The 72,089-nt window shown below is 37.9% G+C and overlaps 1 protein-coding gene across 2 annotated transcripts; it reads right to left on the bottom strand.

The window, feature by feature from the left end:
- Window positions 1–8,844: 8,844 nt before the first annotated feature.
- On the bottom strand, window positions 8,845–33,750 carry RFC3 (replication factor C subunit 3). 2 transcript variants are annotated; one of them, XM_019447791.2, is made up of 10 exons: window positions 33,561–33,750; window positions 30,631–30,768; window positions 27,438–27,505; window positions 25,359–25,456; window positions 21,945–22,126; window positions 20,789–20,925; window positions 20,605–20,703; window positions 10,678–10,747; window positions 10,573–10,588; window positions 9,000–9,146 (listed from the first exon to the last, which is right to left on the bottom strand). In XM_019447791.2, the coding sequence occupies exons 1-10, from the start codon at window positions 33,645–33,647 to the stop codon at window positions 9,121–9,123; spliced, it is 921 nt and encodes a 306-aa protein (XP_019303336.1). In that variant the 5' UTR covers window positions 33,648–33,750; the 3' UTR covers window positions 9,000–9,120. The 2 variants fall into 2 exon arrangements, with proteins under 2 accessions (XP_019303334.1, XP_019303336.1); XM_019447789.2 differs by lacking the exon at window positions 10,573–10,588 and having other exon boundaries at window positions 8,845–9,146.
- Window positions 33,751–72,089: the final 38,339 nt, after the last annotated feature.

Consider the following 72,089-nt stretch of genomic DNA (forward strand, 5'->3'; position numbering starts at 1 on the left):
AAGTTAGAAGCATTGTGCTCCCTGGTATCAAATTATATTACAAAGTTATAGTAAATAAAACAATATGGTATTGGCATAAAAAGACATAGAGATCAATGGAAAATAGAGAGCCCAGAAATAAACCCATGCATATATGATCAAATAATTTATGACAGAGGAGCCAATACTACAATAGAGAAAAGACAGTCTCTTCAACTAATGGTGGTGGGAAAATTGGACAGCCACATGAAAAAAAAGAATGAAACTCAACCACTATCTTATACCACACACAAAAATTAACTCAACATGGATTAAAGACTTGAAGACCAGAAACCATAAAATTCCTAGAATAAAATATACGTGGTAAGCTCCTTGACACAGATCGAGTGTGACACCAGAAGCAAAAGTAACAAAGCAAAACTAGTTAATTTGAATTAAATCAAACTAAAAAGCTTCGGGGCACCTGAATGGCTCAGTCAGTTAAATGTCCAACTTCGGCTCAGGTCATGATCTCACCGTTCCTGGGTTTGAGCCCTGCATTGGGCTCTATGCTAACAGCTCAGAGCCTGGAGAATTCTTCCCATTCTGTGTCGCCCTCTCTCACTGCCCCTCCCCTGCTTGCACTCACGCTCTCTCTCTCAAAAATAAATAAACTTAAAAAAAAAACTAAAAAGCTTCTACACAGCCATGGAAATCATCAATAAAATGAAAAGGCAACCTACTGAATGGGAGGAAATTATTTCTGGAACATGTCTGATAATATCCAATATCCAAAATATGTATCCAAATACGTACAGAACTCATACAATTCAATAGCAAAAAAGGAAACGATCCAATTAAAAAATAAGCAGATCTGAATAGGCATTTTTCTAAAGACATACAGATGGCTAACAGGTACATGATCCATGATTCAGCAATCCCACTTATGTATACCTCTAAAGTAAAGGAAAATGGAAAATCTAAGGGATATATGCACTCCCATGTTCATTGTAGCATTATTCACAATAGCCAAGGATAAGAAAACCACCTAAATGTCCCTCAACAGATGAATGGTTAAAGATGTGATGTGTGTGTGCATATATACATATGTACATACACATGTGTACACACACACACACACACGATGGAATTATTCAGCCATGGGAAAGAGGAAACACTGCCATTTATGACAATATGGATGGACCTTGAGAGCATTATGCTAGTGAAAAAGACAAAGGCATATAATGTATGACATCATGTATGTGGAATTTTAAAAAGCCCAACCTCACAAAAACAGATAGTAAAATTATGGTTATCAGGAACTGAGAAGTGGGAAAATGAGAAGATACTGGTCAAAGAATATAAACTTCAAGTTTTAAGAGGAGTAAGTTCTGGGGCTCTAAGGTACAGCATGGTGATTATAATTAATAACACTGTATTATATACTTGAAGGTTACTGAAATCTAACGGTCTCACCATAAAAATGAAATAGTAATTATTTGATGTGATATGATGATAGAGGTGTTAGCTAAAACTATGAAGATAATCATTTGGCAATTATGTATATCATATCAACACACTGTATAACATAAACTTACAGAATGTTAGATGTCAATTATACCTCAATACCACTGGGAAAAAATACATTAAATCATAGAGTTTTACAGAAATTAGGGCTTTCAGTTAAAATCTTTAAGACTTTCACTACCAATTATGTAAGAGTAACTGATACTGGACTTGCTTTCCCACTGGAAACAACTAGAAAACTAGACAAAATACATAAAGCAACTCTGTAATAGATGTTGAACAGAGAGAATGCAAGACTGTAAGGCATAAGAGAAAAAAAACAATGAGGTAAACTAAAGTCACCTGATTTTTGCCTAGAGGCACTTTCCTGCAGGATAAGAAGGGCAAATCCAGGCAGACAACAGTGATAACAATGAGCTGGAGAAAAGAGAATTCAGAAGCTAAGGTGGTTGAATATGCCCAGCAGAGATCTGGAAAAGGAGCGAAACAGAAAAGGCGTACAAAAATCTGCATAAGGGTTTCTTTTCTTGCATTTTTGGATGATTACTAAGCTACATATGCATTGAGTGTGACTCCACAAAGCCAGACCCAAAAAAAAAAAAAAAACAAAAACTGGGAAAAGATATGTTGAAGAATTACCAGAGCTCACACAGGGCTGGAAGACATTTGATTTCTGGTGATCCAAGACACAGACACCTTAGTGATCTCCAGGGTATTGAGTAGAACACCAGAAAAGTAATGTCTCAGTTGTCAAGCTTAACTACTCTAAAAAAGGTGAAAAACAAGCAAGAAAAGGGATCAAGTAGTTAATCAAATAACTGCCCGCTAAAACAAAGTTCGAAACTGTTTAAAGACAACAGAATTCAGACATTCAAAAATGTAACATTACCATGTAATATTCAAAATAGCCAGCATCCGGGGCGCCTGGGTGGCGCAGTCGGTTAAGCGTCCGACTTCAGCCAGGTCACGATCTCGCGGTCCGTGAGTTCGAGCCCCGCATCAGGCTCTGGGCTGATGGCTCAGAGCCTGGAGCCTGTTTCTGATTCTGTGTCTCCCTCTCTCTCTGCCCCTCCCCAGTTCATGCTCTGTCTCTCTCTGTCCCAAAAATAAAATAAAACAAAACAAAACAAAAAAAAAAAACAAAATAGCCAGCATCCAATAAAAATTAATGCACATACAGAACCGCAGGATATATGACCCACAACCAGGAAAAATACCAGTCAACAGAAACAGATCTAGAAATGACAGATGGAATTAATCAAAGACTTCAAAAGGGCTATTATTTTTTTTTTTTAATTTTTTTTTTCAACGTTTATTTATTTTTGAGACAGAGAGAGACAGAGCATGAACAGGGGAGGGGCAGAGAGAGAGGGAGACACAGAATCTGAAACAGGCTGCAGGCTCTGAGCGGTCAGCACAGAGCCCGACACGGGGCTCGAACTCACGGGCCGTGAGATCATGACCTGAGCCGAAGTCCCGAAGTCGGATGCTTAACCGACCAAGCCACCCAGGCACCCCAAAAGGGCTATTATTAATATAAGAATTTTTTAAAAAATCATGAACAGAATAAGAAATGTAAAATACAAAAAAAGAATCAAATGAAACTTAACTTCCAGAGTGGAGGAACTCAGTATTTAAAATGACAATTTCACTGCATGGTCTTAAAAGCAGATTAGACTGTGCATAAGATTAGTGAACTTGAAGGTAACAGAACCTATTCAAACTGAAGGACAGTGAGAAAAGGCCTAGAAGAAAAAGAGAGACTCTACATGACACTATCAGGAAGTCAGAAATATAAAACTAGAGTCTCAGTGGACAGGGCAGAAAAATATTTCAAGAAAACAGCCAAATTTTTCCAAGTCTAATAAAGTATATAAACCCACAAATCCAAGAATCCCAATAAATACAAAGCAATATAAACAGGAAACTACAAAGAAAAATAGTGTCAAGACACATCTTAATCAAACTCCAGGAAACTAATTATAAAGAGAAGTTGTAAATCTCACAAGTAGCCGTAGTAAGTAAAATAAAAGAAACAAAAACACATAGGGAGAAAAATTAGGATATAAATCTCTCTTCAGAAAAAATGTAAACCAAAAGACAAAAAATATTTTTCAAGAAAAAAAAAAAGAAAAAAACCCCATCAAAGTACAATTCTATATCCATTAAAAATGCTTTCCAAAGAACACTGCATACTAAAGACATTTTAGGCCCCACCAAAACCAAAACCAAAACCAAACCAAACCAAACCAAACCAAAACAAAACAAAAAACAACCCTGAGAGAATTCACCAGATCTGCCCTGCAAGAAAAGCTTAAAAAAAAAAGGTTTTCAGACTAAAGGAAAATGATATCAGATTGAAATTTAGATCTACAAAAAGCAATGAAAAAATGAATCAGTGAAGGGCTACTTATACTAAGTGAAACAGGAGGAAATTGGGTGATCTCCCTCTACAGAGAAGTATTAAAAATGAGTGGATAAAACTGTCAAAAACAACCAATCGGGATACTTAAAACTGATCCAAATTAGGCAAATTAAACAATGTTTATTGCTAAGAAACTAGCTTTACATAAAAACGGCAGCAACTCTATGGCCATCTCCACCTGGTGTTAGAACACACCTGTCACTTGGTCAGTAAAAATTGTAGCTTTGTAAGTTCAAGGCTGATTGCAGCCAGAGTAGTGGACTCAATTCAGGATGTAGACATATGAAAACCTATGGCTTTGCTGGATAAAAGTGGCAGATGTGGTTCAAAAAGGATGGGGAAAATCTATAGCTTTGCTAGCCCAAGGTTACAATTCTAGTTCATGACCACTGAGAGACCAGTCAGTTATTGAACTGAGAGATCCTGGAAATAAAAGAGCCATAGAGGGACTAAGATACAATCTTGACTGACACATAACCAAATGAATGCTAAACTGGGGAAGTGAAAACCAAAGGATACTGAGAACTGGTTGCAATCTTGGAATGTGTTCCTCAGCCCACCTATAGCTCAGCTGACTTCAAGCCTCATTTAAGATGTTGAGCTCAAACTGCTCAAATGATTATCTGGTCACGAAACTATGCAGACAGAAAGATGAAGCCAGGCTTAAAAATAATAATAATAATAATAATAATAATAATAATAATAATAATAATAACTGAGCAGAAACATCAGAGACTGCACAGTGAAAGGAAGATAAATTACACAGTTTAAGTCTACGTAAGCTATGAAACAAAGAAAAAAATCAGAAAAAAAAAACACATAAAGATGGCTAAAATGTATTATCTAAAATTAAGTTTTCAGCCACAAATTACCAGACATGGGGTTATGGGAAGGAAAGAAATATACTGATACTGAGTAGAACCAGATGTTGAATTTAGCAAAGACTTCAAAGCAATTATAAATATATTCAAAGAATTAAAGGAAAAAGATAACAATGAGACAATAGGGAATTGCAATAGAAAAACTGAACCTACATAAAAGAGCAAAATGGAAACTCTAGAGTTAACATGCACAAACATTAAAATGAAAAATTAAATATCAGATTGCACAAACATTAAAACAAAAAATAAATTAGCTATCAACTATGAAATAGCATAAGAAGGAATCAATGAACTTCAAGATCAATGAAATTATCCAGTCCAAAGAACATAAAGGAAAAAGACTAAAGGGGCGCCTGGGTTGCTCAGTCAGTTGAGCGTCCGACTTCAGCTCAATCATGGTCTCACGGTCTATGAGTTCAAGCCCTGCATCAGGCTCTGTGCTGACAGCTCAGAGTCTGGAGCTTGCTTCGGATTCTGTCTCCCTCTCTTTCTGCCCCTCCCCTGCTCATGCTCTGTCTCTCTGTCAAAAATAAATAAACATTAAAAAAAAAAAGACTAAAAAAATGAACAAAGCATCAGCATGGGGGGGGGGGTGGACATCAAGCATTCCAGCATATAAATAATGGGACTCTCAAAGAAGACGAAAAAAAGGATCACAGAAAAGATATGAATAAATAATGGTTAGAAATTTCCCAAACCAGGGGCACCTGGGTGCCTCAGTTTGTTGAGTTGGCTCAAGTCATGATCTCATGGTTCGTGAGTTTGAGCCCTGCATCAGGCTCTGTGCTGATAGCTCAGAGCCTGGAGCCTGCTTCAAATGCTGTGTCTCCCTCTCTCTCTACCTCTTCCCCACTTGTGCTCTGTCTCTCTCTCAAAAATAAACGTTAAAAAAAAAAATCCCCAAACTGATACTACAATACTACTACTCATAACAATCTAATCCAAGAAACTAAATAAAACCCAAGATAAACACAAAGAGAATTAAAACTAGACACGTCTTGGTCACACTGCTAAAAAGCCAAAGAAAAAATGAAAATATTGAAAACATCAAGAAGAAATAACAGAAGGTAGTAGAATGAAATATTTAAAATGCTGGGGGGGAAAAAAGTAAAATCAACCAAGAATTCTATAGATGAAGACAAAACAGATACATTCCAGATAAAACTGAGAATTCATTGCTAGCAGAACAAGAAATATGCCTACCATGCAAACTCTCATCAAAAGAAAGATAGAGAAGCTATCTTAATATTAAAGTAGATTCAGAGCAAGAAATATTATCTGAAACAAATATTATCTGAAGTAATGACAAAGGTGTCAAATCACTAGCAAGACATAATAATCCTAAATATGTTTGCACCTAATAATGAGATTCAAAATGCATGAAGTAAAACTCAAAAGAGTTGAATGTGATAAATCCATAATTATGGCTGGAGATTTCAATATTCCTTTCAGTAAGTGAAAGAAAATTAACAATAAAGAAGACTTAAAAATATATCTGGAAAATCTTAAGTATTTGGAAATTAACACATTTCCAAGTAATAATTCAAAGAAAAAATCATAAGAAAAACGAAAAAATAGTTTGAACTAACGGAAGTGAAAACACACGATATCAAAGTCTGTAGAGGAAGCTAGATCAGTATGCAGGGTGAAATTTGTAATTTTAAATGATTATTAGAAAAAAAACAGTCTAAAATCAATGATCTAAATTTTCATGCTTAGACTCTGGAAAAATAAGAGCCAACTAAGTCAAAAGTAGAAGAATGGGATTAATAAAGATAAAAAGGTAATCAATAAAATATGAAACAGACAACAATACAGAAAATCAATGCAACCAACCAATTTTATAGGAACAACTAGAACTCTCTTTTTGTTGACAGGAATGCAAAATGGTACAACCTCGTTGGGAAGCTTGTTTGGCAACTTCTTAAAAGTTAAACTTACACCTATCTTACGTCCAGTCATTGTATTCCTATAAATTTACTCAAGAGAAATGCAAACAGTATGTCCACAAAAAGACTTATACAGAAATATTCAGAGCAAGTTAATTTATACTAACCAAAACCTGGACACCCAAAGGTCCATCAAGAATAGGCTTAAAACATACACAAACATACTGATCAATAAAAATTGAAATTAGTGAAACATACGTGTTTCAACAACATAAAGGAATCTCAATTATAATTGAGACAATGAAGCCTGAGAAAAAGACCATACAGTATTCGACTTTAAATTCTTGAACAGGCAAAACTAATCTATAACTACAGCAAGCAGATCGGTGGTCACTTGGGCCAGGGTAGGGGTAGAGTGACAGCAAAGGGATGTGGAAGAAACTGAAGTTGATAAAATCTGTATCCTGATTGGGATGGTGCTACTCTGAATACATTTGTCAAAAATCAAATACAGACAAAGTGGGTTTTAGTATAAATTACACCTCATTCCTCTAAACTTCAGCCTCTTTATTTTTATAGAAGATAATACCTCTCTCCTAGAGATGTAAGGGTCTAATAATACATAGAAAGTCCCTAGTGCAACGTCTAGCATATGTAAGCATTGCATTCTCCGACAATTTTCTAAACATTTCCTGTTTATAAGGAACTCTCAAGCTTGCCATACAATTACAAGACAGCTGCTGTTAGAAAGTTCTTCTTCACTTGCAACTAAAATGTCTCCCTTTAATCTATGCACACTGATCCTAAGTACACATTCTCTAGAGCAGTGGTTCTCAAACTTAAGGGTACACCAGAATTCCCTGAATAGCTGATCCGATTCCCATAGTTGCTGATTCAGTAGATGTGGAATCAAAGTTGAGAGTCTATGTTTCTCAGTTCCCAGGTGATGCTGGTGCTGGTCCAGAGATTCTACTTTGAGAAGCACTGCTCCAGAGGAATAAAAATTATAAGACCACTCAGACTTCCTAAACATCAGAAGACAGTCACAATATTTTCACTTTTTGTTTTTCAAATTAAAAGTCCTAACTCTGCCAAACCTCACTTTCCCAGTTCTTTAGTTATAGTCAATATCCTTCCTAGCATGTAAGTGCCCCAAGGACTGGGACTGCTAACTGGGGCCTAACTAGTACCCCCAAAACAAACAAACACAAAAAGGTCATCTTTCCTGACCTTAACAGTTTCCCATAAGCCTAAAACTGCTACGCATTTTTGTATGTGTGTAGCTGTGTCCATCAATTAAATACTTCCTGACTGATCACTAACTACTACAAGAAGTCTCCCTATTATCCTCACAGAGGTAATTTAACTTATTGGAACTTAAAATCTTTTATTTCACCCTTGTTGGTTTAGCTTTTGAGTCATGCTTCTGTTGCCCCAAATTAAAGAAACTATTCAGGGCCTGTCCTACAAATCTGTCAAGCAAATTCTTTGTTCCATGAACCAAATATCTAATGAAAAAATGTTCCAAAGGATAGGATCAATGACAGAAAAATACACTTGTTCAAAGAGTAATTTCTATACTAATATACCTTCGCTGTGAAACACATGATGCATGTTCTTCAACAATCTCAAGTATTCAATGAAAACATTCTTATTTCTTAGTAGCCCACCTAATATGTGAATTACTGAAATAAAATTGGATTTCTATAGTCTCAACAGGAATGGTACCAACAATGTTCTTCACACTCAGGCTATTTTATTTCAAAATTAATCCTTATATTTCCTGAAAAAAAAAAACAAAAAACCACAATTCTTGACTGAGAGAAAATATGATTAAAGGTAATGACTTGCCAAGCAGAGTTATGTGCCTGTGGCCAAAAATGGTCATTTAGAGGATAGAAAACAACCTCTGCTTTTGTATGCAGTAAATTTCCTCCAACAGATGAGAGAAAGGATGGAAAATGGGAAGACCAACACCGCATAGTTGAATAGCAAATTTTGAAAGTATATTAAACTCTAAAATCATGTTTCTGGACTCTGAAGTTTCTAAGTTGTGTCCTTTCAATAACTTCAACAGTATAAAAGAGCAATTATTTAAGTATAATAATTAATAGTTCACAGAAAAATTACTACCAAAAAAAACCACAAAACACCACAAATAAGGCATGGTTAAGTGAAGTTAGTTTATTTTACCTGCAGCTCTTCCAATATAAAATGGATGTAAATGATGATACTGAGATATATTAGGAAGAATTAAGGATAGCTGTCAAGATGTCAAAACATCATGCCTTCCAATCCATCCTCCATGAACTTCTTATAAAGCGCCATAAATTTGGCTACAAATGCTTCCAAGTGATAAATGGCTTTGCTACCCAGCTGTAGACGATGTTCATAGTAAGCTGCCATCTGGGCCACTTCCCCTTTCAGCTGTCCATCACAATTATGTAAAAGTTCTGAGAGAAGGCCCTGAAAAAAAGATAACCAGTAATTTAAAAAGTAATCATTAAAAAAATAATAAGCTGAACAAGTTTTATTTCTCATTCAAAAAAGAAGCAAAACCTCAGTATGTTCTTTTTACTTGTGAAATCTCTTTTGTATGTTCTTTTATATGGTAGTTTTCATCCAAAAACAAAAAAACCGCATACCTTTTCCATAATGTAAAATGTGGTAGCTATCAATCATATTCCAAATGCCAAATACTTAATGTATGAGGGTGCAAAGAGAGAAGTAAAAAGATGCTCACTGCAATGTTACTAGTTAAATAACGTGTAGCCAACCTAAAGTTCCACCAACAGCATCATATTCAAAAAACTATGATATAGTCCCATAATGAAATTCCATTCATCCACTAGAAAGGATAAAATAAATCCATACTGTCATGAAATATCATCCATGCTACATTATTTAAAAAAAAAACAAACAAACCACAGTGCAGAACATTGTGAAGCTTTGTGAAACTATACACACACAGCCATACATATGGGCATATTTCTACGTGACTAGAATACAGGTCTGTTGGAAGTGCTCACCCTTGTAGAAATGGATGGGTAGCACTCTCTTTTATATTTGGCATAATTAGAATTTTTTGTGAGTGTTGCCATATAACTTTAATAAATACAAACAAAACCCCCTGCATTCCCTAACATCTAAATCAGTCAACACACATGGCTTAGACCTACCAGACCAAACCTAAAGCTGTGCCTTACAAAGTCTAGACTCTGCCTACTTCTTTAATGTCATTCCCTATGTGCACTAAACCTCACTGTCTGAAATACAGCTGACCCTTAAACAACGTGGGGTTGAACTGTGAGGGTCCACTTGTAAACACATTTTTTTCAGTAAGTCCAGTAGCATAAATGTATTTTCCTTATGATTTTAATAAGTTTTTTCTCTAGCTTACTTTATTGTAAGAATACAGTATATAACACATCTACATAATGTGTTAATCCAGTGTGTTATCAGTAAGGCCTCTGGACAGCAGTGGACTATTAGTAGTCAACTTTTGGGATAGTTAAAAGTAATACACAGATTTTCAACTATGCAGGAGGTCAGGGTCTTAACTACCACATCGTTCAAAGCTTCAAGGTTTAAAGGTTAACAGTACTTGTTCCCCAACTATTTACACGCTGCCTCTCTTTTAATCTTCCAAGTCTCAGTTTAAACACGCCTTCCTCACAGAAGCCACTGCTGACCTTCCACAGCCCACCTTCCATTATTACCATTTCACCTTCTTACTTCCTTTGTAGCACTTATAACATTCTGAAATCCTTTTGCTTCTTGTTTCCCATTTCACCCCACTAAAATGTATATTTTCTGAAGGCAGGGCCTCCCAGGTCTTCCTCAACACTCCCCTAATGGTATCTGGCACACACAGGAAAGGTTCAATAAATACCTGTTGAATTAATGAGCTGGAGAGAAAGAAATGACAATGTGTCTCAGTACTGCAAAAGTCCAAATTTCATGGTTATAAATGGTTCAGGAACTGAAATCAGATTACCTTCATTATAATTTCAGGAGGAATACAATGAGTTAGAAGCTCATAAAGTCTTCCACGGACTTCAAGAAGCCTATATAAAACAAGATAATTAATACTTTGTAATGAAAATAAGACACAATTTTTTCAAGAACATACTGTGCTGTTTTAGTTTATGAATTAATTCCCATACATTTTGTTAAATGGCTTATCATACTTAAGATACACATTTAAGCTTTTCCTAATTTCAGTTCATGCTTCTAAAAGAAAATGTTCAGAACTCATTTAAAGTCAGACATTTATATTCAGTTATTAATTACATCAAAATACCATGAAAGTGCCAGATAAAAATTAAGACTTCAGGAAGAGTGAGGGTTGACATTATTCACACTGCATTTCAACCTACTTTCATGACATATCAAGTGACAATGTTTATTTTTCCTCCAGATAGATACCTCGGACATCTAGAAAATGGTCATGAAAAGATAAGACAATCACTAGTTAATTATACAAGTAAGAAAAGAGCATACAAGCATGATTCTATGTATCATTACATACTACCTCAACTGCAAGGTAAAAAAGCAGTATGGCAAGGAAACAAAGCGGTCCTGTCACAGAAAGGCAGTACAATAGGTCATAGGCAAGCACAGAATCAGATTGTCTAAGTGAATATGAATACTCCAACCTCTGAGCTCTTAATTTTCGGCCCTTTTCATAATAGTTCCAGGAAAGAAAGAATACATATGGCATTTTAAAATGGCAAGACGAAAATGACAAGTAAAATTGTAAGTACACACAAAACAACTATCTTTCTCCGTATATATACTTAGTACCCTAAAGGGAAAACATGTTTTAAAGCTTTTAGTAAAATAGTAGTAAGATTTAGGAAGATATTAGTAAATATCACAGATGTTCCATATTTAGATCAGAGAAGTGACTCATCAAAGATTTATTTTCTTTTGCAATACTAGAACACTTCCATTCAAAGCAAGTTTTCATCTTTTTTTTTTTTAATTTACAACCAAGTTAGTTACCATACAGTGTAATAATGATTTCAGGAATAGAATTTAGTGATTCATCACTTACATATAACATCAAGTGCTCATCCCAAAAAGTGTCTTCCTTAATGCCTCTTGCCCATTTAGCCCATCCCCCCCACCCAATACCCCAACAACTTTGTTCTCTGTATATGAGTCTCTGATGGTTTGTCTCCCTTGCTCTTTTTGTTATTTTTGCCTCCTTTCTGTTATGTTTACCTGTTTTGCATCTTCCACATGAGTGAAGTCATATATTAAGCTTAGCATAATACAAATGGCAAGATGTCATTCTTTTTGATCCCAAGTAATATTACATTATAGATATATACCACACTTCTTTATCCATTCATCAGTCAATAGATATATGGGCTTTTTCCATACTTTGGCTATTACCACCAGCACTGCTATAAACTTACCACCAGCACAGCACCCCTGTATCCTTCGAGACAGCGCTCCTGTGTCCTTTGGACAAAGACCTAGTAGTACAATTGCTGGGTCATAGGGTAGTTCTATTTTTAATTTTTTGTGGAACCTCCATACTGTTCCTTCAGAGTAACTGCACCAGTTTGCATCCCACCAGCAGAGCAAAAGGATTCCTCTTTCTCCGCATCTTTGACAACTTCTGTTGTTGCCTGAGTTGTTAATTTTAGACATTCTAACAGGTATGAGGTGGTATCTCATTGTGTGGTTTTGATTTGTATTTCCCTGATGATGAGTGAGGTTGTGCATTTTTTCATGTTATGGGTCTGTTAGCCATCTGGATGTCTTCTGTGAAAAAGTGTCTATTCATGTCTTTTGCTCATTTCTTCACTGGATTATTTGTTTGGTGGGTGTTGATTTCGAGAAGTTCTTTACAGATTTTGGATACTAACCCTTTGTCTGATATATCATTTGAAATATCTTCTCCCATTCCGTCAGTTGTCTTTTAGTTTTGCTAATTGTTTCCTTCACTGTGCAGAAGCTTTTTATCTTAATGAGGTCCCAATAGTTCATTTTTGCTTTTGCTTCCCTTGCCTCCAGAGACATGTCAAGTAAGAAGTTGCTGCAGCCGAGGTCAAAGAGGTTGTTGCCAGCTTTTTCCCCTAGGATTTTGAGGGCTTCCCGTCTTATGTTTAGGTATTTAATCCATTTTGAGTTTATTTTTGCGTATGGTGTAAGAAAGAGGTCCAGGTTCATTCTTCTGCATGTTGCTGTCCAGTTTTCCCAACACCATTTGCTGAAGAGATGGTTTTTTTTTTTTCCACTGGATGTTCTTTCCTGCTTTGTCAAAGACCAGTTGGCCATACGTTTGTGTGTCCATTTCTGGGTTCTCTATTCTGTTCCATTGATCTATGTGTCTGTTTTGTGCCAGTACCATACTGTCTTGATGATTACAGCTCTGTAATACAGCTTAAAGTCCAAAATTGTGATGCCTCCAGCTTTGGCTTTCTTTTTCAGAATTGCTTTCACTATTTGGGGTCTTTTCCGGATCCATACAAATTTTACAATTGTTTGTTCTAGCTCCGTGAAGAATGCTGGTGTTATTCTGATAGGGATGCATTGAATATGTAGACTGCTTTGGGTAGTGTCGACATTTTAACAATATTTGCTCTTCTGATCCATGAGCGTGGAATGTTTTTCCATTTTTTTGTGTCTTCTTCAATTTCTTTCATAAGCTTTCTATAGTTTTCAGTGTATAGGTTTTTCACCTCTTTGGTTAGGTTTATTCCTGAATATTTTATGGTTTTTGGTGCAATTGTAAATGGGATCGTTTCCTTGATTTCACTTTCTGCAGCTTCATTACTGGTGTATAGAAATGAAACTGATTCCTGTACGTTGACTTTATATCCTGACTCTGCTGAATTCATGTTTCAGTTCTAGCAGCTTTTTGGTGGAGTCTTTTGGGTTTTCCAAATAGATTATCATGTCATCTGTGAAAAGTGAAAAGTTTGACTTCCTCCTTGCCATTTTGGGTGCCTTTTATTTCTTTGTATTGTCTAATTGCTGAGGCTAGGACTTCCAACGCTACTCTGAATAAGAGTGGTGACAGTGGACATCCTTGTCACATTCCTGACCTTAGAGGGTACACTCTCAGTTTTTCCCCATAGAGAATATTAGCAGTGGGTCTTTTTGTACATGGCTTTTAGAATCTTGACATATGATCCTTCTATCCCTACTTTCTTGAGGCTTTTTATTAAGGAAGGAAGCTGTATTTTGTCAAATGCTTTCTCTGCATTTGAGAGGATCATGTGGTTCTTATCCTCTCTTTTATTAATGTGATGTATCACATTGATTTGCAGATATTGAACCAGCCCTGTATCCCTGAAAGAAATTCCACTTGATCATGAAGAATTCTTTTAATATATTAGTGGATCCAGTTTGCTAGTATCTTGTTGAGAATTTTTGTACCCATGTTCATCAGGGAAATTGGTCTATAGTTCTCCTTTTTAGTGGGGTCTTTGTCTGGTTTTGGAATCAAAGTAATGCTGGCCTCATTGAATGAGTTTATAAGTTATCCTTCCATTTCTATTTTTTGGAACAGCTTCAAAAGAACAGGTGTTAACCCTTCTTTAAACGTTTGGTAGAATTACCCTGGAAAGCCATCCAGCCCTGGACTTTTGTTTGTTGGGAGATTTTTTTGATTACTGATTCAATTTCTTCCAGATTTGTCCATTTCTTCCAGATTGCCCTATTGGCATATAATTACTCATAATATTCTCTAATTATTATTTGTATTTCTGCAATGTTGGCTGTGATTTTTCCTCTTTCATTCGTGATTTTTATTTGGGTCCTTTCCTTTTTCTTTTTGATCAAACTAGCTAGAGATTTATCAATTTTCTTAATTATTTCAAAGAACCAGTTCCTGCTTTCATTGATCTGTTCTGCTTTTTTGATTTCAACAGCACTGACTTCAGCTCTAATGATTATTTCCTGTCTTCTGCTGGTTTGGGACTTATTTGCTGTTCCTTTTCCAGCTGTTTTAGGTGTAAGGTTAGGTTGTGTACTTGAGACCTTTCTTCCTTCTTTAGGAAGACCCGAATTGCTATATACTTCCCCCTTATGACTGCCTTGGCTGCATCCCAGAGGTTTTAGGCTGTCATGTTTTCATTTTCACTGGCATCCGTGCATTTTTTAATTTCCTCTTTAATTTCTTGGTTAACCCATTTAGTCATTAATAGGGTGTTCTTTAATCTCTAAGTATTCATGATCTTTCCAAATTTTTTCTTGTGGTTGATTTCAAGTTTCATAGCATTGTGGTCTGAAACTATGCAAGGTATACTCATGATCTTTTTGTATTTGTTGAGGGATGATTTGTGACCCAGTGTGTGATCTATTCTGAGAATGTTCCATGGGCACTAGAGAAAATGTGTATTCTGCTGTTTTAGGATGAAATGATCTGAATACACCTGTGAAGTCCATCTAGTCCAGTGTTTCACTCAAAGCCATTGTTTCTTTGATTTTCTGCTTAGATGAAATGTCCATCGCTGTAAGAGGGGTATGGAAGTCCCGTATTATAATGGTTATTATCATCAATGAGTTTATGTTTTGATTAATTGATTTATATATTTGGGTGCTTCCACGTTGGGGGCATAAATATCTACAATTGTTAGATCTCTTTGGTGGACAGACCCCTTAATTATGATATAATGCCCTTCTGAATAATAATGCCCTCTTGTTACTGTCTTTATTTTAAAACCTAGTTTACTTGATATAACTATGGCTACATCAGCCTTCTTTTAGCCACAAATAGCATGATAGACAGTTCTCCAACCCCTTACTTTCAATCTGTAGATGTCTTAGGTCTAAAATGGGTCTCTTATAAGCAGCATATAGATGAGTCTTGTTTTCTTATCCATTCTGATACCCTACGTCTTCTCATTGGAGCATTTAGTCCACTGACATTTAGAGTGAGTACTGAAAGATATTAATTTAGTGCTGTTGTATTGCCTGTAGAGTTGGGTGTTTCTAGTGATGTTCTCTGGTCCTTTCTAGTCTTTGTTGCTTTTGGTCTTTTTTGTCTTGTTTCATCTTTTCTCCACTCAGAGTCCCCCCCTTAAAATTTCTTGCAAGGCTGGTTTAGTGGCCACGAACTCCTTTGGTTTCTGTTTGTCTGGGAAACTATCTCTCCTTGTAATTTGAATGACAGCCTTGCTGGTTAAAGAATTCTTGGCTGCTTATTTTTCCAGTTCAGCACACTGAATATATCCTGTCACTCCTTTCTGGCCCACCAAGTTACTGTGGATAAATCTGCTGTGAACCCGATCTGTCTTCCTTTATAGGTTAAGGACTCTTTTTTCCCTTGCTGCTTTCATAATTCTTTCCTTGTCTGCGTATTTTGTGAATTTGACTATGAAATGCCTTGGTGATGGTTGGTTTTTGTTCAATCTAATAGGAGTTCTCTGTGCTTCTTAGATTTGGATGTGTCTTTCCCCAGATTAGGAAAGTTTTCTACTATAATTTGCTCACATTAAACTTCTGCCCCTTTTTCTCTCTCTTCATCATCTAGGACTACTAAGATTTGGACATTATCTCTTTTTTAATAAGTCACTGAGTTCTCTAAGTCTTATATTGTTTCCTGTAGAACTGAAACTATGAAGCACTCTATAGTCCATACACTAAGCAGGTAGACAGACCTGTGTTGGACTTTTAGGGGATGTGCCTGGAGGGCACAGCTGGGCAGGGCTTGGTGAAAAGGCTCTGTTCTCCACTAGGTGGTGCTGCTTAGCTTACTGAGCTGGATCAGTGTGATCTGCGCATACCGTTATGCATGTATGCGGGGGAGTTGGAAATGGCTTCACCCAGCTTTCTAGTCTGACAAAGGAACTTTGTGCTCTCACCAACCCACAATCAAGCACCTCTCCTTTGTCTTCGGCTTCCATCCACTCCCCACCTCCACCTTGTCCATGTCCAACCCATCAGCCTACCAGGCAGCATCTCCCTCCAGAGTTTTATCTCAGATGGGGTTGTGTTTCAAAACTCCACACTTCATAGACCCCTGCAGCTTAGACCCCTGCTGTCTCTCTGGGGGAGGCGCTCGCTGAGCAATGGCTGGGTGGTGAATTACCCCCAGAAAATGTTTGTGCAATCGCACAGTGGTAGAAGTTCAGAGATTACGGCAAATCCCAACACAGAGCCAGTGCCTGGTTTCAACACGCTCAGGTGTCTTTGTCTCAATAGCAGCAAATGTGGCTGCTCTCAGGGGTCCGCTGGGACCACTCCCTGTGGAGAGGCCATACGGCCTCTACCAAATGTTTTCCAAGAAGGGGAACCGTTTCTCCCTGTGTGGCACATGGACCCGTCAGACCCCGCTGCCTGCTCCTGCAGATTTGCCCTTTTTCCTCTCCAGAGCACCACCAGGCATTGAGCTCCAGAATTTCCAACTCTGTGCTCCACAGAGCACAGAGGATTTATAGAATCCTAATGGTACTGAGACCCTCTTCTTCCTTTCTGTCACTGGTTTTAGGGACCAGATTTCTTATTCAGTCACTTGTTAGTGTTTTCACTCTTTCTCTCTCTCCAGCTACTTTCAGGAGAGTGCTTTTCCTGCACTCTCCACCCCTCTTTCCTCTCTCCACAAAAACAGCTCCCTATCCTCTGTGGCTATTCTCTCCCCCAGTTCACTTCTCCACACGGTGTACCTGCCGAGTTCTAGGACTCAAGTTATGCATATTGTTGTGTTAATCCTCAGATCAATTTCCTAGGCATGCAAAATGGTTTGGTGCTGATATAGCTGCATTTCAGAGATAAGACAAACAGAACTTCCATGGTGCTTCGCCATCTTGCCTCATCCCCTCATCAAAGATTTCTTAAAAGTAGAAGTTCAGACTCTTCTCCAGAGAGCCCAAGTGTATGAAGTTGTATCACAATAAAATAAAGTGGGAAAAAAACCCAGCATCTTTTGAACATCTGCTATGTGCAAGACACTGTAACAAATTATTTTACTTAAGTCCTCACACTAGCTCTGAGTGGGGGCATTATCTCCATTTTTTTAGATGAGAAAAAAAAAAAAAAGGCTGATAGTTTAAGTAACCTCACAAAGTTGACTACAGAAGAACCATGAATTAAGAACAGATCTGCCTTACTCTCAAATCCATACCCTTCCAATGTTTGCCAAAGTATTTAACTCTTTCCTCTGTATGAGCCTGACTGCAGTATGCTATTTATACCTCACAACACCATTCTTTTACCTAAAAGAGAGGTTAGGCTTTCATTTAAACTCATGTCACTGAGGCAGAATTTTAATTCAAGTCTGATTCCAAAGGCCTTGATCCTTCTTGGACATGATAGTATTATCTTTAAAAAAAAAAAAAAAAAAAAAAAAAAAAAAAGCAGGGGTGCCTGGGTAGCTCAGTCGGTTAAGCATCCAACTTCTTGGTTTCTAGTTTAGGTTCAGGTCATGATCTCACAGTTCATGGGTTCAAGCCCCACATCAGGCTCTGCACTGACAGTGTGGAGCCTGCTTGGGATTCTCTCTCTCTGCCTTCTCTCTCTCTCTCAAAAATAAATAAGTAAACATGAAAAAAAAAAAAAAGTAACCCTGATTATTAAAGAGTTAAGAAACAGATACAAATGACAGATGGTATTAAACCATTTTAGGGAATCTATACACCCAACCTGACATCAACAGTTGCATGCTCTATCAACAGAGTCAGCCAGGCACCCCAAAATTATTCTAATAATTATGCATATCATTTATTCCTAAAAAGTTAATTCAGGATGTTTTCCTCTACAACTGTTCTATGCTGTGTGCATTGTGTGCATGTTACATGCATCTTGTCTTAGTCTGAGTTCATTTCTAATATAACTTAGTTTCTTAAAAATGAATATATTCTACAATTTCTTTGTGTCATTATTTCTTGGGGATTGCAAGTGCTAAAGAGTACAAATTCTTCTGTCAGAGAAACATGGTATTATTGAACTGTCTCTGATTCTTAACTGAATGTCTACAAGTAAGCAATAATCTCCCAAAACAGTTTTCTTACCTATAAAATAAAGATAATAATAATACTTTTCCACGTAGGACTGCTCTATGAATTAAATGAGATGTCACAGTGTAAGAACATTAATAATTGCTCACTAAAATTAGCTGCTATCAAACTAGAAAACTATGACTCTTCTAAAATAAATCAAATAAGAATCAAGACTGTAAATATCACAGCAAGTCTAATGGGTCAAAAATAAGAAACAATTATTTGGTACTGTGTGGGCCAATAATCAGAATGATACCAGCCCTCCTAGTATTTCTGGTCAACCTGAAAGCTTTGAAATTCAAATTTCTTTTTTGTAGCAAAACGAAATCAATTCCTACAACTGTTAGTCTAATCAGGAAATAACAACACCTCTTTTTAAAAAAGTATATTTGTGAGCTGCCCAAACTTGTTTGGAAAATTGAAAGAGATAGCAGCTGCTAGAAGAATTAAGCAAAGCAATGATCAACTAAAGTCTTACGAACAAACTAGTAATTATCAAATACTACAACATCTGTACCTAGCTCTCCTAAAATTAGGAAAGTTCTACAACTGCTCCTACCAAGTTTTCGTCTTTAAAATCAGAAAACAAGAAAATCATCTTCAATACAGAAATATTTTACAAAAGTAAAAGTCTCCTAAAACATGTTTTGCATTTTATCTCTTTTAAGGCTGAGATTACTTCACTGCTTAGCAACATTTTACAAAATGGAATGCACACTTTTTCCTAAAGTAAAGTTTTCTCTTCTGAAGAGACTACTTACAATGTTTGGCACTTCTTAAAAACTATTAAATTCTTCCATTAAAATAAATGAATTATAGGAATTCAAAGCAAACCCTGATGAAATACTAAGAACCCATTATGTATGACTATCCACAAATCTACATGGTGGCCAAAGAGTACATGTTATAATCCTTTTGAAGAATCTTTACAAAAATTAGAATTCATCAAATATATCACCCAAGAGGAGAAACAAGGTATATTTTTCTCACGATTATTTTCACATGAACCAACGAAGCTTAAACTTTAGCAGATGAACACAGTCCAGTGTGTTTCTTAAAGCAATCAACTACCCTCTCTTAAGTCCAGAGATGGTTTCTCAGGTCTGACAGGCATTAAGAATAGGAGACTACATGTCAACGAGCCTTAAAAACCTCTGGGCCTTAAAACTGCCACTCCTGATTTGGAGAAAAGTAGATGGCCCTTCTCAAAGTTGTCATAAATCAAACAATTAATGGCTGACATATTTTCAGTATGAGCCACTACTGAATAATAGACCCACAGAAGTAAATGAAAACAACTGTTCAACAAATATGTTATAAAACACTTCCTAAACACTGGTGGCATATACACAATATTGTTAACAGAGCTTATCATCATACTTGAGCACAGAGTTCATGTATGTTCTCAAACCATTATCACACAATCTTTTTTGCTCTTCATAGCAAAGGAACAAGTATTCCCGGCAGAGTAATAACAACATCTTCATTATAAAAATGAAAAAGTTAAAACTCGTTAAAATGAAGTTACCTGCTCAAGAGCATAAAAATCAGTAGAGGTATGATTCATAGCCTGGTATCTTTCTAAGATATGATGCATCAATTACAATTATAATATTATTCTTTTCAATATTAGAAAATTAAGCACATTGAGTTATAAATTAAGTCATCTGAGATTCTGAAAGGAAAACTAAAACTTCCAAGATTTGTTTTAATTTATATGTAAGTTCCATATGCAAATGTCAATAGCTTAATAAAAGCCACATTACTACATACCACCTATTCTGAACCACTAAACTTCTAAAATTAAAATCCTATCTTTTCTTTGAAAGTTTAGTATTCATATTCAAGATTTAACTATAATTCTAAATGGCACTGGTGGTAGTATGAAACAGCTAATCCAAAACTCAGACTATCTGTTCTATTTCTATGATCAAACTTTTATGGTCATTTTTGAGACTACTTACCTTTGTGGAGTCTGCTGACTGACAATAGCATTAGCAGTCTCCCTCAGATACACCTCCCAATCTGTTTCAGGGATTTCTTGATCTGCAGTAAAAGGATATCTACATGATAAAAAGAGAACACAATAAATTATATGGAAGCCTGTGCCCCAAAATGTTTCCTGTGGTAACTGCCCCTTTCACTCACTGTTGCACTCTGCAGGCTTCACACATAAGTAGGGCTTTTCGAAGATTCCTGCAGGACTTCTCTGCAAGTCTATGAGCCAGTTGTGAAGGAAGATTCAGACCTTCCTTCTTACACACAGTAGATAACACGTGACAAATCTACAAAAAAGACAATTAACAAAAACGGGCAATCTATCAGCACACTGAAGCAATTTCTGTTGATAACACCTTTATAGACCCTTGTTATTTATTTTTGTCGCTCCCAACCCTAACCCACAGGCTCCTTTAGCAGAAAGCCAGGGGTCAGTCAAGTTGTCAGGAAGAGGCAGCAACTGGTCCTGCCAACTACAGAAAGAGCTGGTTTGAGCTCCAAGTCCTGCTAGCCATCTTGGGGGGCTGGGTGTGTGTGTGGGGGGGGGGGTGCTGTGAAAAAATACACAAGGCCTCAGGTCTTTGACAAGGACACCGATCAGAGGGCTGCCAAGTAGAGTCTCATAGGCTGAATTCTGCGTGACTCGGGGGGTATTACTTGCATGCCCTAAGAAGCGAATAGTGCCCACAGGAGTGGTAACCTGGTGGTCCCTTTTAACTATGTTACTCTCAAAATTTTTATAAGTGAAACTTCTAATAAAGTTACTTCACCACTTTGCAACTAACACAAGGTGACATATTATTCCTACTTTGCATAAAATCACCCCAAATCTATTAACAGCAGGAAAGCTGCTTATTGTGAGAAATTTGCATTTTTACTTTGTAAGTGTTAAGAAAAGAAATCTATCTCAAGTCTCCTCCAAAGCCAATTAAATCAGCTTGAGGTAGAATAACTAAATAACTAGAATAACTAAATAACTAGCCCTTAACTAGTTTAGTGAAATTCATACCTACTTAAGGTAAAAAATGACTTAAAAGGAAGAACTTCTTAAATATTGATGGCATATATGCAATATTATTCTTAATAAGAGTTTATAATCATATTTTCTATGTATTGGTGATATCTGGTATTTACTACCATACGTATTCATTTATATATCTACTACAGGTTAGTATCCAGGCCATAGCTGTTCCTGAATCACTAATACATTTCACTATGTTTTTACAAAACAAACATGACAAAGATATACACACAATACTCAGAGAATCTGAAATGAATGACTTCTGAAAAGTTTCACTTGACTTACATCTTCAATGCTGGGAGCAGGCACACGAACCGCCAGGCACCTACTACGAATAGGTGGTATCACTTTAGATGTAGAATTGCAACACAAGATCAATCTGCAAGTGGACATATACTTTTCCATGGTTCTACGCAAAGCATGTTGAGCGTCTTTGGTGAGTTTGTCAACCTCCGTCAGTAATACCACTAGTCAAGGAGAAAGAAAACAAATTTTAACTTGAGAATCTATCTCCTTCTCTTCCTTCTCATTATTTGGAGTGAAATTCTAAATAAGAAATCTGATATACTACTCTTCCCTTTGGCAAGGACATATAAAAGTCTCAGGTATGGTGAGAATAATTTATTTTATTTATTTATTTTTAAGTTTATTTTGAGAGAGAGAGGCAGACTTCCCAAATGCAGAAGAAGAGCATAGAGAGAGGGAGAGACTCCCAAGAAGGCTCTGCACTGACGCAGGGCTCAATCCCACAAACTGTGAGATCATGACCTGAGCTGAAATCAAGAATCAGGCGCTAACAGCATGGAATCTACTTGGAATCCTCTCTCCCTCTCCCTCTGCTCCTCCCTTGCTTGTGCTCGCTCTCTCAAAATAAAAAAATAAACATTTAAAGAAAAGATGTTAAAAGAAAATTCCAATCACACTTAAGAAACTCTAGGCTAAAATGAAGTTAAAGATGTTACTTTTTTGTAGAATTCACTGCAGTCTTTATTATATTTATATGAACCAAAACTCACCAAGACAGAGAGGTACTAGGCTGTACTTCCCCAAAATATTTTATCTCAGAAGCACATTTCTGGGGAACACTTTAAATCTTATCATGCCTAAGAATATACTTTGGAAAATACTGATGCAAGAAACAGAGCCAAAAAGAATAAAGACAGCTGGTCACATGTACTGTGAGATTCCACCGAGCCATAATAAAGGATTGACTTTAAAGTGTTTCAGGAATACTATGTAGCTAGAACTGAATGTAACTATTTATTGTATTTTTCATCATATTAAGTTATTTCTAGAAGATGGCAGTGGTAGCAGTATAGATTTGAATCTCTCCCACAAAAGTAGAAAGATTCCAAGACCAAAGACTCATGGACAACATTTATATCAAAACAAAGTGATAGGTTTTACCTAAGAACTCCCTAATATGAGCAAATGAGAACAAACAACTATGTGTGGGAGGGTGGCAAGAATGTACCATGTTTCTGACAGCCTTTGGTACAGAACCCAAATCCAGGTACCTGTAAGAACACACTGTGAAGTATAATGGGACAATTTGAGAACAGCACCCACAGGGTTCAATTTATGGGTTAAAGCAAAGGAACCTGGATACAACAAGGTTTGACAAGAACAGAACACTGAAAACAAAATGAAGCTCCCTTCCAAGACAATCCTTCACAGTGAGGAGAAATTCTAGAGATAGAATCCAAATGGAATAGGACAGGAAAAATAGAAACAAGGAGACTGATCCCAAAATCTAACAAATAGCACCTAACATAAAGTACTACAGACCAAATGATACAAAAATAAGTCCTTGGTAGGCAGAAAACAGCAGCATATTTTAAAAATTAACACATCATGACCAAGTGAGGTTTACTCTAGAAATAGAGAGCAATTTCACTAGAAGAGCCAATAATATAATCTACTTGACCAACAGAGCTAAAAAGAAAAATCTTAATACCACATTCACGGATGAAGAAACAGCATTTGAAAAAATTTAATACACATTCACATTAGGAACACTCAATAAAATACAAACTGATGCTTACTTTCTTATTTCTTACTATGATCAAACAGATACAGGGACGCCTGAGTGGCTCAGTCGGTTAAGTGTCCAATTCTTGATTTCGCCTCAAGTCATGATCTCATGGTTCGTGAGTTAGAGCCCTACGTTGGGCTCTGTGCTTACAGTGCGGAGCTGGCTTGGGATCCTTCCTCTTCTCTCTCTGCCCCTCCTCCACTCGAGTATGCGTGTGCACATGCATGAGTGTGCTCTCTCCCTTTCTCTCCCTCTCAAAATTAAATAAATAAGCTTAAAAAAAAAATAGATACACCTCAGGCCAAAATCCAGCAACTAAATGGGGAAACCCTAAGGCTCTCCCTCCAAAGTCATGACAAGGATGTCCACTATCTTTCGTACTATTAAACACTATACTGGAGGTATTGGTAAACATAATTAGATAGGAAAGAATGTTGAAAGCCATACAAATTGGGAAGGGAAAAAATTATCTCTATTCAGAGATGATATAAATATATATCTGAAAACTCAAAAGAAACCATGGAAAGGCTATTACAAACAATACAACAATGAATATAGTAAAACATAAAATTAAGATATAAACATCACAGCTATCACATATAACAAAAGTTAGAAAACGTAAGACTCCATTTACAGTAGCAAAAAATAGATAAATGTAAATTTATTCTGAAATACAGTGAACTAAGGAAGATAAAAACCAGCTGAAATATGCATAGGCAATTCACAAAACAGTAAAATGAGCAACAAACAAAAGAAAAAATTATCATACTAACTTAAAGAAAAAACAAACACAATTTATTTTCTCCATTCAAACTGATAAAGGCTAAAAATAATTGACCACAATGGTGATAAATGTCAAGGAATAATGGCACTCCCAAACACTTCAGATGGTAGTATAAATCGACCTTTTGAATGAAGAATTTAGCAAAATGTATCCAAGGCATTAAATTCTGGCATATTATCACAGAATCTTCTATGAGAACATACACATACATGTGCATACAGGTAATACCGGAAGGTAATGACAAAAATGTTAACAGTAATTGTCTCTGGATGGCAAAATTATACCTGATTTTGTTTAATATTTGATAATAAACATGTAATTTTGGTCCTAGGAACAGTTATGCTTTTTTTTTAAATGTTTATTTTTGAGAAAGAGAAAGACAGAGTGTGAGCAGGGGAGGGGCAAAGAGAGGAGGAGACACAGAATCTGAAGCAGGCTCCAGGCTCTGAACTGTCAGCACAGAGCCCGACGCGGGGCTCAAACTCATGAACAGCGAAATCATGACCTGAGCCGAAGTCAGACGCTTAACCAACTGAGCCACCCAGGTGCCCCAGAATAGTTCTGCTTAAATCATGTTATTTCTTATTTTAAATAAAGGGTTTTCATTACTCATCTAGTTCTAAAATAACAAATGAGTGGCATAAATTGTCCTCTTTCCACCAAAATTCAATTCCATTAGGCTACAACCTACCATGAGCAGAGAGATCATGCCTGTCTTACTTTTATGTCCAAAACTAAGAGAGCATTAATGCTCAGTATAGAACAAGTTAATAAATATTCGCTACATAGATGGAATTTATGTTTCCCCACTACATTTTCCCTTACACTCACTATGTACCAGGTCAGTGTTCACCTTAAAAGAAATATGTTTATCACATACCTTTAAAATCTCTTTGAGAGTTTGTTTCAAGTTGCTGTGATTGTGCCACTGTTTTCAACATCTCTTGAATTACTACCCGGTCACTATTTCCAGCATCACTATATAATACAAAAATAATGGTAAATATAGACTTAGGTATTTAGAAAGTATTATCCCTTTAATCTGTTATTATAGGAAAAACATTGAAGATTTTAAGTGGTTAAAATATTAATCAAAATTATTCACACCTAATGACGTTCACAAAACTTTCAAAGTGAAATAGTTCAGGGTCATTAAAATAACAATATTCCAATATTCAATTACAATATGATAGATAACACTGAAAACAGTAAACATGTTCTTATATTAAGTCTACTGTTACTTAAAAAAAAGAGCAACAACTGGGGCACCTAGGTGGCTCAGTGGGTTGTGTGTCCAACTTCAGCTCAGGTCATGATCTCACGGTTCACAAGTTCAAGCCCCGTGCTGACAGCTCAGAACCTAGAGCCTGCTGCAGATTGTCTTTCTCTCTCTCTGTCCCTCCGCCACTCATGCTCTGTCTCCCTCTCAAAAATAAACATTAAAAAACAAAAAGCAATAACTAATACCTAAGTTTATCAAATACTTTAATACTTCTGTACCGACTATAGTTAGTATCTAGTTACAGCTAATTTCTCAATCATCTGTAGTCACTCAAAATGTGAAAATAACTCAAACAAAAATTTAACCTCCATGCCTCTTCTCCACCCAAATAGTAAAGGTCTGAGAGAGAACAAGTTTAGACAAGTCTGCTCCCAGCACTAGCATGGAGCTGATTCAGGGTCTTGGCAAGATGATGAGATAAGCAAATGGAATTTAAGATAGTCAGAACTCTGTAAGCTACTGACTTATGATAAGCATTATCTGTCACTTACACCTACATTATTGCTTTAGCACCTAAGTCCTGCACCTCACAAACCAACATAAAGTCACCTAGTTAATTTAGGCTGTCAATTTCAAACACGTGAAAAACAATCAGCTCAATCTCTAATGGACTACTCTTGCCACAGAAGAACTCAAGATGAGAAACAGGGCAAAAAAATCAGCTTTAGTTTATTTTCCCAAACAGCCATCAAATCTTTCTTAATTCACTAATATTGTATCAATATGCCTCAAGTGTCTCTTATGATCATTTCCTAGTCAAGAATCAAAAACATTTCCCTCTATGAAATTACCATTTTTCCCTACTTTTCTAATCAGACCCTTTCTCACCAGTCATATTTCTCTTAATTTTCTTGGACACATCTAAGGAAAGTAATAATGCCTAAGCTGTTTTGAAAACTACATATAATTATCCATGTAAAGTAACAGTGCCTGTTACTGAATACATATTAGCTTATAACTATATTCCTCCTGCTCCATTCAATCTTGATATAGATGCTCATCCTCATCTCTGTGCCACTGCCCAAAAAGGTTGCCTTTGCCTGAAGATGTCCTTGATTTTCTTCTCCTTCAAGAACATACCAGGCCCCAGACAAAACTGAAGCTTTACTCAACTTTGCTCCCAAGACAATCACTTCTACGCTATTAAGCAGTACTACGCTGCCATGGCATGAGTTTTCAATGTGTCTCCCAACAGGAGCCTAATCTTTGATTAAGTCATGATAAATAATATAGACATTGGTTGGTGGACTATTATAACACACTTTAATCAAGAAACTGAAACAAAGGAGAGGCAAAAAAAAAAAAAAGAAAGATTTGGTAATCCAAAATATATCCTGAAATATTCACTCCAGACATTACAAACTTTTTAGCCATACTTTATCTTGCTATCAGTTCTGCTTGAGCCAAAAGAACAAAAATTTAATGACTATGAAATGTACTTTGTATAAAACACTGAGTTCTATAGAGCAAGAAAACTTAATTATTAAACTTATTTGACTCAGAAGTCAGAGAAAAAGGGAAATGGAAAGGTTCTAGTCTCCCTATTTCACAGTGGGCATCTTTACTTTTACCTATTGCACATATGGTGTTTCCACACATGATTCGATTTCAAGAATGGGTTTAACTCTTAAAAAAAAAAAAAAGAAGACGACTTGTTTCTATATAGTAGAAACCTACCTGGGATTAACTTCAAGGTGATAATTGCTCGCAATAGTGCTAATTTCAATTTTCTTTTTAGATGGAGTCTGTGGACAAAGAAAATAAATGTTCTGAATGTGTAATTACTGGCTATGTCTCCTCTTTTCTCTGTTTCACTGTTTGTTTTCAAAACAATTTATTCTTAATAAAAAAAACTTCAGATAACCACCAAGAATATTTTAACTTCATTAACCCCATTTTTTTCTCTATGTGCAGATGAAAGTATTTCTATATAAATTGGGTCATATCACACATCCTGTTTTCTACTCCTCCCTCTATCTCCAGAAATCTACAAACCATCTCATTATGAATGATCATCCCTGTAAACAGTCTGCATATGTCCTTGCATAGACTTTTCCATAACACACAAAAATAAACACATAGATATGTATCTATTTATATATACATATATTTAATATATTTCTATAGAGTGTGTTTCTTGTAAAAAAGTTATAAAAAAAAGAGTCAATCATACCCATTTCTCTGTGTTTTACTTTTCCTAGTTAACAATGCATCTACACAATTCCCCTAAGACACTGGTGTAGGTTAGTTGCATATGACCTATAACGTGGATGTCCCAAAGCCAATCATACTTATGGGCATTTTGCTTCTTGCTTTTTGACATCCCAAACTATCCCACAATTATCATCCTTCTCCATACATCTATCATGTACTGACTTCATTTCTATGCAATAGATTCCCAATAAAGGATTTGCTGGATTGAAGGGGACACATTTTCTAAATTTTTATATGTATGTATGTATGTATGTATGTATGTATAATCAGCCTATCTCCCCAAAAAAATCTAACAATTCAGTTTTCCACTAGCAACAAATACTCTTGCCCAACATTCCCTTCTGGATATATCATGCCTTTAAGTTCTGCCAATTTGATAACAGACTCACTGCTCTTTATCAAAAATGACAAACATCTTTACACACATTTATTGGTCATTTATATTTCTCTCTTATGACTCTTTTATTCAGTTTTTTACCAAGTTGTCTTTGTCAATTTGTAAAATCTCTTATCTAACACATTCCTTTCAATTATTTTTTGACAATCATTTGTTTTTCCACTGATTCTATGTACATTATATTCTATAATAGGAACATAAATTTCATATACATCCAAGTACATATTTCTTTTTTTCTATCACTTCCTTATTTTTTAAAAACTTTTTTTAACGTCTATTTTTGAGAGAAAGAGACAGAGTGCAAGCAGGGGAGGGTCAGACAGAGAAAGAGACACAGAATCCGAAGCAGGCTCCAGGTTCCGAGCTGTCAGCATGGAGCCCATTACGGCTCGAAGTCACAAACCGTAGGATCATCACCCAAACCAAAGTCACTTAACCAACTGAGCCATCCAGGTGCCCCTGCCCCTTCCATGTTTTCTATTAAAAGGTATTCTCGACCTACAGGCTGCTCATATAGTCTAAGAAATTTAGTGCTTCGTTTTAACATTTAAGTTTTTAATTCGTCTGGAACTCATCTCTGTAAATTATGAATCATAGGGATTCCACTTTATTTTCTTCAGAGTAGATAACTAGTTATGCTAGCACATCTTGCTAACTCAGGTTTTTAATACTGATTTGAAACAGATTTTCCATCGTATTTCTGGGCTCTCTAGTAAGTTCCACTGATCAAATTCTCTATTCCCATGCCAATATACTATTGTTTTGGTTAAAACAGCCTTACAATATGATTTAATATCTCATAACACAAGTCCCACTTCACAAATCTTTTTTGTATGGTCTCAGAAAGGTATTCTTTCATATGTACTTTCAGATCATTTCATGCAATTAAAAAAACAAGTTGGATTTTAATTCTACTTTCACTGAAATTTATACTGTAACTTGGGGAAAACAGATATTTTAAAATATTAAGCCTCCTACCAGAGAACTTGCTGGATCTTTCCATTTGATCAGCTTTTTTTTCCCTTTTATAAGGTATTACAGTTTTTTTCCTACAGATCCCACACCTTTCTTGTTAAATTTGTCCCTGAATATTTTATAAGAGTTCCCACCAGGATGTACCACAAGCCACCTTAAACTCAATGTGTCTAACACAAGCTCATCAATATTAGCTCAAAATCGATTTATCTTCCTAAAATTCTATTAATACCACTACTACTACTATGAATGCCAGTCATTCGGCATTCATTTTTTCAGTGCCTAATAAGTACAAGATGCTACACCACGGGCTATGAAGGATATAAAAATGAGTAGGACATGTTCCCTGCATAACCAAAACAAATACAATCTTCTCAAAAAAAAAAAAAAAAAGTACGATAAACTATAATGAAGGCAAAACAAAGTAAGTACTAAAAAGTATAAGTTATGGGTTAAAAAAGGAAAAACTAGGGGTGCGTGTGTGGCTCAGTCAGTTAAGCATCAGACTCTTGATTTCAGCTCAGGTCATGATCTCATGATTCATGGCTTCAAGCCCCGTACTGGGCTCTGTGCTGACAGTGCAGAGCCTGCTTGGAATTCTCTCTCTCTGCCACTCCCCTGATCGCGCTTTCTTTCTCTCTCAAAGTAAACAAATAAGCTTTAAAAAAAAAAAACTTAACAACAAAAAAAAGGAAAAACTAATTCTAATGGGGTTGGAGAGGGGCACACCAAGAGAAGGTAATTTCAACTAAATCCCAACCACTGTCTATAAGAAGAGTATGAAAATGCACTGCATGGTACAGGCTGGAAAGCTCAGCCAAGATAAATCATAGGAATTCTTTGAACATCCCAGAGCTTCATGCTTCCTTGTCTAATCAGTCAGCTGTCTCATCTTTACCACGTTGCCTGATTCCACATTTAAAATTTTTCTCAAAATCATTGTTTTTCCAAATCCATTATTGCTCTCAGAATAATGAACTGTAGAGACTTGAGTTCCAGTTTCAGCTGAGGTACTGATTTGCTAGATAATCTAAAATAAATTCCACTGCCTACATTTTACCCCAAATCTCTGGTTGCTCATATTTCCTCTCGAACATAACTGACTTTGTTCTGGTTTTAACAGGTCTATAAATCAGTAGCTCTCAATCCTGTGCTCTGGGTTATCTGTGAAATTCTTACTTAAATCACACATTGGGCAGCAATGGACAGGGCCATGGGAATATATATGATAGGACTGGAAATCCCTCCTATAAATATTTGGAGGCCTCAAAGCAAAATGCTTACCGTGATGGTCTGATGTTCAATTCTCAATTTTTCCACTCCAACACCATAAAGTTCACGTAGAATACACATAATCCTTGTCTTTTTTCCAGCACCTGATGGTCCATACACTAAGAGATGAGGAAAATCACCACATTGCACCTGGGGGGAGGAAAAAAAAGAGGCATTTTCCCTAGTCAAACAACTGCTCTAGAGACAATTAAACTACTTTTTTAGGTATCAAATATTTTGTGTCTCCACTTATGAAACTTCAAAAATATGTATGTATGAGCCTATATAGAGACTTTTATATTTATTTATTTTTATTTATTTCCTTTTTTCTGAGAGAGAGACAGAGCACAAGTGGGGGAGGGTCAGAGAGAGAGGGAGACACAGAATCTGAAGCAGGCGCCAGGCTTTCAAAAACTCCTAGAAAACTTTTTAAAATAAAAAACTGATTACTGGACCCCATCCATGAGATTAAGATTCAGTAACTAAGAAATGATGCCTGACTTAGTTTGGGCTATAGTCTCTTTTTTAAGAATTGAATGTATGTGGTTTATTTGAAAAATAAAGGAAAATTTTGTAGGGGAATAAGGAAGCAAAGCAAGGAAAGGAAGGCAGCCAATGAATGCATTATCTGCTTAACCACTCTGGGCATCTGCGGTTTAATCCTGCTGGGGATACTCTTGAAGCCAGTGTAAAAAAAAAACACCACAATAGGGGCGCCTGGGTGGCTCAGTCAGTTAAGCGTCTGACTCAGGTCATGATGTCACCGCTCGTGGGTTTGAGCCCACATCAGGCTCTATGCTAACAGCTCAGAGCCTGGAGCCTGCTTAGGATTCTGTGTCTCCCTCTGTCTCAGCCCCTCCCTAGCTCTCTTTCTCTCAAAAATAAACAAACATTGAAAAAAAAATTTTTTTTTTAATTTTTTTTTTCAACGTTTTTTATTTATTTTTGGGACAGAGAGAGACAGAGCATGAATGGGGGAGGGGCAGAGAGAGAGGGAGACACAGAATCGGAAACAGGCTCCAGGCTCTGAGCCATCAGCCCAGAGCCTGACGCGGGGCTCGAACTCACGGACCGCGAGATCGTGACCTGGCTGAAGTCGGACGCTTAACCGACTGCGCCACCCAGGCGCCCCGAAAAAAAATTTTTTTTAAAGAAAAAACACAAACACAACGTTAACCCACCCAAGAGGTGGGGAAGCTGGATTACAATACGCTCTCTCTCATCAATCCTTTGATGCAACTTGCTTGGGAAAGTGGTTCAGATTAAGGAAGAGCATCAATTACCAGGCCTTTCAAGTCTGCTTAGGAGTGTCAGCAAAAGAAAGCCTTCAAGAAGCACAGATCCTGGAAGCTGGAAGTCAATCTGTGCGCATTTATAAGTCAAGAGCAATGGGATGGAGTAGGGCACTGACAGTGCTGCAACTGAGTACAAGACTGTGCTTTTAAAAAACTTCCCAGGTGACCCTGGTGATCAGTCACGTTTGGGAGTCAGTGCTATGAAGGCTAAAAAAACAAAACAAAACACTGAGAACACAGGTCTTAACCTCAGGGGCATAAAATCTTGTGACAGAAGTTTCTAAGTAAGCATTATAGAAAAAAATGAAATAAGTATCTTAACAGAAAAGCTTATTGGGGTGAATTTTAATACTTTGGAAACTCATCTATGTCTGGCACTGAAAAAAAAAAAAAAAAAGTATCAAGGAAAAGAACTATTCACCTGATACAGTGCCTGGAAAATAGCAGGTGCTTCACAAATACCTGTTGCCTTTGCTTTTTAAACTCCATCTAGCCAAAAATTAAGGGTATGCTTTAAATGTTCCAGTTTTACTAAATTGTAGATTCAACAGTAAAACAGTTGAACAGTTTTTAAAAGCAAATCTATAGACATCCGACAGCAGTATATTAAATTTCTGTCCAAAATATTTACTCCAAATTCTGTATAACAAAAAGACAGCCATAGAAAATAAAAGGTGTCGTTTGCCTAAGAAAATCAAAGTGAAAGCTATGGTGAGAAAATGCAATTTGTCTAGAAATGGAAGTATAGAGCTGTATACAGCTATAATAGAGCTTAAACTACCATAATACCAATAATTTAAAAAAAGGAAAAAAAAAAACCTTCAATCTCACAACACTATCAACTTTTCCAATGACTCTGAATAAGGATAGAGTTCTTTTTTTCCCATTATTTCTCATTTTTTTAAGTACTTACCAAATAGTACCTGTAACAGAAAAAAGGTGGGTACTGAAGAACCTGAGAGCTGAGCAAAACACTTCCATTAGCATATGGTACTACTTGGTTCTAAAAAGGAGTGAATAAATAGCTTACACAGACACTAGATTTTTCTCAAGACCCTTCTCCCCTCTCCATTTCCTAAAATATTCAGTTTGCTTCTCAGAAAACATTGCCATTAGACACTTATACCAACTACGACACGAAAATACACATCAGGATGGAGAAAAGAAAAAAAATCTTCTATTAGGAATTACACTCAAGGACGATCTAATACAACCTTTTAAAATTAGAAATGATCTCTGAAGTTAATAAATAAAACACCCTCCTTTTTATAAATAAGGGAAATGACACCAAGAAATTTTAAGTTACCCTGTTAAAAAGTAAAGTCAGATGATGTCACTTCTCTGCCCTAAACCTTCCATGGCTTCCAATCTCACCCTATAAGAATTTACTGGATCTGCACCGCCCCCCGCCCCTCCCTCTGCCCACTATTATCCAGCTACACTGGCCTTCTTGAGGTTCCTAGAATAGGTCGGACACACTCCTGCCTCAAGGAATTTGCATTTGCTTTTTGCAAGTGCACTCTTCCCTCATGTTCCTCTATTTCAATGCTTTCTCGCTTCAGGGCCTACCACTCTTTAGGGGCTTGAAACTCCCGAGATGGGGGCCTACCCTCTCCCCGCTCTCCCTGCCCCGTTACGCGGACTCACCAGGTTGCGCAGCTGGGCCGCCTGCTCCTTGTGATAGTCCAGCCGTCCCAAAGAGCAGGGACGGTACTTGTCCACCCAGAGGCTCATGCCAGCTCGAATTCCCGGGGTCGGCCGCTTGAAAATCCCGCGCGCGGGCGCTCTCTCGGTCCGCACGCAGAGAGAAGTTCTCCCGCGAACTCCAAATCTCGCGACGTCACTTCCGGTCCTGGTCGCTTACGCGACCAAAGAACTAAAGACTACGGAAGCTGGGTCGGGACAGTACTAGCCGCAGTGTTGGTGCCGTCTGGTCAATGATGTTCATTGTCTTATTAATCATTTTTTTGTGTGTTGTTCTTACCCTCTATGACAGTCCAAAAATTACCAAACAAAATTGGAAATTCGGCTCCGGGCTTCAAATACAGATACTCAGAGGAGCCATATTCCCTGATTAATTTCGTTCGTTCGCTCGTCCACTCATTCGTTTTACAGAAACCTGAAGAATAAATACTGCGTTGGGCCCTGTTCCCGGTACTAGAATATATAAGACCTTGGTCAGTTCTCACTGGGTAGGCTCTCAATAAAGCTGTTTAAGACAAATTGCTAAAATTAAAATCTAATCTTCACTACCTTTCCTTACTTCAATTCCTCAAGAGTCTTACTGGGTTGAAAGCAAGAGAATCAAAAGGCCACAAGAAACTACAGAAGTGTGCCCTGTAGAAGAGACAATATGACATTAGTATGTTATTTTAAGTCCAGAATGTTTGTAGAACCTTCTGATTAAAATGAGAATAATGGGTGCCCAGGTGGCTCAGTAGGTTAAGCCAGTGGACTCCTCATCAGTCTGTGGGTTCCAGTCCCACGTGGGACTCTGTGCTGACAGCTCCAGAGCCTGAAGCCTGCTTCTGATTCTGTGTGTCCCTCTCTCTCTGCCCCTCCCCTGCTTGCACTCTCTCTCTCTCTTAAAAATAAACATTTAAAAAAATTTTTTTTTAATGAGAATAATGTGAAACCCTTGGGAAAATATTCTGCAGAGCAAGCCTATGTAAAACTTTCATTGTGCCTCTCAAACTGCACTCTCAAATGCACCCTTCTAGTTGTACATAAAATTCGTTGTTTAATTTATGCTTTTATTTTATATATTGTTATAAATATTTGCTGTCATTAGGTTGCAAGTTCTTACAAGACAGGTATTGATTTCCAAATATGTCTTATAACCTATCAGAGTACCCCCTCTCATTCACTTATTAAACAAGAATTTATTGTGGTCTATGAGTCGTCATATTTACTGAGTTATTTCTATGGGCAAGACATTATTGGGCACAATCAGTAGTACAACCAACTATAAGATATAGTCCCTATTCTAAAGAAACTTTCTGAAACAAGCTCCAGGGGGCTTCTACCTCAGGGCCTTTGAACTTACTATTTCCTCTTCGTGGACCACTTTTGTCTAAGTCTCAACAAAGATGGGTCTCTCACCTCTCTCAGGGTATTTGCTCAAAGTCATCTCTTCAGTGAGGCCTCCTTGGCCATTCTATTTAATACTATGAAACTTTCCATATTCCCTATGTTACTATGTTGAATCAGAATGGAGGGGGAAAAATGTTTGAAATTAGAAGGTAACAGAACTCGGAAGCAAAGATATTGAATTGTCATCTATGTGGGTAATATAATCCTCAAAAAATAATAATGGAAATAATTACTCAGAGGAAGAAGGTGAACCAGGTGCTGAAATGATCAGTAAACTGATAAGAATGACCCTGAGCATGACAGACAACTTCAAATACAAGGAAGGGTAATAGAGAGTGGAGTTTGAAGACATGTAGACACATGTTTCAAAGTTGCCAGAGGTTATAAGGAAGGAGAAATGTTGTGAAGAGAACAATACATAAGAAAGACACTTAGCTCACTTAGGATTGTCAGATTTCATAACTTAAAAATACACAAAGCCCAGTTAAATTTGAATTTCAGATAATTGTCACTAAATATCACTGCAAATAATATTTAGTACTACTAAATATTACATAAATATTTCATAGGCATATGTATACAAAAAATATTGATTGTTTATCTGAAATTACAATGTAATTGTGTGTCCTGTATTTTATCTGGCAATCCTAGACTCTTGAATATATGGGAAGTGAGGGAGGGCTGGGAGGAAATAGGATCCTCAGGGGACAGCCAGAAAATGAAAAATATGTTCAGAGAAGAGGTTATACATATTAATCAGTGGCCGGCAAACAATAGCTTCAACAGCTCAATGACTCAGCTTCCTCAGCCCTAAAATAGGGTTGATGAAACCTGCTTTATTTACATGGTTCATCTGAGGATTAAGTGAGGTAATGTAAGCAGCAACCACATCAAAGATACTCAATAAATAGTGGTTATATTTTATTGAGAAAAGACATTTACGGTGATACAGGGTAAGGGGGCTTGAATACAGAGATGGTTAAGAACACACCAAGTTTAAATTTGCACTGAGCTCATCCAAATGAAAATGATAAAGCAGTCATCTTTTAGCTGTAACTAAGGGCTAGGCAAAACCAACCTAAACTTGTAGAGACGCTCAACATGAAGGAATGAGTTACCTGAGCTTTTCTGCCCCTAACCCTTGGCAGTTTATCCCAATGCACCTCTCTGGAGCAAACCTGTACTTGGCTGTTGCCAGAATCAGAAGTAAGGTATTTTTATAGGCTGGATCTAATTTTGTTGCTTTAAAAAGAAGTAATGAAGCAGATATGTCATGATCTCAAGAGGTCTAGAGAGGAGTCAAGGAGTGTGTGTAATTTTACTTCCTCTAAGGATACATTATCACTTTGACTTCACATGTTTGTGAGTTTTCTCTTTCATATATCTGAACAGATCTGGATCTTCCTTTGCGGAGGGCATACCCAGCAAATTATGCTGGCAACCTTGCCCCTATCTTAAAGTGAGAGAGTGTTCTGGTCCTTTATACTTATAATGTATTCTTTGAAATTGTCACCGATAGTGTCCAGTTATAATTCCATTTCAACATTTGGGGAAGGGCCAATGGGCAAATCCCTCTCTACACTTTAGAAATAACATGAAATAGTAAGGTGGAAAGAATTTTGAACAGAGGTTTCTCAGAGCAGCTTTACATAATGTCACGTTCTTTGATAGCAATAATATGAAATTTAACATTCTGAAATAAGTGAGCATAGATTTTGCTGCAAATAACTTGGGAATAATTTAAAACTCCCAAAGAGAGAGGGGAGAGGTAAAATTCATTTTAAAATTGTGGCAGAGTCAATGCTCTGTGCTCACCATAGCTCCTGATTTTCCTGGATACACAGGTGCTTTCCCCAGCTTTCTCTGTAATTAGTGGAATCACGTGACTGAATTCTGGCCAATGGCAAGTAGGCGGCAACGATGGGCACCATTTCCACTCCTGTCCCATTAAAACTCCCGGGTGCTCCTCCACGCTTTCACCACTTTTGGTCAGTTGGTTGCAGAGAATCTAGTGGAGGGCTCTGAGGTTCTAGGAGACACCTGAAGCACTGGAGGGAGGGGACCTAGATGCCCGTGTCTTAGCCCCAGTTACTCTCCACACAGCTGCAAAGCAAAGCAGGTAATTTATTTGGGATGTGATTACACATACCAGCAGAGATGGACTTAGGAAAGAGAAATAGGGGAGAAGTAAAGCCAAAGCAAGAATGAGTTATCAAGGTCACCTCTGTGGGAAACTGGGGCTAGATTACTATCTGAGAAGTGTACAGATTTCTTTCAGTAGTCTTCTGAGAGGATTAGGGAGAAATGTTTATCCAGCAGCTCCCATACTCTATTGGTTGAAGGCATTCCTTGAAGATGCTAATCCCCAACACCCACACACACATTTCTGTGGCACTAGGCCTGCATGCTCAGCAGAATCCTGCTGGTACTGTGCCATCAAAGTCCAACAATCCTACCGTTTCTTTTTCTTACTCATTATCCATCTTTTTATCCACTTATTCTCCCATTCTCCCAAGAAAACAGATAATAATGATGTTGTACTTTTCATATTAAATTGCCATACAGTACCAAAATATCCCAAGATCATAAAGACAACTTTTACAAAAATAATTACAATATAAATGATAGCTTTGATTTATCAGAGAGCAGACAAGTACTTTTCACATAAAAAGCAAAATGGCGCCTCGTTAAAATGGCAGCGATTCTGCGGTTAAGTGGGGATGCAGACAGTTCCTGGACTGGGGCCCCTCTGCCCCTTTTCAGTTGGCACATGCAGTGCTTCAAAAAGTAAATCTAGGAATTCAAACTCTATAGGTCCGTTGTATGTTCAAGGGCTGCTTCAGCCAATTGTCACCAGTCAAGAATATGTGCTTGCTGAATGCCCTCTATTACCAGAGTAAATTTTGTTCTAATTTTAGTTTGATTTTAATATGAAAATTGTTTCCCTTCTAAATGTATATTTTTTTCTTATGATAAATCTAAAAATTACATAGTATTAAAAAGAGGAGGGTCTAGGGGCGCCTGGGTGGCTCAGTCGGTTGAGCGGCCGACTTCGGCTCAGGTCATGATCTCGCGGTCCCGTGAGTTCGAGCCCCGCATCGGGCTCTGTGCTGACAGCTCAGAGCCTGGAGCCTGTTTCAGATTCTGTGTCTCCCTCTCTCTGACCCTCCCCCGTTCATGCTTTGTCTCTCTCTGTCTCAAAAATAAATAAACGTTAAAAAAAATTTTTTTAAAAAAAAGAGGAAGGTCTCTGAAATAATGTATTGCAAAAACGAAGACAAAGTACAATTGTGGGGCACTGCAACACAGGTTTTTTTGTTTGTTTTGTTGTTGAGGGGGATGGGGGGGTCCGTCATGTGAGGCACTTTGGCTCATGACCTAAGTATCTCAAGTAGACTTCTGTGTCTTTTGGGTGTGAACTGGCATTGCTGGTATCCCTGGCTCTTAGGGTCTTAGGATGACAGGTATTGGTTGTAGACAATGGAAATGTCAGTGCCATGAATCAAAGAGCATGAAGGGTCTTAATCCAATGTTCTCTGAGCCATAGGACCCTGTAACACCTCCCATCCAAACAAGAGTCAGAGCACAAGATTCAGATCTGTACTGGGTGAAAAGGACCTGGAGGTATAGGCAGCTGATACATGTGGTGCTTTTATATTCAATCCGACCAGTATTGTTACTTATGCTTTTATATACGTTTATATCTGTGTATCCACAATCTATATCAAGATATAGAACATTTCCACCACCCTAGATGGCTTTCTCATGCGTCTCTCCATTCAATACATTCCCCAGGGCAGCCACAATTCTAAATTCTATCATCATGTATTATTTTCCAAATACTTGTACCAGTATTTCCAAATACTTGTACTTCCAAAATACTTGTACCAGTTTACCCACCCATTAGCAAAAACTCAAAGACATTTCACATCCTCCTCAACAAATTTCTTTTTTATTATGGTAAAATATTCATAACATGCCATTTATCATTTGAGCAATTTTTAAGTGTATAGCTCATTATCATTAGTACATTCATGCTGTCATGCAACCATTACGACCATCCACTTCCAGAACGTTCCCATCATGCCAAACTAGGACTCTGTACCTATTAAACAGTAACTCCCCATGATGGTAACCCCCAGGCCCTAGAAACCATCATTCTACTTCCTCTTCTTTATGAATTTGACAATTGTAGGTACCTTAACGAAGTGGAATCATATAATATTTGTCCTTTTGTGTCTGGTTTATTTCACTCACCATGTTGTCTTTAAGGTTCATCTACATTGTAGCACATAATATACTTTTATTCCTTTTTAAGGCTGAATAATATTCCAGTGTAAGTTTATACTTTGTTCATCCATATCTGTTGATAGATATTTGGGTTATTTCCATCTTTTGGCTTTTGTGAATAAAACTGCTAGGAACATTTTTGTACAAATATCTGTGTAAGCTCCTGATTTCACTTCTTTGGGGCATATACCCAGAAGGGGAATTGTATCACATGGTGATTCTATGTTTAATTTTTTGAGTAACAACCATACTGTTTTCTATGGCAGCTGCACAATTTTACATTCCCACCAACAATTCATAAGGGTTACAGTTTCTCCGCAACCTTACCAACCAGCAAGCCTTTTAATTTTAGCCATTCTGGTAGGTTTGTAGAGAAATCTCATCATGGTTTTAATTACCCTAATCATTAATGATGTTAGGAATCTTATGTGTGTGTATCAGTGATCAGAATATTCTCTTGTAAAGTGCGTATTCAAATCTTTTTGCCATTTTTTTTTATTTGTCTCTTACTGATTTTTCAAACACATGTATTGTAAATATCTCTTTCCTATGTGTGGTTTTTGGCTTTGAACTCTCTTAATGGTTTCTTTTTCTTTTCTTTTCTTTTTTTTGCTGATTTCTTTCTTATTTTATTTTTTTAATTTACATCCAAGTTAGTTAGCATATAGTGCAACAATGATTTCAGGAGTAGATTCCTTACTGCCCCTTACCCATTTAGCCCATCCCCCCTCCCAAAACCCCTACAGTAACCCTCTGTTTGTTCTCCATATTTAAGAGTCTCTTAGGTTTTGTCTCCCTCCCTGTTTTTATGTTTTTGCTTCCCTTCCCTGTGTTCATCTGTTCTGTGTCTTAAAGTCTCATATGAGTGAAGTCATATGATATTTGTCTTTCTCTGACTAATTTCGCTTAGCGTAATATTCTCTAGTTCCTTGATGGTTTCTTTTGATGAACAGAAATTCTTAATTTGAACGTGTATACTATTTTTTAAAAAATCTTTGCCAACTCCAAAGTCATAAAAATGTTCTTGTGTTTTTTTTAAAGCTTTATTGTTTCCTTCTCACATGTAGATTTTAAATCCACTGAAAATTTTTTGTATGGTGTATGACATAAACATCAAGATATATTTTTTCCCATGTGGATATTCAGTTACACCAGTATTATTTATTGAAGAGAACTTTCTCCACTCTGCTGTAGGATCACCTTGTCATAAAACAGGTGACCATATATGTGTGGATTTGTTTCTGAACTCTGTATTCTGGTCCATTGGCCTATTTGTCTATCCAGGCACAGAAACACACTGTTTTGACTACTATAGTTTTGTAATAGGTCTTGGTTTCTGGTGGTTGGACTCTTTTTGTTCTTTTTAATCAAGGTTGCCTTTGCCAGTTTTTGTCCTCTGCATTTTCACATAAATTTTAGAGTCAGCGGTCAATTTTACAAAAATCTCGGTTAGTATTCCTTTGGGGATTGCTAGTTACAGGCATTTAAATCTATATTTGAACATTGTGGATTTCATCTTCTTGGTCTTGGAAATCGTAAAATGGATTTTTTTCCACCTCAGCACATTACAATCCTTTCACCCATTTTACTCAAGCCTTTATATATGCAAAAAATTTCAAAAGCAAAAAAAGCACTTTTTTCTGCATGATTTAACCGTGATATATATTTAACACCTCTTCAATTGCCCTTGCTACCTTTTTGAAAGGTAATATATTAAAACTGAAAATACTTACTTGCAGATGTTAAAAGGAGACATTTATTTTACATGAAATGGCATAAAAAAACCAATTAGAAATGTAAAAACACAAAATGTCGTTAAATGTCTGATATAAAAAGAAGAAAAGGCCTTTAGTCCTTTGAGGTTCTGTGGCTCTTGTCACTGATATTACCTCATCTCAATGTTTTAAAAATGATCAGTGTGTGGCCTCTGAGAGAGGGATCTTGAGAACAGGAGATCCCATAGTGGAGCAGAGCAAGGGGACATTCCAGGGCACCAGTTCAGGAAAGGTCCAGGCAATAGTGATGGACAAAGCTTGGAAAACGACTACTTTAGGCTGAAGCAGGAGGAAAACTGTCTGCAGAAGATTAAATTAATATCTGATGTTCTCACACATACTCAAATGAGATTTACACCTATGCGAGAGAATCTGAGGGTAAGTTAGCAATAGGTACGTTAAAAACTAAGCCAAAGAGAAAACAAGACAATTAGTAATAGCAAGAAACCTAAAAATTATATAGAAGGGTATTTACTATCTAAGAAAGGAAATGTTATAACATCATAGCATGTGGCTGAGCTGTAAATAGTACATATATAATCAAAATTAACATAAATACCATATGTTTACCTGACCAGAAACTATGATATAAATGCACTGGTAATTGCATCTTGGTAGGAGGGGGGACTGGTGTAAGACAGATAAGACCTCATTTTCCTTAGTAGGGAATCAATAGCTAATTTTTCAAAATCAAGAAAAAGCAGGATACGTGTTATCCAGAAATATGGAGTTAATACTAATACACAAGTGCGCGCGCACACACACACACACACACACACACACACACACCCCTATGCATACACACACACTAAAAGAGTTGAAAGTGTTTTCTCCAGGAAGCCTAAATCAAGTCGTGGGGCAGAGACAAGGGATGTGGGAATGCCATTTTTCATACCAACCTTTGTGGAATTTTTTTGGCTTTTCTTACCATATCCTCCAATAAAAGTAAAAATTAAGTGAACAATACAATGATTAATACAAAGTGAACCCAAGAATATACTGGCCTCTATTGCCACACATATTCAATTTATTTATTTCAGTACTAGCTTTAATCAGGATTTCTAGGGGGACTCACCTAAACAGGTTGGTCAGGAAAGGTTTCTTTCGAAGAGTAACACTTAGAATGAAGTTACAGTTAGAATCAGCCAGAAAGGGAGGAGAGCGTATTTCAGGATACAGGACCCAAACTGGCATAGATCCCGAATGGGGAAGTGTCCGGGCTCCTGCTGAAAGACTTGTTAGCCTAAGAGGAGAAAACACAGAGGAGAAAGTCAGGAGATGTGGCAGGCTAGGCCAGTGAAGAGACTGTGCTAGGCTTTTAATAAGGATTTATTTTTATTTTTTTAAATATTTATTTATTTTTGAGAGATAGAGCATGAGTAGGGGAGGGGCAGAGCGACAGGGAGAGACAGAATCCGAAGCAGACTCCGGGCTCTGAGCTGTCAGCACAGAGCCCGACGCAGGGCTCAAACTCACAAGCTGTGAGATCACGACCTGAGCCGAAGTCGGATGCTTAACCGACTGAGCCACCCAGGCACCCCAATAAGGATTTTTTTTTTATGTATCCTGAGTTTCCTCTAGTTACCTCACAGGTATGTAACAGGGTTAAGCTGGTCCTTCCCGACTGCAACATTCTGCAATTCTAAAACCCTGAGCTGTTTTCCCAGGGATTTTGCTCAGCGATGGACAACTTTCTGCTGGGGATCAGGGCACAGCTCAGCCTGGCCCTGCGCCGGCCCCGGCTTCTTGTTTGACTTTGGGCAAGTCGCTGTTTAGGCCCGAATGGACGTGTCCACAAAGTGAAAGGCTGCACCAGGTAACACCTCCGTGCCCTGCCACCCCTAACACTGTAGCTCCTTGCACTACTCTGTGCTTATGCCAGAAGGAAGAATACCCAGTTCTTACAAGTATTCACACTTGTGCGTGAAACTCCTTTTTTTGACATGATATTCAGCAATTCTTTGACTTCGTAATTTTTGAGATGTTTCTACGAAGTGGAATAGAGATATCAGTGGATGTCGGTTTTAGCAAATGTGATGCAGAGATGATGACCTAGGATTGATGGCAGTATATTATTAGACCATTTCATTGCAACATTGTTTTCAAAACTACAGTTTGGTTTTTTTCCTTAGAAATTAATCATTATTATATACATGTTTATTAACTAGATAACTTGAGTGACATTCTAAGCTTTCCCTGTAATCGCAGCAGCTCGCTACCGTTATTTGATGATTTTTTTTTCAGTTCCCATATATCTTCTGCAGCAGGAGCCTCTATGCACCATCTCCCCCCCAGCGACAAGACAATCCCCTCATCTGCCTGATCCACCTGACTCCCGCCCAGCAGCATTTTGTGGGGGGAAATGGAACGTCGTGAGTGGGGAACAGCAGGGCAGAGCTTTCTCCTATTTAGTTTCTCACTTACACGACCACAATGATCTTGATAGTTACTTTCCTTTTGGCTTACTGTCTTAATGGAGAGCCCTAACACCTGACAGCTCAGATCTCACCAACTTGGCTCAGTCTTGACAACACCCTGTCACCAACATGAGATACAGCACATTTCAAGCTCTAAAACAGCCAGGTGTATGGGATGTAGAAAAGGGACTCTGTGAAACATCGCAGTTCTTAGAGGCAAGACAGTGGCATCTGAGCAATGAGTGTATGTCATGACTGTATTAACATTAACAGGGTGATATCTGGTGTCCCAACTCTCACATTCCCCCTTTGAGGAAGACCCCGCAGGGCAATGCAGCTCAGTCCTAGAGAGAGAGAAGGCCTCATTTTGGATCCTCCAGAACATTGATGCACAAAAAACAAAGCTATGGCTTTATTCAGGCTGAAAAGGACCCTGCTCTGCACTCTAGAACAGCTAGGTTGAGCAGAATCAGTTTGCCTTTTAGTTTAAATGTCCAGGTCTTGCTACCCAGGCTGCTGTCATGAACTGCTCCAGAATAGTCAAGGTGCAGCTTGCTTTCAGTGTTGCAAGGCTTCTGCAGGGCAGAGGTAGGGAGAATAATGAACAGGTGGGAATAATACAGGGCCTCTTTTTAATACTTTGTTTCAACCTCCTTCTTGAAATAGCAACACTTATTATTTAAAAAAAATTTTTTTTTATTTTAGAAAGTGAGAGAGAGCAGTGTGTGGGCAAGTAAGAGTGGAAGCAAGGGAGGGGCAGAAGAAAAGGGAGAGAGAATCTTAAACCTCCCTAATGTGGGGCTCGATCCCATGACCCTGGGATCATGACTGGAGCCGAAATGAAGAGTGGGAAGCTCAACCTACTGAGCCTGGCAGGTATGCTGAATGAGCAGCATTTAAATCATGAAGGTATTGTTCCCTTTTCCACCTCTTGTCCTTCCTCTGTTTGTAGCAATAAACTGTGCAAGTGAGTTCTACAGCTGTGTCCCTCTACCCTGATGGGTGGTAGGGAACAGTGAGCAGCCCACGTCTCACAGCTTTGGCATGCATGTTGTATACGCTCTCTGTTCTTACATTCCTACCTTTGCTACCTCATTGTCACCAGTTTTAAGATTTATTTTGCTCACAGTTATGTGTCTAACCACCTTCCATCTTTTCGAATAGGACAGGGTGTGCATAAGTAAATATACAAATGATAGATACATTGGCAATTTAGAAAAACAGCAAACAACTGGACAGAACAATTGGAAAGGTCAAGCTGTGGCTAATTTACCATCTTGGTGATTCTCTTTGAAAAAATGGGAAGGAATCGCTACTTCTGGAGGAGGGGCTGCTAGGAGGGGGCTGATTCTGATGTGGAGTTTTCAAAGGCCGAAGTAGTCTGAAATTTCCGCGAATCAAACCAGATTTCAGGAATGCAGTCATGAGCAGGCCCTGACTAGAGCCTCAAGAGTCTAGGGTTGGAAAGGCCACACTGAAGTCATGGTTGCTGTTTTGTATTGTTTTGGGTTTTGTTTTGTTTTTCTTTTGAAATACACTAATGGTAAGAGCAAGAGGAAAAACTTTTATGTAGAAAAAGCGAAGAAATTTATAAAAGTCTCATCCTCCTTTTTTATATTTAAAAGTGTGCCTTTTATATTTAAAAGTAAGGGCCAATCACATTTGTCCTACGATATCAAAATACGGGTTTTGCTTTTTTAAGGTGTTGTGGTCCTGTTGATGCAAAATGAACAAACCTTTTAGAATTTCTAAAAAAAAAAAAAGGAAGAGAGTTTTGTTTGAGCCCAAGTTAGGACAGCTGTCTGGGATATACAAGCTTCACCAGAATAGAGTGCTCCGGTAAGGGAACATTTGGTGTAAAGGTATACACATTTTTTACATAAAAAGTTACAAAGTATTAGACAAAGACCATTTCAGAAAGTTGCAGACCTTAAGTTTCTATTATATGCAGGGCTGTATGACTTTAATTTTATGGGAACCAGGGAAGTTTCTTACTTTTTCTTATCCTCTGTGTTCAGAATGCTCCTTTTTGGTTATTTTCTTTATCAAAGCAGATGTACAATGTGTGCTCCAGGCAGAAATAGAACCCATACTTTGAAGTTTTGCTGAGTCATTTTGACCTTGGGAAATGTTAGAGTACTGCTTCCCTGAGAGCCCAGGAGCAAAGCCCATAAACATGAAAAGTTGCAAATTTCCTTTTTGGGTTCCCAGTTGTTCTTAGATGGTCACAGTTAAGAAAATAACATGAAATATGCAATACCTATGTATTCTGTAACCACGCCTTAGCTTTCATTTGAAAGACTTTATTTTTTTATTCTGCTTGGAGCTGCCACACTATCATTTTAAGAAACAACAGGGGCGCCTGGGTGGCTTAGTCGGTTGAGCGCCGACTTCGGCTCAGGTCACGATCTCGCGGTCCGTGAGTTCAAGCCGTGCATCGGGCCCCTGTGCTGACAGCTCAGAGCCCGGAGCCTGCTTCGGATTCTGTGTCTCCCTCTCTCTGCCCCTCCCCCGTTCATGCTCTGTCTCTCTCTGTCTCAAAAATAAATAAACGTTAAAAATTTTTTTTTTTAAAAAAAGAAACAATAGATGCAGTGCCATTAACAAAAACCGAGAAATACCAAGAGGACAGAGTAAATGATTCCAAATATGTGAAATGTAAACCTAAATGCAGCTATTTTGACTTTAAGAATTACAAAGAGTTTAGAGAGGTCATAAACCTCTTGGGTTCCTTATTCTCTACGATTTCTACATTTTATTTAAAAACTTTGAAATTTGTCACGAAAACTTCAAATTCATTAATTCAACGATGGAGGTATACTTTTTCTGATCAAGACAGGAAGACCCCAACACATAATGTAGGTAGAAAGAAAAACAAATATATTTAACCTAAATTAACAGTTGTTATTTCTTTGTTTCAGTATCAGCTCATTAAAAGGAAACTAGAGGGTGCCTGGGTGGCTCAGTCTGTTAGGCTTCCAACTTTGGTTCAGGTAATTATCTCTGGTTTGTGAGTTAGGGCTCTGTGCTGACAGCTCAGAGCCTGGAGCCTGCTTCCGACTGATTCTTTGTCTCCTCTTTGTGCCCTTCCCCTGCTCGCGCTGTGTCTCCCTCTCTCTCAAGAATAAGTAAGCATTAAAAAAAAAAAAAAAAAGAAAAGAAAACCAAAAAAAAAGGCAGGTATTTGTCAAGGAAGTTTTTTTTTTTTTTAAATATTTTTGTTCAGCTCCTGTGAAGGATCCAATCCATTATAATAAATACATTTGTGTTGAGGTGTTACTAGCACCAGCAATTCCCATGTTTTCTCTTGAATAAAGATTTAAGTTGTGGAGTTTTTAAACCTTTCTGTTTCTTCATATCACGGCCCCTCCACCCCCATTCCTCTACACAGAAGTTACAAATAGAAATGCCAACAGGGGCCAGACAAATACTTGGTCCAAGCTTTGGGAGAACAAGACAGGGGGAGAACACAGGAAGTTTGTCTTCAGCTTCACTTGATCCCCGCCCCCCCCCCCCCCCCCAAACAGGATGCCAGTCACTGGTGATAGAATTTCAAATGTTTTGAGAAAAGCCCTAATGCAGATTTCCCCCCTCAATCTCCTGAGACAAACAATGCCACTGTGCAGGCCTACAGAGCACATCTGCTGGCCAGATTCAGCCTGCACGCCTTGGCTTGCAAACTTTGCTTACACCTTGTAACATTTTGCTCAGATCTTCTCAGAAAGAAACAAAACCAAAACACAAACCAAGCACTATTTGATTTATTTCCCCTTGAACTTAGTGATTTATTACCCGTTGTTTGATATACCCCAGCTAAATTTTCTAGTATAAGAGAAAAGGGGCTTAAAGAACACATAGTTAGCCTCTGCCTCACCAAGTATCTGTGGCTGCATAGATTGTATAATCCTTGTTTGATACTGGAGGGAAACCTTTGGGGCAAGCAAAAGCTGAAACAATGGACTGAAAGGGGAAGTGAGGACTGCATTCTGTCATTGATGCAAACCTTCCCTGCCCCCTACTATTGTGGATTGCCAGCAACTGATATGTTATCTGAAGCCTATCATTTTGGTTTAATAAGCTCAAGGAGATCTGCCTGTTTTCATTCATAAATATGTTTAATATAAGAAAGTACATTTATTTATATTTTCCGCATTTGAAGACTAATCACATTTACCTACAAATAATAGCTTGCCCACAAATGATACTCAGAGAGGGACAGCAAAGCAAATCTGATCAGTTAGTAATTTCTTTACACAGTAATCTGTTACATGGAAATCAATTCTCTGTTTCATTCCTGGAATGAAAAGGCTCGGAAATTCCTTTAGTTTCATTTATTTTAAGTGATGGGCAATATATGTTACAGCCAATAGTTATCATCTTATGAAATATAAATAGCTTTTATTATAAACAACTGAAAAAATGCAAGGATTAGTAATGACTTCTAATAGAACCCTGTTGATTTTCCTTATATTTCTTATACTTCTTTTATGTCTCTGATGCCTTCTGGCCAAATATTCTGTTAAATTCCTTATCCTGTTACCTTCCAATTTAGGAAAGATTTTGTAGGAACTTCTTACCCGTAAAGGGAATTTTGAATTAATATGTCTTTCCTTTGGTGCTTTCGAATATTATTCTTTAGCAATAGATTTTCAAAAAGCAGTTCTGTTTATTCATGTGGGGTGTGTGTGTGTGTGTGTGTGTGTGTGTGTGTGTGTGGTTTATTTATTTATTTAAGAGAGAGAGAGTGCATGCATGCAGGGGAGGGACAGAGGGAAAGGGAGAGAGAGAGAATCCCAAGCAGGCTCCACATGCAGAGCAAAGCCTGACCTCAAGACCCTCAAGGCCCTCACAACTGGGAGGTCATGACCTGATCTGAAATCAAGGGTCTGACACTTAACTGACTGAGCCACCCAGGCACCCCATGTTTATTCACAGTTTTGAAGACATTTGTAGATTTAGATATTTTCCTAATTTATTTGATATCTTAAATTTATTTATACTTTTTTTTCTTAACTATTATAACAAAAAAATTTTCATGCAATTTCCGTGCTGCATTTCATTGGTGAAACCAGACACATTGTAAAGAATGTGATTTTTTAAAATTCTAAATAAAACAGCAACTATTCAAATTAGAACATGTTTTTTATGGCATATAATCAGCCTCATTCATCCACCTGTGACTGTGGGTGTGTGTGTGTATATATATATATATATACACACACACACACACACACATATAAGTATATACATATAAAAAAACTTAGTTTAACAGTAATTTATATTTATAAACACCCCCCCCCCCCACTGAAAACCTTAGCCAGTCCCAAAAATACCAATCCTACACTAATATTGTGGTATGTTTTCACCAAATTACAAAATTACCACTGCTTTAAGTAGGGAGGAAATTTACTGTAAAAATAGACCCCCAAATGTAGAATTGCTCAAAAATTATACAACTTTATTTCTCACTATGTAAGCTCAAGACTGAGTTATCCTAGAATAGTAGGTGGCTCTTCCAAGAACCAACATGGGGTCACATGCTCCTTCCATCTTTTGTCTCTGCTACCTTCACCAGCTGGCTTCCAAGGTCACCATGCGTGTTTGAATCAAGCCAATGAAAAGGGAAAGACACGTAGGATCACATATGAAAGTGCGTTGGGGCCAGAACTGGGAGCAGGACATAGCACATCCCATTGGCTAGACTTAGTGACATGGCCATATGTAGCTTAAGTAGAAGCTGGGAAAAATATCCCACCTGTATGTTCCAGTATGAGACACAAGGGGCTTAAAGAACACACAGTCAACCTCTGCCTTGCCAAATATTTGTAACTGTGCATAGATTGCATAATCCAAAAAAATGAAGTAGAAGAGGACCATACCTGTATCAAGATAGGGGCATTTTCCTACAATACAGGTAGCTTAAGGCTTCACTTGGTCCTTGCCACTCAAAGGGTGGTACCTAAACCAGCAGCATCTGCAACATTTGGGAATTGTTATTAATACAGACTCACAGGCCCCACCTTGCTGCTTCTGGTCTAGATGTTGATGAGATACCCAGAGAATTTTCATACACATTAAAGTCTGAGAAACACTGACATATATCTCAATTAAGACATCTTATGTTAGTTCAGAATTATTGTTCCATTTGTACAGAATTTATATTTTTGTGTGTGCAGAGTTACATATTTCATGCACTTACATAGACACATCACATATGCCATGTGTTCAGATGTGTGTATATTCATGTGCATTTACATATATATACATATATATATGATTGTTCTAACTTAACTGTATATACCATATTAATTTGTTTATATAAAAGTCCTATTTAAAAATATTATTTCTGGGGCGCCTGGGTGGCTCAGTCGGTTGAGCAGCCGACTTCAGCTCAGGTCATGATCTTGCGGTCCGTGAGTTCGAGCCCCGCGTCGGGCTCTGTGCTGACAGCTCGGAGCCTGGAACCTGTTTCGGATTCTGTGTCTCCCTCTCTCTGACCCTCCCCTGTTCATGCTCTGTCCCTCCCTGTCTCAAAAATAAATAAAACGTTAAAAAAAAATTTAAGAAAAAAAAATAAAAAAAAACAAAAATATTCTTTTTTTGACTTTATAAACTATGAGTTAAAAATTTTTTCAGACTTTGCTAAGGAAAGAGCACTTAAGTCAGGTGGACCCACTGACAATTTCAAGTAAGGTTTATATTCCAGACAGTGCTATGAGGGAAGCAGCATGTCTCAAAGAATGATGCCTGAATATTGCCTGTTCATTTTAGGGTATGCCTCCAACAGGTAGGGAGACTGAGGTAGAATAGTAATTGGGATGCAAGTTGTGAAATGCATCTATGAGGTGGTACCACTTGAATTGGATCCTAAATGATAAATAGGAATTTTCCAGACCATGAAAGAAATCTACTAAGACACAGAGGCTTGATAGCAAATATTTATTCAAAAAAGATGAATGATATGTTGTCAACGGCTATGTCTCTTAGGATTGCATTTGGTTATATGTCAAAGTGGCCTGAGTTAGTGGCATAACCAAATAGAGATTGATTTTTTTTCACACACACCCACACCCATAGAAGAAGAAGGAGGAGGACGAGGAGGAGGAGGAGGAGGAGGACGAGGAGGAGGAGGAGGAGGAGGAGGAGGAGGAGGAGGAGGAGGAGGAGGAAGAGGAGGAGGGGAAGGAAGGGGAGAAGGAGAGGGAGGGGGAGAAGGAGAGGGAGAGGGAGGAAAAGGAGGGGGAGGGGGAGGAGGGGGGGGGGAGAAAGAAGAAAGAAGGAGAAGAAGAAGAGGATCAGAGGCAGGCGCCCCAGTCCTGGTGCAGCAACTCCATGCTATCTTCCATATCCTAGGTTCATTCAATCTCTGCACCCCCTCCAATCTGTAGCTAGTAGCTGTTCTTATCTGCTGTTCTACTTCCAGGCTTCTGTCCACTTAGCCAGGCAAAAAGAAGAAGAAGAAATAAAAGCAAACAAAAAAGGGGGCACTATTTCAAGAAACCAGGGTCATCTGGGTGGCCCAGTCAGTTAATCGTGCTGTCAGTGCAGAGCCTGCTTGGTATTTTCTCTCTCCCTCTCTCTGCCCCTCCCCTGCTCTCTCTCTCTCAAAATAAATAAACTTAAAAAAAGAAACCAAACTCTTCCCATGGCTTTTTGACAGGCAATTGCTTACATCTCTCTGGCCAAAAGTGTGTCAGATGATGACTCCCGGCTGAAACAAAGATAAGAAATGTCGTGTGTGTGTGTGTGTGTGTGTGTGTGTGTGTGTGTGTGTGTGTGTTTTAAACTGGGCATATTGATGCCTTAAAATAAACTGGAGTTCTAAGAATAGGGAAAAAGGAGAGATTAGATTTTCAGTAGGCAACTACCAGCATCTGCCAAACAGGCACAGTGCAAAGATTGGGGAATAGGGAGAAATGATGAGGAACTAGGCAAGTGCCAGATAAGGAAAGCTCTTTTGTATCATGCTGAAGAATTTGTATTCACATGTGATTTAATTCATGTGATTTGTTTAAAATACATATGTAACTCTAGGAGCAGCGTAGATGGTGGATTAGAAAGCATAGACAATAGGACAGATTTTCATATGACACTTTAAAATCAAAATATCACAGAACAGCTGAGCACAGAACAGCTCTGCTAAGCAACCATTTCAAAGAAAATTTGCTTTTACTTAGGGAACTAGTTACTAAATCATTATTTTCCCCCAAGAGTGTTAAGTGTTATACAATGAAAAAGCAGAGTTTTCCATTGGCCCCAGGGTGGTTGAGATTCTTTTACCTGAGTCTTGAATTTGTCACTGTTGTTCCCCAAAGGAAACTCTCTGTTCCCACAGAGCCTACCAAAGCTTTAATTAAAGACCATTCAAAGTCTGCTTCCCAAAGACACAGATTATAGTGCCCCACAGTGGTCGGCAAAGGAACAAGACATTGTGTTTCGCATTTTTTTTTTTAAGCAATCTTTTTTTTTTTAATTTAATTTTTGTGTAATCTCTACACCCAACATGGGGCTCAAACTCATCCTGAGGTCAAGAGTCGCATGCTCTCCCAACTGAGCCAGCTGGGCTCCCATGTTTAGCAAACATCAAAACACAAAAGTCTATTGAATAAGTCATGGGTTTGGGGGGGGTGCCTGGATGGATCAGGTGGTTAAGCATCCGACTTCGGCTCAGGTCACCATCTCACGGCTTGTGAGTTCGAGCCCCACATCGGGCTCTGTGCTGACAGCTCAGAGCCCGGAGCCTGTTTTGGATTCTGTGTCTCCCTCTCTCTCTGCCCCTCCCCTGCTCACTTTCTGTCTCTCTCTCTCAAAAATAAATAAACATTAAAAAAAAATTTAAATAAGTCATGGAGATGAAAAGTACAGCGTAAGGAATATAGTCAATAATATTGTAATCATGGTGGGCATTTCATAATGTATATAATTGTTGAATCACTGTGTCATATACCTGAAACTAATTTAGTATTATATACCAACTATCCATCAGTTAAAAATAAAAAAATAAAAGCTATTTCAAACATTATACAACTATGTTTGTTTCCTGTTATTCCCTTAACAGATTACCACAAATTTGGTGGCTTAAAATGACAGAAATGTATTCTCTCATAGTTCTGGATGCCAGAGGTCTGAAATCTGGTTGTCTGCAGGATTGGTTATTTCTGGAGGCTCTGAGGGAGAATTCATTCTGGGGCACTCTCCCACCTACTCTTTTCCTACTTTGCCCATAATCCTTTGCATTCCTTGATTTATATACACATCATTCCGGTCTCTGCCTCTGTCTCACATGTCTTCTCTTTGGTTCTTCTCTGTGTCTGGATGTCTCAAACCTGATGCATGTTGCTTATTAGAATACTAATCATTGTATTTGAGGCTCACCCCAAATCCAGTATCATCTCATTTTGAGATATTTAACTTAGTTTAATGTACAAACTAAGACCCTATTTAGGAAATAGGGAAAGAACCTATTTCCAAATAAGGTCACATTCACAGGTAATGGGGGTTAAGACGTGGACATAATTTGGAAGGACGTAATTCTACCCACTAGAACTACCTCAGGTAGAACACCAAGATTTTGTGATGTCGGGGATGGGGGGCTGCGCACAGACAATGAGACCCAAACTTTAGTTGATTGATTGAACCCATGAACCTAAGAGGAGACTCTATTGAAAATAAATGATCTCATGGTACTCTATTCACACTTCTTTTTTAAGCTGATGGAGACAGAGAATCTTGTTTTTACAATTTTCTACATGCTGCATTTTTCTGCTATAAAAATGTGTTTTTTCATTAGTTTAAAATGACAAACGTTTTTGGAATTGTTGAGTCATTATAGCTTTTTCTTTCCCTTATGGTAATAAATCCAAGAAAGACAGAAGACTGCCTACCTTGCTTGTACACCTTTTTCTCTCTATACTGCAATTTTATTCACTAGATGACTTTACCCTGAATATTTTCATATTTCAGTTAACTTTTATTTACAGTTTTGAAATAGGAACCTCTGAACCATGAAAAGGGTGAAAAAAAATCAACTGAAGTTCTTTGATGCCTACATAAATGTGTATATCTGCTTCATAGCTAAATAGTATTAAATACATCTATTGAGACTAAACTTTAGCTTTACTTTAAGAATTTAAAAGAACTCTTAAAGAGAATTAAAGTTTTAAAAAATGCAGTTTGCATTTCGGCGACTTTTGCTTACAGATCTCTCATCAGTAGGTGGCAAATAGCATGGAATATAATTTTATATTTAAAAAATTTTTTTAATATTTATTTTTGAGAGAGAGACAGAGTACAAGAGGGGGAGGGGCAGAGAAAGAGGGAGACACAGAATCCGAAGCAGGCTCCAGGCCCTGAGCTGTCAGCACAGAGCCCGACATGGGGCTCGAACTCACGGACCGGACCGCGAGACCATGACCTGAGCTGAAGTCGGACACAACCAACTGAGCTAGCCAGGCGCCCCTATAATTTTATATTTTAAATGATTTTCCTCATCAACACTGTGAATAGAGGTGTTTGAAAGAATTTAAATGTAGATTCTACGTAACTTTTGTAAAATTTCTCTCTGAATTTCATAGTTAAGTTCACTCCGAAATATTCATTGACTGCCTGCTCTGAGCTGAGCACTGTTTTTGTTGTCATTGCTTGTTTTTGTTTTTTTTTAAAGTAAACTTTTTAAATGTTTATTTATTTATTTTGTGTGTGGGGGGGGGAAGGGCAGAGAGGAGAGAGAGAATCCCAAGCAGGCTCTGCACTGTCAGCACAGAGTCCGACTCAAGGTTGTAACTGTGACATCATGACCTGACCTGAAAGCAAGAGCTGGTCATTTAACTGAGCCACCCAGGTGCACTGAGCTGAGCACGCTTTAAGGATCCCATGAACAGGTAGACTAAGTCCCTTTTTTCACTGGGATCATTCCAGTGGGAGGAGGCATATAAAAAATAAGCACCAAGGGGGCGCCTGGGTGGCGCAGTCGGTTAAGCGTCCGACTTCAGCCAGGTCACGATCTCGCGGTCTGTGAGTTCGAGCCCCGCGTCAGGCTCTGGGCTGATGGCTCGGAGCCTGGAGCCTGTTTCCGATTCTGTGTCTCCCTCTCTCTCTGACCCTCCCCCGTTCATGCTCTGTCTCTCTCTGTCCCAAAAATAAAATAAAAAACGTTGAAAAAAAAAATTAAAAAAAAAAAAAATAAGCACCAGGATAATTTCATATATTGATCAGTGTAATGAAGACCATAATGTAGGGTAACGTGATTGTATGTCACATGGTGGTATGGGATGAGGAGTGTCTGCTTTGGCTACCATACTCAGGGAAGCCCTCCCCAAAGAGATGATTCTGGAATCGAAGCTAAAGGATGAAAAAGTACTTTTAATACGGCAGACGTGGCTGACATTGTATTAGCAAGGCCACATCTATTCACATTCACACTAAGCACAAGCAATCTGAAGAAAGAAGAAATGATGTCAAATAGCTTCAGGATAAGATTTGAAGCCAGAAAATTTATTTCCAAGATGATGACTCATAATAGAGCTGGTGTATAAGGCCAGAAACCATCTTATACATATGGCCAGAAACTAATTGGGAGCATTCCAGACCTAGGCCTGTGGTCCTGTGCCCAGAAGCAATTTTATTCTATTGATTCTGGGTATGACAGCAGCAAGATCTCAGCACCAAGTAGCTGCAGCTAAGGGCCTAAACTGAAATCCTGGGGAATCTTTCCTCCAACCTGCCATAATTCCCTTTTCGTGACACACAGTCAACACATGGTTTCATGATACTAAATTTGTGGTTTCTAAGGCTTGGAGGGGTCAATCTAGAAAAGCTTGGAGGGAGGAGGACTTAAGACAGAACCTAATTTTTGGTAAAGAAGCCAAAAAAAAAAAGTTTATTACCTCAGTCTGTCAATGCTGCATAATGGTTGCCCGGATACAACAATCCAACAGAACACCTACCTTAAAGTTATGGTCATATTTTTATTTTGCAAGGAAACCAAAGTTTGGATTCCATTCACTATAAAACCAGTGGTCACCATTACTATTTTTGCTTTGGTTCCCATTTTTCTTTCTAAAAATTCAACTACATTGAGGTAAAATTTATATATCATAAAATGTTTACAGGTCCATGTTGACGTATGTAAACATCTGTGTAAATGTCCTACACGAAGAAATCAAGTACTGCCATCACCCCAAGGGTTTACTTGTGATCCTTCCCATCCCATTCCCAACCCCTACTCTCAGTCCCAAGAACACTTGTCTACTTTCTATCACTATAGATTTGTGTTTCCTAGAGGTTTGTATAAATGGAATCAGAATATGTGGCCTTTTGTGTCTGGCTTTTTCCATTTAGCCTAATACTTGGAGGTTCATCTCTGTTGCTCCATGTCTCAGTAGTTTCTAGGTTTTTATTTTTTATTTTTAAAGAGAGTGTGAGGGGGGAGGGGCAGAGGGAGAGAGAGAATCTTAAGCAGGCTTCACACTCAGCACAGAGCCCAACATGGGGCTCGATCCCAGGACCCTGGGATCATGACCTGAGTCGAAATCAAGAGTCAGATGCTCAACTGACTGGGCCACCCAGGCACCCAGTAGTTTTTACTTTTAATAGCTGAGAAATAATCCATTGTATGGATATAGCACAATTTATCCATTCACCTGTTGATGGACATTTGGATTGTTTCCAGGTTTTTGCCAAAATGCATAAAGATGTTATTAACACTCAGGTACAAGACTTTTGTGGACATATGTTTTCATTTTTCTTGAGTAAATATCTGAGTCAAATTGCTGGATTATAAGGTTAAGGGTATATTCGGCTTTTCAGAAAACTGCCAAATAGTTTTCCAGCGTGGTTGTAATATTTTACACTCCCACCAGCAATGTATATGTGTTCCAGGTGCTCCTAACTTTGCCAATATTTGACGTCTTGCTTCTTTTTTTTTTTTTTTAACTTTTTTTTTTTCAACATTTTTTATTTATTTTTGGGACAGAGAGAGACAGAGCATGAACGGGGGAGGGGCAGAGAGAGAGGGAGACGCAGAATCAGAAACAGGCTCCAGGCTCCGAGCCATCAGCCCAGAGCCTGACGCGGGGCTCGAACTCACGGACCGCGAGATCGTGACCTGGCTGAAGTCGGGCGCTTAACTGACTGCGCCACCCAGGCGCCCCATTGACGTCTTGCTTCTTTGTGTGTTTGTTTTCAGTCATTAATTGATTGTATAAGTGGTAACTCGTGGCTTTTTTGTTTTTCCTATAATTAATGATATTAAGTATTTTTTCATGTGCTTATTAACCATTCATATATCTTTGTGAAGTGTTTACTCAGATATTTTGCCCATTTTTAATTGAGTTGATCTATTTTATTGAACTATAAGAATTATTCACGTATTGTGGACATAGTCCTTTGTGAGATACATGTGTTGTGCATTATTGTCTCCCAATATGTGGCTTGCCTTTTCATTTTATTAATGGTAATTTTCAAAAAGTAGAATAGTCTCCTTTTATTTTTCCTATTAGGATGCTGATCTTTTGCTTGTTTTTTCTTCTTGTCATACCCCTGAATTATGTATGTTCAGAAACTAAGATTATAATTTGCAATAATATATATTGCTAAATATTAAATGGGTAGAAAATTATGCTGTTATAAAAGTGAAAAAATGATCTATAATTACAACTGCATGTACTAGTTTTCTAGTGACCACAAATGGAGCACCCTAAGAGACACCTATTTATTACCCCATAGTTCTGTATGTCCGAAGTATGGTCACATACAGCCCAGGTGGTTCTCCGCTTCCAGTTTCAAAAGGCTAAAATCAATCAGTTTCATTCAGGGTGTTGGCAGTATTCAGTTCTTTGTGCTTATAGGACTCAGACCCCGGTTGCTTGCTGCCTGTCAGCAGGGGATTATTCTCAAGGCTGTCTTTGTGCCCTGGAGCATGACCCCCTTCACAGCCCCCACTGGCAGTTGAGTCTTTCTCAAGGTCCCTGTGTCCTTTTGCCTCATTTCTCCTGTCTTCTTCTTCTGCATTTCTCTAACTGACTCTTGTGCCTTCCTATTCTACTTATTAAGGGTTCACATGATTAGATGGGGCCCGCCAAGATAATCCTGAACAATCTCTTTATTTTAGCTTAGCTGATTAGTAACCTTAATCATATCTGTTAAAATGCCTTTACAGAAGTAGCTAGATTAGTCTTTGATTGGGTAACTAGGGGATGGGAATGTCAAGAGAACATCTTTAAAAATCTACCTAACACACTGCCAAAAACTAATATCTATATTATGTGTGGGAAAAAAAAAACCCAAAACAAGTTAAAATTAGATTCAGCAAGAGGTTGCAACTAGGAATGCTAAGGAGATATTTTAATTGGAAATAGTCATGCAAATGTTAAATATTAGCTTAGAAATTAGAGATAGTAAGGTAAAATTCACAGCTATTCTGCATAAGCATTTTATTCAAATTGTCAGTTTTCACCTCTAATCACTATCACATTGAGTATGCAACGAAAAGGAAAACTTTGTCATTTTGCTTTTCTTCTCTTTGCTTAGCAATTGATTTGACTGACACCTTTAAACAACTAATAATTTGTATCTGAAAATCTATAGGTCTAGTAAATACAGGATTTTTTGAGAAATTGTCAACAGTAGAACAATGAAAAAAAAGAAATCATAACTGTAACACATTGTTAAAAGACTGCAACTTGTTCCTCCGCTTTTACCCTCTTTCCCTGCTTTGTCCTTTTTCAACTCGAACTGCTTCTTCAAGTTCGAAGAGGAAGGTAAGCTATGTGAAATGTATAAGAAAACACACATGGTGTTTTCCTTGTTAAGTTTCCATACTGGTCTGCTACAGCTGTCGTAACAAAATGCCACAAACCAGGTGCTTTAATTGTGGTAAAAAACACGTAACATGAGATCTATCTACCCTCTTGACAAATCTTTCAGAATTTCAGACAAATCTTTCAGTACTGTATAGAACAGTACTGTTAACTATAGGTACAATATTGTACAGTAGGTCTCTAGAAATTCTTCATCTTGCATGACTAAAACTTTATACCCACCGAACAGGAACTTCTAATTTTCCCCTCCTCCCAATCTCTGGCAACCACTGTTCTACCTTCTGCTTCAATGATTTTGCCTTCTTTAGATACCTTATATCAATGGAAGCATGCAGTATTTGTCTTTCTGTGACACCCTTCCACTTGGCATAACATCCTCTAGATTCATCCATGTTATAGTATATGACAGGTGTGACAGTTAATTTTATGTGTTACCTTGACTGTGTGTATCTGTGAGGGTGTTTCTGGATGCAATTAATATTTGAACCAATAGACTGAGTAAAGCAGAGCATCCTCCCTAATACAGTGAGCCCATCAAGTCAGTTGAAGACTTGAACAGAAAGGCTGAATGAGAGGGAACTCTTCTGGCCTGGCTGCTTCATCTGGGAGATCAATCTTTTCGTGCCTTCAGACTCCAACTGAAAAATTTGCTCTTCTCGGATCTTGAGGCTTCCAGCTTTCTGACTGGAATTTATAACATCAGCTCTCCTGGTTCTCAGGCCTTAGGATTTGGACTGGAACTATATCATTGGCTCTTCTGGATGTCTAGCTTGCTGGATGCATATCTTAGGACTTCTTAGCCTACAAAATTGTATGAGCCAATTCCTTGTAGTAAGTCTCTTTGGTTCTATTTCTCTGAAGAACTCTGACTAATACAACAAGATTTCATTTTTTTTGTGGATGAGTAATATTTCACTCTGTGTATATACCACATTTTCTTTATCCATTCTTTCATCAATGGGTATTTAAATTGTTTCCGCATCTTGGCTATTGTGAATAGTGCTGTATTAAACACGAGAGTACTAATATCTGTTCAAGATCCTGATTTCAATTATATTTGATAAATTCCCAGATATAGGATTGCTGGATCATATGGTATTTCTATTTTTCATTTTTTGAGAAAACTGATTTCCGCGGTGGTTTCACAATTTTGTATTCCCACCAACAGTGCACAGCTGTTCAAATTTCTCCATATCCTCATCAATACTTGCTAACTTCTGGGTGCTTTTGTTTTTGTTTTTCATAGTGGCCATCCTAACAGGTATGAGGTGATTATCTCAATGTAATCTGGATTTTCATTTTACAGAGAAGCAAAAATGTCAAGCATCTTTTCATATGTCTGTTGATGGTCTGTATGTCTTCTTTGGAGAAATGCTTATTCAAGTCTTTTTTTTTTTTTTTTTTTTTTTTTTTTTTTGAGATAACTTAGTGTTTTGTAATTGAATTGCAGCATATCTTACACATTTTGAATATCAACCCCTATTGGATAATATGGTTTGCAAATATTGTCTCTTATTCCATGCCTTTTCACTCTGTTGTTACCTTTGCTGCACAGAAGCTATTTGTTTGATATAGTCCCATATGTCTATTATTGCTTTTCAGATTGGGTATCCATTACCATATTTATAGTTATAGTTACTTTTATACTTTTGACTTTTACCTCCTAAAGTGATGTATGCACTTCTGTTACAGTATTACGATATTCTATTTTTGTCTGTATTATTATTGTCTTTGTTAGTTTTATAGTTTCATGTTGTTGTTTGGCATCTTTTGTTTCACTTTGAAGGACTTCTTTCAGTTTTTCTTTTAAGACAGGTCTAATGGTGAAAAAAATCCTTTCGCTTTTGTTTATTTGGGAAAGTCTTTATCTCTCCTTTGCTTTTGAAGAACAGTTTACCAGATATAATTCTTGGTTGACAGTTTGTTTGTTTGTTTGTTTGTTTGTTTTTCTTCCAGCACTCTAACTATATCATCATAGTCCCTCTGGCCTGCAAAATTGTGGCTGAGAAATGCACTTAGTCTTATAGGGTTTCCTTTGCATGTGATGAGTCACTTTTCTCTTGCTGATTTCCAAATTCTTTCTTCGTGACTTTTGATGATTTGAGTGTGTGAGGTTTCTTTTCTACCATCTTTCTGATGTCACTCCCTGGGTCTTCGCGGATTTAACCAAGTTAAGATGAGATCATTATGATAGTGGGTCCTAATCCAATATGATTTACAAAAAAGGTGTTCTTATAGAATGGGGAAATTTGGATCCAGACATACACAAAGGGAAGACAATGTAAAGACACACAGGAAGATAGCCATGTGATTACAGTGATGCCAAGGAAGGCCAAGGATTGCTGGCCAACACCATAAGCTAGAAGAAGCTAGGAAAGATGTTCCCCTGGTGTTGTCAGAGAGAGCATCGTTTGCTTGCTGACAGTTTGATTTCAGACTTCTGGCCTCTAGAACTGTGAGACAATAAATTCCTGTTATTAAAGCCACCCAATTGTTGGTTTGGTATTTTGTAATACAACAACCCTAGGAAACTAATACAAGAGCTTTATTAATTAAGCTTTAATAAACTTAGTTTCACTGAGGATTCCCTTCTACCAAGAGATATGCATGGACACAACCACTTTTGAGTGATTCTTATTCTCTCCAAGAGAACAACTAAGGGACTGGGGGAGGGGAATAAAAAAATACATCAGGGTTTTTTGAGCTAAAATGAATGGTTCTTTTGAGAAATTTGTTGAGGTATCCAAAGTTTAACTTCATAGTGTAATATCAAAAGCAAAATTATTGCAGCAGACAGTTGCTTATTGCTTCCTTACACCCTCAACAAGTGTCACTAATGCATCTCTTTACCTAGGTGATCTACCCTCTGAGGAATTGTTTAAGCCCTTTTACCTTATGATTCTTTTTATTTAAATAAACATGCATGCAAGAAAAATAAAACAAGAATTAAACAAATTACAAAATTACGTAGAGTAGGGTCATGACATTTAAGCAAAATATGTTCAAAAAATCCAAATGTGTGAATACCACTATAGCATAAAATAGAGTGAAATACAACTGAAATATTGAAATGACCAATCAGCACTGAAGTTATTCATATAGCGTTTAAAATGTTTCTCCTTCTAAAATGAGTATCATATTTATTTTCTGTTTTCTTTTATTGTACAGTGTACTAGTGGACACTAGTTTTTGTGACAGAACTAAGCCAATACCGAACTCAACACATCACTTGTTACTTTATGCAAAACATAAATTGTAAATAAAACTTCTTTACTTTCTTTCTCCTTGCATGTCCAGGAGTAGCAGCAGTTGGCTTTCCTTTGGTGTCTCTTTATTTCACGAAGGAAAAAAGTTTGTCATTTCACAAGAGTGGAGAATAACAAACCAAAAATGTGGTCGCCAGGCCAATGCAAGGTGCACTCAAGAGCCAAGTGACATATTCCCATACATCAGCCTCAGGCATAATGTATGAAAATCTCTACATGTCATCAACCTTTGAGGTCAAACCATAATGGCAAATGGTAAATCCACAAATGCCTACGGGCTACTGTAATTAAAGGTAAGCCCTGACTGACAGTAAACAGGGATGATGTGTCTCTGTCCAAATCATACCAAGTAACAGATATCAGGGGAATTTGTGAGATAGCCTTCCAAATTACTTCCATCAAATACTGCTGGGCTCCTGCAGGATAAATACCACCCTGAACAATACTTGGAACATACCAACACTAAATATCATGCATTAATACTAATTTCAAATTTTAAAAAATGAAACTAAGAAAAATAAGAGTACTGAAGAAGAATACATTACTAAGGAAATCTTTTAATTTATAGAGCAATTGGAAAACATATTAGTTAAAAGTGCATTAGAACATAAAAGCAATAACTTCTGCCCCAGTCAGATCTCTTTAAGAAAAGCGTTCTTTCTGTGTGTGTTCTTTATTAAGAACATTCATCTTCATGCCAATCAGTGCCACCGGTTGGTTTTAAACTCCATGGTAACAACATTAACTACCAGGAATACCAAGAGTAGCAATAAAAATAATAATTATAATAAATGCCTACTTGGGGGAAATTTTCAGCTCCTTCAGGAGTTTGATTTCTCCTTTGTCTCATGGAGGAAAATTATAATAATTGTTTTGTCAGTTGCCACTGGAGATCTCTTAACTTCATATCACATCAATTCAGAGATCCCAAGTCTAACTGTCACTCAGAGAATGTTAAATAACTGTTTGGGACACTGCAGGAAGCCGCTGCTTTCTGATTCATCCCACTGAGTTGTAAGGAATAAAATAGCATTCCCTTGATGCAGCACTTCTCCAGTCCCACAATGCCTCGGGGTTATTTTCAGTCAGATACATTGAAAGGATAACAGGTTTTACAACAACAATGTGCTGGGAAACTGCATATGTGAATTTAAGAGACTGGAGGAGTCTTCAGTAGTGATTTCCCATTCAACAATAACTGACAATTCTTATGTAATTGAGAATTAAATTTTATCAATAAACAGGATTCATGGGGAATAATGAATGAATTGTTTTAGTAATTAAAAAAAAACCCTGTTGTAATGTACCCTTTAGGCCAAAGAATAGCCGTGTAGAAGCATGAATAAATAATATATGGGGAGCGTGGGTGGCTCAGTTGGTTAAGCGTCTGGCTCTGGATTTCAGCTCAGCTCATGATCTCACGGTTCGGTTAGTGAGATAGAGCCTCTGTTCAGGCTCTGGGCTTACAGCATGAGCCTGCTAGGGATTCTCTCTCTTCTCTCTCTCTCTCTCTCTTTCCACCCCTTCCCCATTCTCACAGACACGCATACTCTCTCTCTCTCTCTCTCCATGAAAACCTTAAAAAATGTGTTGGTGTAAGTATGCTTCATGAAATATGTGGGACGTACATATATACTAAAACACTGTTATTTTTCTATTCCCTGCAAATGAGCACAGGGGATGTTTTGGGGGTGATGAAAATGTTCTAAAATTGGATTTTGGTGGTTTCACAACTGTGAATTTACTAAAAACCATTGAATTTCACACATAAAATGGGTGAATTGTACGGTGTGCAAATTATACCTTTAAAAAGCTGTTAGGAGATGTCCATGTTTTATTTTAGATGACTCAAGGCTAACATATTTTTTATTTGATGGCTGAGCTCCTTATTTCTTGTGGCATTATTGTGATGAGCAGATGGGGTGATAATAAATGGAGGGATTTTGTAAATGCTAGAGTACTGTATAAGCACAAGGTAGCATACTAATATTTCTTTTGTTAATTGTAGTGTGTATATTTCATTATTTTATGTTGTTATTAAGATTACTTCTATCTATAATAAACTCTTGCTAGATGTTATTCTTGGATTTTGACTAGTTCAAAGTCACATCACGACAGAGGTAGGGTCATCCCACCAGAAGTCATCTGACCCCTGGCACAGTGTTGTTCTAAAACACCATGGGTAATTAATGGAGAAAAGAGTTATACTTACCCTTTTCTACCCATCTTTTCATTTTGGCCTGTAATAAAAATGTACAGATGGAAAAAAAAACACCAAGATAAAATTTGTCAAAGTAACTGCATATAGGTCTTTTATGATAGTCACCATGCCTTTCCTTCAACCTTCAACAGTTGTTTATCGCATGCTGACTGCATGTTGAGTAATACGTTAAAGATGCAGTGGTCATGAACAGGGAGAACACTGCCCTTGTTCTGATAGAATTCCCAACGGGAGGGGGATCTCTAGAATTTCTGGTTTTTCCATTTTGACCTATATTATTTAGTCTTTTTTTTTAAAGTCTATTTATTTATTTATTTTTGAGAGAGACAAAGAGAGCGAGAGAGACAGAGAAAGAGTGCAAGTGTGCCAGCAGGGTTGGGCGGGCAGGGCAAAGAGAGAGAGAGAGAGAGAGGGAGAGAGAGAATCCTAAGCAGTCTATACCAAAACATTTCTTACCATTTATTTGAAATTTATGTTTAACCAGAGACTATATTTTATCTGTTTACCCTACCAAAACAGGGACTTTTAAAACTTATTTTTTTAGTATTGTTGATGGATTTACACATGCTTATTCACAATCTCTTCATTAGTAACAAAATATGCTTTTGTAAGATGCCTGACCAAGGACTTATGTTTTACAATTCTTTATACATAAATTACTATTAGAATAACTAAGGAGTTCTAAGTGTTTCTTTTTTTTAACAATTTTTTAAATATTTATTTATTTTTGAGAGAGACAGAAACAGAGTGTGAGCAGGGAAGGGGTAGAGAGAGAGGGAGACACAGAATCCGAAGCAGGCTCCAGGCTCTGGGCGGGCAGCACAGAGCCTGATGTGGGGCTCAAACTCACAAACCAGGAGATCGTGACCTGAGCCAAAGTCAGACGCTTAACCTACTGAGCCAGCCAGGCGCCCCAGGAGTTCTAAGTATTTCTAAGGAAACCAATCCCCATGTCCCTTTCACATGTGAGTGCAGTCACCAGAGGACTTCAGGCAGAAGGCCAGGCTTGGCGCTGCTCTGGGATGGTGTGTTTATGATTCTATCTGATGTGTCCTGAGGCAGTACACTTGTACCTCTGGCATTCTTTAAGGCAGTTGTGCATTTTAAAATTAGCTACAGTACACAGTACACCTGCCATATGCAGTGAAGGCACAACCCACTACACACACCGCCTCTAGTAGAGAATCTAGCAGAGAATGGAAAGTCAAGCAACGTGGAAACCACAAAGAAGAGATAGCCCCACTCTATTCATATCCTCATTGCATCGGAGACCAGAACCTCAAGGCTGGGACTGTTTAGTTGCCAGAGACTTTTTTTTTTTTTTTTTTAATCAAATAGAAGCTTCCACTGAAGCATGGATGTTAGGTTTTTACAAGGTGAGGCTAAACAACTGTTAGGTAGAAAATATTCTAAATGACCTCCTCTGGTCTCTGTGGTACGGTTCCTATTTGTTTCCCTCATTCTGTAACCTTGATTTAGTCATTCAATCAATGTGTCAACAAATGCTTCCTGAGGGTATCCATTTGAACACTAGATACCGTTGTGGGATCTAGAAGTTCAGGATAGGGTTTGGTTTTTGTTTGTCATTTTGGTCCTGGTGCCAAGCTCAGTGCCTTGGTGGGTCAGCACCCATATTCATGTGCCAAATGAGTGTGTTCAGCAGTGAATATGACGGAAACAGTTCTTGTCCTCCACGAGTTTACAGCCTGTCTTCCTGACCTTTCTCAGAGAGGTTTTGAAGCTCAGCAGAGAAAATCAGGCTGCCACAGTCACTGCTGTTCTAGTTTTCCTCTACTTTAGCCTTTGCTTGAATCTTGAAAATCTTTTGATTTCCTATTTTAGCCCTCTGACCTGAAATGGGAAGCAAAAACACTACATGCTTTTTCCATGGCTCACTTCATGGGGTATCATCAGTCAACCTCACCCCAGAACCTCTTGTCTGATTTTCCTTAGATTGAGGAAACCACCTGGAAATGGCAGTTTCCCTTATTTCCTCGGATTACAATTTTCCTTGGATTACATTAGATCAATTTGTGGTAGAGTAGTGTTCTGACAATCCAAAACCCTGAATCAAAACAAAACAAAAACTAGGCAGCAGCAAAATGGCACATTACTAAATTTACTGCTTGAAACTAATGCAGACTACTGAAAGCTCAGTTATATGATAGTCCAGTAATCTTGTATTATTGGCATTTTATTAGTATTTAATAATTACTAACATCACTCAATATTTAGTTAATATCATCTGTCATAAAAAGGACAATAGTTTGGTGGAAATTTAAAATGGTATAACCCAAGCAAAGGAAACAATCAACAAAACTAAAAAGCAACTGACAGAATGAGGAACAATATTTGCAAACGACATATTGGATAAAGGATTAGTATCCAAAATCTATACAGAACTTATCAAACTCAACACCCAAAAAGCAAATAATCCAGTAAAGAAATGGGCAGAAGACACGAATAGACACTTTTCCAAAGAAGACATCCAGATGGCCAACAGACACATGGAAAGATGCTCAACTTCACTCATCATCAGAGAAATACAGATTAAAGCCACACTGAAATACCACCTCACACCGGTCAGAGTGGCTAAAATTAGCAACTCAGGAAACAACAAATGTTGGAGAGGATGTGGAGAAACAGGAACCCTCTTGCACTGTTGGCGGGAATGGAAACTGGTGCAGCCACTCTGGAAAACAGTGTGGAGCTTCCTCAAAAAATTAAAACTAGAATTACCCTATGACCCAGCAAGAGCACTACTAGGAATTTATCCAAAGGATATAGGAGTGCTGATTCATAGGGGCACATGATGGCAGCGCTATCAACAATGGATTACTACATACAATGGATTACTACCCGGAAAAGAGAAAGAATGAAATCTTGCCATTTGCAACAACATGAATGGAACTGGAGGGTATTATGCTAAGGGAAATAAGTCAGTCAGAGAAAGACAGATATCATGTGTTTTCACTCATATGTGGAATTTGAGAAACTTAACAGAAGACCACGAGGGAAGGAAGGGAGGCAAACCATGAGACTCTCGAATACAGAGAACAAACTGAGGGTTGATGGGGGGTGGGGGAGAGGGGGAAAATGGGTGATGGGCATTGAGGAGGGTACTTGTTGGGATGAGCACTGGGTGTTGTATGTAAGTGATGAATCTACTCCTGAAGCCAAGAGCACACTGTATACAGTGTATATTAGCTAACTTGACAATAAATTATATTTAAAAAAATGGTGCAGCCTCTATGGAAAACAGTATGGAGGTTCCCCCAAAAGTTAAAATACAATTATCATATGATTTAGCAATCCCACTTCTGGTTATATAGCCAAAGGAACTGAAAGCAGGATCTTGAAGACAGGCTTGCACATGCATGTTCATTACAGCACTACTCACAATAACCAAGAGATAGAAGCAACCCAAATGTCCATTGACAGATGAATGAATAAATAAAAAGATATATACATACAGCATAATATTATTCAGCCTTAAGAGAAGAAAGAAATCCCGCCTTATGCTATAAACCCTCTCATGAATCTTGAGGACATTATGCTAAGTGAAATAAGTCAGTCACAAAAAAAACAAATATTGTATAATTTCACTTATATGGTGTATCTAAAGTAGTCAAAATCAAAGAAACCAAAAGAAGAATGGTGATCTCCGGGGGCAGGGGAAGAGGAAAATGGGGACCTTTTGTTGAATGGATATAGAAATTCACTTTTATAAGATAAAAAAGTTATAGAGATCTGTTGCACAATAATGTGAAAGCACCTAGCAGTAATAAGCCATACACTTAAAAGTGGTTAAGATAGTAAATTTTATGTTATGTGTTTTCTAATTTTTAAACACAATTTTTAAAAGAGGACAACACTAGTTATGCTGAGACCCAATATTTTCTTAGTTATAAGAAAAAGGATTGAAGGTTCAGCTTTTAAACCCTGTAATCTCCATATAAAACAAATTTTGTTGTAGACTGGACAGAGATTATTTCCAAATTTGCATTGGAGATTGATGCTAAACATGCATCACTGTGTGTGAATCTGAAAGGGAGAGTTATTTAAAATAGATTAAATGATGTGGAATAAAACTTCCAAAAGCTGTAATTGAAAGTGTCAGAAACATTAGCTTTGAAACAAGTAACATTTAATCACATAGATTATACAGAAGCATAAATTTTTGTAGGTTGTTTTCTTCAATCAAATTTACATTTTAATCTGCTGAGACTATTCATCACTTTTGGCTGTCTGGTACCAAGCAACTTGTCAGAACTTATAAATGCAAACCGCCTACATTGGGAATAGGACTTTTCCTTTAAGCACAAAGATGATGAAAGTTTAATTAGAATACTTCAAGATAGCAGGTGTCTGAGAGTGGTGAGATTAAAATAAAGGGCATTTTGTTTATCTGTATTTCTTCAGCTACTAAATGGTAAAAATTATAATCATTCATGCCTATAATACTGCTTTAAGGGCCAACAAAATTTAAACTTTTAAAAAATAGACACTTGCCATAGGAGAGAATTTGACAAGATATATACTGCGGTTGGCAGAGGGAAGCCATGAGACAGACAGACCCTCTCTTCAAGGGTTGGGCTGGAAGAGGACAGTTATTGGTCATTTTGGAGGACTTGCTAAGATAGGAGGGTTCCAAGGAGAAAGAACCTCCATATGGGTGCAGATTTTGGCAGTTTTCTTAGGTAAGTATTAAATTCCAACTGTTTTTCACTGTTGTCCAGGGGATTTGTTTTCCATATTATCAGGTTCTAGAGCAACTCTTCATTTTACTGGCATCACAGAGGACTGCTGCTGTACTCTTGATACAGCCCAACTATGTGTGGTTGCTGAGGTCATGGTAACAAACTGCAGTTTGTTGTGTGTGTCTTTATTTATATTATTTTCCAGGACACAAGTGCCACCAGGTACAAGTGTCATAAGGTAGAACAGTTGAAAAATGTGGGTGAATCTACACAAAGGCAGAACTTTCTCAGAACGTGCGTCTTTGGCTAGCAATGACAGTAGGAAGGATTTAAATGTTACAGTGATTAAACATTTTACCAAACTATGGCAGTTATCCATTTCCCCCCAAAAAAATTTATAATGGATTTGAGCCTGTTGAGGAGTCAAGGCCCAGAAGACCTGGCATAATTTGCTACCATTGCATTTAGTAGCAGTTCCTTGGGCATGGCCGATGAGGAGACCATAATATCACCAACAAGCATGTACTGAAAATTTACTTATGAAGCATTATGCTACTACCCAGGTGATCCAACCTGAAGGAAATCATCCCTGTTCTCCACAGATATAGATAGATATAGGTATAGATATAGATACAGGTACAGATATAGATATAGATATATAGATACATACCTAAAGAACTAGAGAATAGGCATCATGAAGACTCAAAGAAAGAATAAATTATTTCAGTTAGAAATTATTTATATAGAGTTCCTGTGTTATCCTCTTTCTCTTTCTTTCTTCCTTCCTTTTTCTCTTTCTTTCTTTCTTTCTTTCTTTCTTTCTTTCTTTCTTTCTACTGGGAATCTATCTGAAGAGGGTCAAAAATATGACACTTATATTTTATGAACATAAGAAAAGTAATTAATAGCTTCTTAGTTTCATGATACTAACAGTAAACTGCAAAATCTATTTACTTTAGCATCAGGATAGGATAAATGTTACCATAAGTCTAGTACTGAGTAGTAATTGTAAGGGAGATCTGGGAAGCACAATTACAAAGTAGAATTCTTTGCTTATTATTCCTTCTTTATTAATATCGTTCCTCTATTCCCTGTGCTCAAACAATTCCTTACAGCCCAGTGAGAATTATTTTACCAGACAGCTTCTCTCAGTAACAGTAGGAATCAGCATAGACGATGGCAGGCTGGGGGAAGGGTGTTGGAGTGGTTTAAGATGAGCTCAGTCTTGGCTTCCTTGAGTCTGAGATGTTCATGGACCATCCAAGTGGAAGTGTAAAGGAAAAGCTTGCACATTCACACCCAGAGTTCACAATGGATGTCTACACAAAAGACAGACTTTGGTGTACAGAGGGTGAGTGATGTTGGCACACTGGATGAGATCAACAAGGGAAACCATGCAGTGTGACAAGACAGGAGGTAAAGAATGGAGCCATGTATGCTAGACTTTGAGTTTCTCAGGGAGCAGCCTCTGACAGAGTTTTGTGTTCAGGGTGTTTATTGGAGTGCACCTGGGATCCACACCTACAGAAAGGGTGTGGAGGAAGCAGGATTAGGCAGAGGGAGAAGGTGAGCTGCAATGCCACCCCTAAGAGGCTCTCTCCAGATGGAATGACCTGTCAGAGTTGTCCTATATTTGGCCCAAATAATGAGGCCTTTATGCTCTGCCTTTATCAGCTAGCCATTGGATATGTGTCCTGGGAACAGTGTGGACCTTCCATGAAAGCCCTCTTTGCAGCTGAAGTCACAACAGGCTGAGCTGGAGGCAGCCTTGTCTATACTCTAAGCAGTTATGGTAGAAAGTCCCTTCCTGTAGAGGGACCTGGGAAGCATGTCCCCAGGTCACCCACACTGTGAAATGCATAAATGTCAGGGATGGGCAGAGAAAAAAAAGCCTACAGTTCAGAATTTATGAACAGCAGGTAGAGTAGGACCATAAATAGATTGTACTATGTTGGAAGTGCTGGAGGCCAGAGGAAGAAGGAGGGAGTGGACAACAATGTCAAGTGCTACTTTTAAAACACAAGTAAAATAAGGACCATCAAGTATAGATAGATGTCAAGAGTTGACAGCTACCAGTAGAGGTACAGGCTTCAAGGAGTCACAGCTTTTACATGAAGATGAAGCACTCACGATCCAAAAATGGCATGGAGTATAAAAAGTTGCTGAGGTTAAATCTTAGCCCAAATCTATGTGCGGTTGGAATAATAAGCCAAATCCACTTGAAAGGGCCAGTTCATATCCAGTGTCTTCAAGGTTCATATCCAGTATCTGTCAGGTGTCAGTCAAGGCAAGAGGTGCAAATGGTTTCCAATAAAGAAGCGAAGCATATCAAAGATTTGGCTTACCACATTAAATATTCCAAAGCACAACAGGAAAGCTTAGGAGGCAGAAAAGGAAGGAAATGAAGAGAAAAAGAAGGGAGAGGTAGGGCAATGGGCAATATGATCTTGACCCAGGTGAGAGTGTTCACCCAGCAGTCTGGGAGGGAGTGAGATTATGGGAAAGGAGGGATGCTCAAAGGGGCTTCTAACACTTTGGATGGGAATGGGAATCATGGGAGGACTTTCTAGCCTCAAGATTGCTAACATAACCTGTCCCAGAAGGCTCAGTCTGAGAAAGACACAGACCTCTAGGGAAGGAGTGAAAATTTTGCTTGATTAAAGATGTCTCAAGGGATTTCTCAGGTGAACTACAATAAGGTCGACTTTGTTTTCAGGAATCCTTAAATTCAGCAGAAGCCCTCAGTGGACGGGAGAGCTCTTGGAAGCCATCAAAGAGTGTATTAAAGGGCTATCACAATGGCAATGTTCCTTTCCCCCTTTTTTCCTCCTCTGTTTTGTTATATGTATTAAACAACAAATATTTGTTGAGAATTTATAGTTACAAGTAGCTGTCCTAGAGCTTGGAGATACCGAGATAAATAAAGCACACCATCCATCCTCCAGATACTCAGAGCACAATAATTCTAGCATAGTTATAACTGTCAAGAAAAATGCTATGTGACAGTCATGCAAACAAGCACTCACAACCTGGAATAAATCAGAGCCAGTCAGATATCAAGCTGTTGATAATTAAAGATTTTAATAAAAGTTGAGACATATCCCTTGGCACCATTCTCCACACATTCCTACTTCTACTGCACACTGCTGTCAGGTGCAACATTGTAAAGACATTACACGAGGAAAGGACAGTGAAAGTAGAGTTGCTGACAGATTTTTAGAGAAAATACATGCGTAGTTATTATTCCACTCATTGGAACATCAGTCTGGAAGAACAGAACACGTCAACTGTCTTAGCCACCTACCTTCTGGTCAAGCTTCCCTGCTCACTAGGCAAGGAGGGATCCCTTGTCTTTCAGAGAGGCCATATCCTTCTCTGCCTGTCATGGATCATGACTCATCTTCTTGTTCCATCGTCCACTTCCTCTCTTCTTGTCAGCTTGCAAGTGTTGGTAGAACAGTCTGCACTAAGGGCTGATGTGGGACCAACCCCAAGAGCTCAGCCTTCCCCTCTCCCCATGACCCCGGTCATCTGTCACCAAAACTAGGTTCTCACTAGTGTATAATTATTCTGGCTTCACATCTTAACAAGGGGT

The sequence above is a fragment of the Panthera pardus genome, unplaced genomic scaffold (genome assembly GCF_024362965.1).
Source record: "Panthera pardus isolate Hobbes unplaced genomic scaffold, ASM2436296v1 HiC_scaffold_1, whole genome shotgun sequence".
Lineage (NCBI taxonomy): Eukaryota > Metazoa > Chordata > Mammalia > Carnivora > Felidae > Panthera > Panthera pardus.

Bases quoted from the DNA above. Each gene is read 5' to 3' on its own strand.
- RFC3 (XM_019447789.2), bottom strand. From the start codon at position 33,647: ATGAGCCTCTGGGTGGACAAGTACCGTCCCTGCTCTTTGGGACGGCTG. The intron at 25,457-27,437 runs GTAGGTTTCTAC...TGTATTATATAG, and splicing joins CACCTTGAAGTTAATCCCAG to TGATGCTGGAAATAGTGACC. The intron at 9,147-10,677 runs GTAATCTGATTT...TCTTTTTTTCAG, and splicing joins CTCCTGAAATTATAATGAAG to GGCCTTCTCTCAGAACTTTT.